We start from the raw sequence: 62,261 nt of genomic DNA on the forward strand, positions 1-62,261 counted from the left end.
GGGAGGGCAGCCCCAGGCCCCGGTCCCAGCTTTCTGCTGACCGGCTGTCTTGTCCCACAGGGGCGGAGACCCGGCAAAGGCTGCTGCGCACGGTCAAGAAGGAGGTAGGTGGTGAGGTGGGGGAGGGTGGGGGCGCCACCCTGAGGGAGAGGACATTCGTAGCCCCCCCTCCCAGGTAAGAGCCTCAAAGTGGGGGTTGCCACTGGCAGAAGGGGGCGGCTGCCTTAGTTGTGGGCTCACCTGGGCGGGTACTTAACCTCCCTGAGGACTGGAGGCTGCTGAATTTGGGGGTGGGGCTTCAGGTATGGGGGGTGCTCTGGATGTTTTTCTGCTACGCGCAGGGTGGATGCCCCGGGAGGGCACTCCCACTGTGGGGCACTCCTGCATTTGTCTGGGTAGAACTCCCCTCATGGAAGAGCCAGTGGGTGGGTCTCACTACAATGAGACAAGCACCCGCGGGGATAGGGCAGGGGGGTCTGGATGGGGCTACAGAAGGAGGACCAGACTTTAGGAAAGGGAATAGATAACCCTGTGGGGAAATAAAGCTTCCCCCCACATCCCCATGCCCCCCCCCCGAATTCTCAGTCCCTCTGCCCCTCTCCCTCTCTCCCTGGACTGCAGGGAGCCCAGTCTAGCCTTTGGAGTTAGTAGCCCATGTTCCCCTGCAGAGAGGGGAGAATCTATAGTGAGGGGTGTCTGGGGAAGCATTTAGATGCCTGGACTGTGTGTGTGTATGTGTATGTATGTACATGCCTGTGTGGATAAGGATATGTAGCTGTGTGTGTATCTATGAGAATATCTGTGTATTGTGTGTACATGTATATGTGTTTGTGTGTTTGTATTTTCAGTATGATGTGTATCTGTGTGATGCAAGCATCTGTGTGAATGAGTGAGGCTGTGACTATGTATGTATATCCGTGTGTGTATCCACGTGTGTGTGATGTATGATGCATGAGTCTGTGTGTGAGTGAGTGAGGCTGTGACTGTGTGTATACCCTTCTTATGTCACTCACATCCCTCAGCCTGGGACCCCATTGCTGCCGAGCCGGCATCACTGGTGTATCTTGAGTCCTTAGCCCGTAGACGGTGGGGGCTGGCCTGATCCCTCTGTCTCTGTGTTTGGGGTGTCAGCATCTCGTGTCCTCATTGAGCCCCGAGAAGCCCCTCCCTGCTTGATGGCAGACAGCCAGCACGGCAGCCTCCAGGTTTCGACCTGTTGCTGCCCCTCCCTCCTCTGGGAGCATCGGTGTGTGTGTGTGTGTGTGTGGTGTGTGGTGTGTGGTGTGCCCATGTTGTTTCAAGAAGCAGCCCCGGGGCCGGTTGCACATCCTGGCCTCTCTGAATAAGGAGACACACGGGATACATGGAACCCTCAGAAAGGCCCGGAACTTTTCAGCTCAGCCCTCGTAGAGACCCTGTGGGACCTGAAGAAAGCTCTGTCCAGAACCTCTTTCCAGCAAAACCGACAACCCACACATGATGATGACTATTTCAGGGGAGGGTGTGTATCCCCCCCCCCAAAGCCTTCAGGTTAAAAACCTCCAATATTTTTGTTCATTGTTTAACCAAACCAGATGTTTTCACTGGAATGGCTGTGTTTTTAAGGAAATGGTTGGCTGATTCATTGGGAGGGGGCTGCAGGCAGAGGAGTATGTCAGCCAGGCACCTGGGGCCCTGGTCTCAGCTCTGCCACCAGCTCCCTTGGTGCCCTTGACAAGTCCCCTTCCCTCTCAAGAACTCAGTTTCCACACCTGGAGAAGGGAGCATTGGTCCATTGCCCTTGGAGATCCCATCATATCAGTCTAGTTTGGGTGATTGGCCAAGCTGAAGGGAACACTTTGTCCCTGGTGGCCAGTGGTCTGAGCCTGCATCCTCTCTCCTGGGAGGGGCTGGGTTTGGGGCGCGGAATGAGCTTTCTGCCTGGCTCCCGGCCAAGATCATCTCCTGATCAGAGACTGGCATCCCGCTTGGACCTGAGAGGGGCAGGGGCAGAACCGAGCAAGTTTGGACAAAGGGCCTAAGTACCTATTGACCCTGGATCTGCAATCAGAAGGCAGGACCTAACAGTCACAAGTTGGTGGCTGTTTCTAAATTCTGCATTTCTTGGGGCACATCATTTTAGTAACCAGAGCTCCCATTCACCCTGTGTGCACAGTAACTTTGTGAAGTGAGTGAGGTTGTCCCATCTTACAGACAAGGAAACAGGCTTGGAGAGGGAGGGTGAGTTGCTCAGAGCACACGGCTAAGAAGGGACAGAGTTGAGGACGCACCCCCAGGTCTGTCTGAGCCAGGCTCTGGGCCCTTATGTCACAAACATGCCCTTCCACAGCTACCCAGCGCCATCATTTCAGCATGTGTGTGAGGTATAGTTCCCATTGTACAGATGAGGAAACTGGCCCAGAAGGAGTAAGTGATGTTTCAAGGGTACAGCCGAGTAAAGAGAAACAAGTTCAAGTCTTCTGTCCTGTGAGCCCCTCTGTTTAGCATGGGTGCCCCTAAGGGCATGGTGACAGGTTTGTTCCCCCCAAAGCAGACCTCTCTCCTTTCCTTGCATGTCCCCCTAATACCAGAGAGCCAGTCTCCAGTGGAATGCCTAAAAATCCGGGGGTCGGGTCAGCTGTTGCTTCTCCTCTGGGTTCAGAGGAGCCACATCCCTGCTGTCATGGTCTGCCTGGAGGCTCCCCACATCCTTCCTGTGGAAGAGGCGGCTTCACAATCAGTTTCTGTAGGCAGGCCTGGCTGGTCTGCAAGCTTTGCCTGAGCCGCTGAAGCCACAAAGGCCAGCAGGGGTTGTGGGGCTGGAAGCTCTGTCCAGTGCTAACTCAGGGAGCCACTGTGGAAGCAGGCCAAGAAGGAGCCTTGGGATCCGCCAGAGCTGGGTTCAGATGCGGGTGCTGAGGGGCACCTGTGTGCCAGAGGCAGGGCTGGACTCTGTGGATGTGGCAGTGAACAAGACAGGCCCTGCCCTCCTGGGGCTGACTTTCTAGTACAGGAGACAGCCCCCAACAGACGTTCCGAGTGTAATTAAAAAGATAATTACAGGCTGTGCACCATGGTCTGAAGGAGAGGTACTTTGCAGCACAAGAACATAACAGAGCAGTAACTGCATGCATTACATATCTTAAATTACCTTATGCTTAAGATATGTGAAGGATATGTGCATTTATTTTTATTGATTTTTTTTGAAAGAGAGAGGGAAAGGGGGAGAAAGAGAGGAAGAAAGAAACGTTGATTTGTTGTTCCACTTATTTACGCATTCATTGGTTGCTGCTTGTGTGTGCCCTGACTGAAGATCGAACCTGCAACCTTGGCGTAGGGGGCTGACACTCAAACCAACTGAGCTCCCTGGCCAGGGTGATGAGTAAGCCTTTCAGGTGAAGGTAGGAAGTGAGAAGAGACAGAAGAAAACCATTCCTGGCAGAGGGAACTGCATCTGCGGCTGGAGGGAGCACTGCGAACATGAGTAATGGGAGGACTCGGAGTAGGGGGAGTTCCAAGAGAAAGGAGAACAATGTGGACAGAGCACTTGGTCCTGTCCTAAAAGCGAGAGGGAAGGAGTGGGGAGGACTTGGGGAACATGGAAAGAAGAGGGAGAAGCTCACATTGATGGCTTGTAAATTGCACAGTCTCGGATGAGCATCCCTCTTTACATTCCCAAGTGTCTGGGCTTCAGTTTATTCATACTGGAGATGAAAATTACTCAACCATCAGGATAAACAATGTGAAAACACCCACCACATTAGCCTGCGCTTTACCAGGGCAGGCATCTTATTTTTCCATCTCCCCGATGCCACCTAGGGAAAGCTGGAGACAGGGTTGACCCAGCATGATTTCCTCCAGTTACTAGTAAACCCAACCAGCGCTATCCTGACTCCTTTCTCTCCCCACCTCCACCACTTAATTTTGTTTTGGTTTCCAGAGAGAGCAGGCACTGGCTTCCCGTTGCCATGACGACTGCCATTAAAGGAGCTAGCCATGTGACTCAGAGTTGATAAAGGAAGCAAAGTGACTAACTGCCTTGTTTTCCTGCCTCCAGGCTGGGATTAGGAGACCACTTAATTGGTGGAAAGAAGGCAGGGGCTTGCTGGCCGGAGGGCAGACCCCAGGAAGGAGACAGGAGGAGCCTTTAACACAAGGGCTGAGCTGGGCTTGTTTGGGGAGCTGAACCTCCGGTGCCCTGGAAGGTGATAGGATGGGGGAGGTGGGCTGGACTTTCTAAGAAGGTAGGAGGAAAGTGAGAGAAACCACTGATGTTACTACTGGGATGCCATGGTGATTCCACTTCAACCCAGTGGTTCATAATGAAGGTTCTTAATTTTTCCCCCCAGGTAGGGTTACCAGATGACATACAGGTAGGTCACACAATTAAATTGAATTTCAGATAATGAATAATTTTTAGTATAAGTATACATTGCTGGATCTGGCAGCCTTACCCAGAGGACATCTGGCAATGTGTAGAGACATGGTTGTCACACCTGTGGTTGCTCCTAGCAGGTGATAGGTAGAGGCCAGGGATGCTGCTCCACTTCCTGTAATAACAGGATGGCCCCACCACAAAGGATCCAGCCCACAGTGGCACTGCTGTTGAGATTGAGAAGCCTCTGTGCTGAGCACTGTCTCGAAGGTTCCCCAAGTGTCTCCTTCTTCACTCTTGGGACAGGCAGTCCACAGAGAGGCCAGGATTCAAATCCGACTGTGTCAGGACCTGGAGGATGGCTTCATGACCCAGATTCACCGAGGGCAGTGGTAGGGAGCCATGAGCTTCAGCAGAGTCCCTGGAAACGGCTTGGGTTTAGGTGTGTGCAGGGGAAGGAGATGAGGCAGGAAGATTCCATTAGTTCTAGCTTGTGCAGGGCTGTGAATGCCAGGCTGCATTGTCTGCTCCATTAGACAGTGGGGAGCTATAGAGGACTGATGAGCAAGGAGGGTCTTGTGTAGAATTGTACTTAAGGAATTTTCAGCTGATGGCAGGGACCAGGATGGACCCTTTCTGTTAGTTCTTAGACGAAAACTTCTTCTCTTCTTTCCTCCTTTACTTTCCCTCCTCTCTTCCTCCCCTCCTCCTGTCTCTCCCACTTTCCTTTCCTTCCACAAATATTTATTGACTATCTACTGTGTGCCAGGCACTGTTCTAGGATCTACAGATTGGGAAGTGAGCAAAGCAACATCCCCGTGCACATGCTCTCATGAAGCACACAGTCCAGTTGGGGGTCAGAGAGATAAGCAATCTCTATATATAAAAGCCTAAGTGACTGTTATGACCGAATGACCGGAACGACCGGTCGCTCTGACACGCACTGACCACCAGGGGACAGACGCTCAACGCAGGAGCTACCCCCTGGTGGTCAGTGCACCCCCACAGTGGGAGCGCTGCTCAGCCAGAAGCTAGGGTCACGGCTGGCTGGCGAGTGCAGCTGCGGTGATGGGAGCCTCTCTCGCCTCCATGGCAGTGCTACTGAGCAAGTGGCGGCGGCAGGTGCAGTGGGGCAAGCAGCAGTGGAGCTGTGCCCGGCAAGTGCAGCTGCGGTGACGGGAGCCTCTCCCGCCTCCATGGCAGTGCTACCGAGCAAGCAGCAGCGGCAGCAGGTGCAGTGGGGCAAGCAGCAGTGGAGCTGTGCCCAGTCCGGCTGAGGCTCCTCCCCAGCCTCCTGCTGCTTCGGCAGTCTGACATCCCCCAGGGGTTCCGGATTGCCAGAGGGCACAGGCCAGGCTGAGGGACCCCGCCCATGCACGAATCCATGCACCAGGCCTCTAGTAAATATATGTTAGGAGTGACAAGCACTATGAAGAAATAAAGCTGGGAAGGGCTGGAGAGTGGCGAGAAGGGATCACCAGAGGAGGGTCAGGGATGGCCTCTCTGATGGGGTGACATGAGCAGAAGGAAAGGAGGGAGCCACCCTGATGACTGCAGGAAGAGTGTTCCTAACAGAGGGAACAGCATGTGCAAAGGCCTTGAGTCAAAAATAGCAAGGGGGCCAATGCGGCTGGAGGGAAGTAAAAATGGAGGAGGAGGAGGAAGAGGAGGAGGAGCTGAGGTCAGAGAAGGAGCAGGAAGCTAATCATCCCTCAGAAGCTTTGGCTTTTATTCTGAGCGAATGGGAGCCATGAGAGGGTTTGAGCAAGAGGGGAACATGAACTCACCTATGCTGTAGGCTGCTCAGGCTGCTGGGCAAGCGATCATTGTAGGTAACAAATGGGGGTGGCACAAAGTCATTAGGCTAGAGAGGAAACTTCTGTCTTGTTCTCTGAGCTTCCAATCTTGGGCAGGAAATCACAGCTCTCCCTTTACTCCCCTGCTGGGCCAAGTAGGGGTTCCAGAAATGCTTGCAGAAGGATTCTAGACATCTGGATGGGATATTTTGGGGCTCTCTGCTGCTGGCAGGGTTGACTCAAACCATTTCTGTGCGTTGTGCTTTCAGGCTTAAGACGGCAGAACTTCTCTTTATGAATAATGCAACCATATCTGTCGGTGCATTTTGATATTTTTTTTCCAGGTCTCGGACAATGCAGCTTCCAGGAGCTTCTGATAGTGATGCCTTGGGCTTTAGCCCCCTGGCTCAGTGTGAAAGCAGGTTCTGTCTCCCGTGCACTCTGGCTGGGTCTCCACTGCAGTGACCTCCGAGGGGCTCCGGGAGAGGGGGGTAGCATTTGGTGCTGGTTGGCAGGTAGGAAGGACACTTTTGCCATCACCATGGGGAGTGAGGACACCCGAGTCTTTGTCCCAACTCTGCTCCTACTACCTGTGGCCTCCTAGCAGATCCCCTCTCCCTGTCTCCTTCTCCTGCTTTCTAAGTGGACAAGGTTGGACAAGATCCAGGACTCTAAGAACCTCGAGTCATCTAATTTGGCTGACATCACTCTCTGAGAGCCAAGTCTTTCTGATATTTTCTGTCTTCTGAATTTGCCAAGTCCGTATTTAAGACTTATTAAAACTCAATAGCTGATAAGACTTTTTGGGAGCCTTTACTTCACTTTAAGGAAACCAAGGGCTCCAGCCATTCTAATGGGATAAAGTTTTTTTTAAAACACCATTTACTGAGCATTTTATATGAGTGACCTCATTTAATTATTTCAACACCCCTTGAGGTGGGTAAACACTCTCCCTTGTAGATAAGGAAATTGAGACACAGAGATGGCAAATAATTGGCCTAAGGGAGCGGAGATCATCAATGGCACAGCTTGGGGGGCTGGTTTCAGAACCCTGCTTTTCATCACTCTGGAGCCAAAATCAGTGACCCACATGTGGTTATGAGCTGTCTGAGAGTGGAGTCAGGGAAAGGGCCACCCTTTGAGTTCAGGTCTTGGCCATGCCATCAGTAGCTGCGTGAATCTCTCTGGCTTCAGTTTCCTGGTGCATCTGAGAGTGGGGGCATCACCGACCACACAGCAGTGCGGTGTGCCATCCCTGCCTGCCAGGCATTCAACAGAATTTGTGCTTGGCTCACCCAGTTAGGAGCCAGATAGGCTCAGTTCCATAAGGACATTTTGCTGCCCTTTCTGATCCCACCTGAAGTTGCAGGTGCTCTCAGCATGGGATCTTGTTCTCCCCGGGTAAACCCTGGGCTGGGGGTGCCGTGGCCACAGGAGCAGTGCTGTAGACTGGGAAGGTGTGTTTATGGGATCCAAAGGGACGAGCCCTTGGGTAGGAATCAGGAGGACTGAGTCTTGACTGGCTGTATGGCCATCCGGGGTGGGCAGCTGGATCCTCCCTCTGGGTCCAGTTGCTCATTGGCCCCTTGAGGAAATCCCTCAGCCCAGGAGGTCAGAAACCCCCATGAGCCTGCTGGCCCTGCCACTTAGCCGCTAGGAGCCCCTGGGTGAGGCGGCTGAGAGTGCTGAACTCCAGTGGGGACCAGCGTATTTTTCTTTCTTTTGATAATACAAGAAGATAGGAGATGGGCTATGGCCGGGTAGCTCAGTTGGTTAGAGCATCGTCCCCATAGGCAAGATTTCGGGTTTGATCCCTGGTTAGGGAACGTATAAGAATTAGCCAATGACTGCATAAATAGGGGAAGAGCAAATCTATTAGTATGTTTCTCTCCTCTCGCCTCTCTCTCTCTCTCTCTCTCTCTCTCTCTCCTAGTATGTTTCTCTCCTCTCGCCCACCCCCGCCCCCAAGTATATATATATACTTGATGAATAGCTTTTTGTGCCTTTTCTTTGCAAAATCTTGAAGGAATTCAGATTGTGGGTGTTTACAAAGGACAGGAACAGGTCCTTTTGCAGTAAGGCTCCGTTTAAAAATCAGAGAATTGAAGTCCTAAGAGTTCAAGAGACTTGGTGATGCTTGGGCACTGAGTGAATTCTTCTTTAATTACTTAGTAAATTATGTTTAACTAGTAATTTAGAATTATAGCAACTACCATTTCTTAAACAATGATTTACTTTATCTCATTCAGCCCACAAAGCAGTCTTCCTATAGAGTAGGTACAAATAGAAACTCCTCTTTACTGACGAGGTTAAGAAGCCGGACCAAGGTTACATAGCTGAGAAGCAGCAGAACAAGATAGTTTAGTGAGCTCCATTCATTTCAAGTTGGATAATAACTTGCTCACAAAACTAGCTGGAACAATAAGTAAACATATCAACACAAAGTGAAAAGGAAAAAGAGACACTAAAAATAGGAGTTTGGGGAGGTTTGGATGAGTCCAGCTTCAGGTACAGCTGTATCCAGGTTTTCCAGTGGTGTCATGAGGACCCCCATCTCTCCATCTCTCCGTGCTTCCTGTCTCTGTGTTGGCTTTAGGTTCTGCCCCTCTCTGTGGGGAGGTAGAATGTTTCCCAGCAGCTCTCAGGGCACAATCTGCCAACTTGGCATCACAACAGAAAGAGAGCTGCCCCTTCCCCATGGTTCAAGCAAAAGTCTTAGTTCTCGTTGGACCAGTTTGGCTCAAGTGCTTCTTTGGTGCCAATCACTGTGGGATGGAGTGCTCTGATTGGTCCAGTCTGAGAGGTGAAGTGTGGAGTCAGATCTCTGAGAGCGAAGGGGTCCCAGAGGAGAGTCAAGGGGAAAGGACCAGACAGAGATGGAAACCAGGCAGAGAAGTCACAAATGTCCATCTCAAAGGAGTGAGGGTCCCTGCCTTTGGAGCCCAGCCTCTAACAGTGGACGTATCCACTCTTGTGCTCTGTGCCTGGCTGTGATCCCAGGTGCTGCCTGGGTACCTGTGTGCCAGGTGTCTGCCGGATGAGGGTGAGAGATTTCTACTCGGGGGGTGTACAGAGCCCTGAAATTGTATCAACACTTTGTACTTGGTGTGTGGAGAGGGTATCCTCAGCTATCATTAGTACCTCTAAGTGGTCCACAACCCAAATATCCAAATGCGGTTGAGAACCACCCTGTAATATGCCAGGATACATAGGTCAGCACAATACAGCGCCATGCTCAGAATGAAATGGTGCCTCCTAATTTCTAACCCAGTGAGCCTCCAATGTAACAACCCCTAATGATAATCATAATTAGCATTTATTGGGTACCTACTATGTTCCAGGTCTGCACTGTCCAATGTGAGCCACAAGTCACATGTGCCTACTTATATTTAAATTATGTATAATTAAACCAATAATACTTCCTGTCCTGGGTGGGGGCTCAGTTGGTTAGAATGTCATCCCGTATATCACAAAGGTTGCGGGTTCGATTCCTGTCAAGGCACATACCTAGGTTTCAGGTTCAGTCCCTGGTTGGGGTGCCTGTGGGAGGCACCAGATCTATGTTTCTCACATCATTGTTTCTCTCTCTCTCCCTTCCTTTTCCTCTAAAAATCAATAAAAACATGTCCTCAGGTGAGTATTAAAAAACAAAAACTTTGCCAATTAGCTATGTTTCAAGTACTCAGAAGCCATGTGTGGCTAGTGATTCTTACAGTTGGACAACACGGGGTTAGAGCATTTCCAGAGGTTGTGTCGTGTCCTAGACTTCGTGTTAAATGCTTTACATCCATTAACATATTTAATACTAAAGCCTCAGAGGGGTAGATCCTATTTATTTTCCCGTATTCCAGGGAGTAAAGGAAAACACAGGGAAGTGAAGTCAGGTCACACAACTGGTAGGCGGAGCCAGGATGCTAATCCAGTCTTTAGAGAAGATTCAACTGCTTTTCCTCCTAAGCCTGCGTAGAGGTGGCTGGTCTGTTTTCTGGTTCACGCTGTGTGTGTTTTAAGCAACCATCTGTGAATCTCATTTCTTACTTTCCTATAGCTGCCCGGCCCCCGAAGTCTGGGCAGCCTTCCAGAGAATCTAGGTACGCTTGAGAGTCTGTGTGTATGTTTCTCGTGCATGAGGCCCGTGGGTCTGGAAGTGGGGCGCGTTGCCAGGGGAGCTGCCACACGCAGTGGGCAGCGTACCCAGGAGAAAGCTGTCTGGTCTCCAGGATGTGGGCTGGGAACGTGACACACGGTGCTGTTTTCTCTGGGAGTGGGGGGTGGCCTGGCATTGTCTTCAAGGCCCCGTCATCTCCAGCCGTGACTGCGTGGGAGTGTTGGCCAGAAGGTCCTTCGCCAAGGTGCCCCCAGGCGAATGCTCCAGGATCAGGCACTGGGGGAACCCCCTTTGTCAGGGGCTGTCTGAGGCTCCTGTGCAGGGCGGTGATGGGAGGCCCGTTTATGGGAACCCCATTCTCAGCCCCAGAATACCCCTCTATCCAGGTTGAGACAGGTTGGCCAGTCTGTGTGCTGTTAGGGCACAGTGCTGGCGCCTGTTTGTAGCGCACCAGTAAATGATTAACTGGGGCCAGGGTGGCAGCAGCTGAGTGGGAGGCATTCCCGTCTCCTGCCAGCCCTCCAGCCACAGTGAGGCCAGGTTAGAGGGAGGAGCTGGAGGGAGGAGTTTCCTAACACTCCTGCGATCCACATACCACTGCTTTAGCCTTGATGTCCCCTCCCCTCTCGCTCACTCCCATCACAGGGGTGCAACTGTGGAGGACACTCCTGTGGCTTTGCTTTCGGTATCCGAGGATGTCAGGGCAGGATGGAGGGTTGGGCAGGAGGGTGAGGCAAGGCTGTCCAGGACCTGAGTGAGAGAGTCCAGAGAAGGACGCTCTGAGCCATTGGCCAGTGGTTGCCGAGCTCCTGCCAGATGCCCTCAGGCTCCTCTCTGTGAAGGCCCCAAAGCCCCTGGCAGGCCATGAGCGGGGGGTGTGGAGGTGCCCATCTGGAAGGAGGAGCTTAGCCTTTCTGCTGAAAGGTCCCTGCTGACATCCTCCATTAGTGGCAGAGCGAGGAAGTCTGCTGAAAGGTCGCGATCCCTGCTGACATCCTCCATTAGTGGCAGAGCGAGGAAAGGACATTATTTTTCTTTGATTTTTTTAGAGCAGTTTTAGGTTCACATTAAAAATAGAGTGGTAAGTACAGAGATTTCTCATATACCCCCTATTCCTACACGCACAGCCTCCCCTACTACCAACATCCTGCACCAGAGTGGGTCATTGTTACCCACAGTCCACGGGTACATTTGGGTTCACTGTCAGTGGTGCCCATTCTATGGGTTTTGGCAAATTCATGATGGCATGCGTCCACCACTGTAATATCATACAGAATGGTTTCCCTGCCCTTAAATCCTCTGTGTTCTGCCTGTTCATCCCTCCTTCCCTGCCAACCCCTGGCAACCCTGGTCTTTCAGCTGGCTCCATAGTTTTGCCTTATCCAGAATGTCATATACTTGGAACCACACAGTAGGTCGCCTATTTAGATTAGCTTCTTTCACTCTGTAATAAGCATTTCAGGTTGGACAGGTTTTGTTTGTTTGTTTGTTTGTTTGTTTTTACCACGCATCTCCTTTTGGGAACAGACATGTGACAGAGAGGGAGCTAGGAGGTGCCGGGTGTCCTGGGAGAGATGAGAAATGATGCCTGGGGCAAAGGTGGAGGCTGGCAGGTGCTGCTGGACCCTGGTTCTGGGAGCAGGGAGTTGACTGTGAATGTGACACTCGGCTGACGTGGGCTAAGGGAGCAGGTGCATTGGCCACCTGGCTGCTTGGGTCCCCACTTTGACCTGGGACAGGGGAGTAGGAGACCTTGATTCAAATCCCAGCGTCTTCACAGCCAGATGATCTCTGCCCCTCCCAGATCAGCTGCCTCCGTGGGAAAATGGGACACCTGTGTTGCATGGTGGTTTTGATTCTTTAGGCTCGTGTATGTAAAGCTCCTACTCGGCTTGTGGGAAGCACCTGTGGGTGAACCTACTATGTGCCAAGTTCTGTACAGGGCAGGCAGTCAGGGTTTGAATCTCCATCCTGCCGTTTGCAAGCCACGGGCTCTTGGGCAAGTCATTTAACCTCACCAAGACTCTGTTTCCTTGCCTGTAAGACGGGGAGGGTAACTGTACCCATCTCACCTAATTACCCTGAGGATTAGGTGAAATAATGCCCCTAAGCTCGGTGCCAGCACACAGTGAAAAAACTTTATAAATAAATGCTGGTTGTCATTACATAAAACTTACTATGCGGCTGCTATTGTATTTAATGCTTTTGATGCATTACACCTATGAGGCAAGTACTAATGTCACCCATTTTACTGATGGGAATGCTGAGGCTCAGAGAAGGGATATGATTTGCGCAAGATCACGAGTGCAAGAGCTGGGATTTGAATTCTGGAAGTTTGACTCCAGAACCCAATACTCATAGCCATAAAGGGGGATAGGGGTGGTGATAATGTCAACTTCAGAGGTTTAAGGACGGAATAAAACGAAGGGCGCCAGGTCCTAGAGGATTGGGTGGTTTTTCCAGAGCTGGAGATGGAGGTGGGAAGGGATGGGAATATCAGGTGGATGGGACTGTGCCAGCAAAGGCCAGGTGGAGGTGGAGTCTCCTGGGTCACACAGCGGAATGGCACGTGCAGCCAGAGATCGGCATGTGGGAAGGGGAAGGGAGAGGATTTGGCAGGAAAGGGAGATTGGGCCACACCATGAAAACAGTCACAGCTTGCAGGGTGGCACCATCCTCCCCCAGCCCCTGCATCGTGTCTGTTGGTGTTTAGGCTTGGGAGCTTCCTAAAATATTCCTATTTCCCCCACCCACCATCAGCCCTGCTCCTGCCCCTCCTGCCTCTCACCTCCTGCATGCCTCGCTCATAACAAATTAAAAATAAACAGCCGCCAGCTCTTTCCACGCCGCATTGTCCGTACACTTGTTCCTTCCTCTGAGCTCCAAGGCGGCTCTGTGGGGGCAGTTGCAGGGGCGAGCTTTCCCCTCTGCTTTGAAGTTGGAGAAACCGAGGCCCCAGAGCGTTTCTTTCTACTCGTACTTCAGATCTGGACTGTCACCTCCTTTAGGAAGCCCTCCTGACCTCCCTACCCACCCAATGTCCCATTGATACTTGTTTAATAGAAACAAGAACACTCCTTAATATATTTGTTGATTTTATGTGAGAGGAAAGGAGGGAGGGAGGGAATGGGGGGGGGAGAGAGAGAGAGAGAGAGAGAGAGAAGGAAAAAAAGAGAAATAAACATCCATTTGTTGTGCTACTTATTTATGCATTCATTGGTTGATTCTTGTATGTGCCATGACCAGAGATGGAACCCGCAACCTTGGTGTATGGGGACGATGCCCTGACCAGGGCCAGGTGTGTGCATTTGTTCTCAGGAGCTGGGGTGCCTGCGGAGAGCGGCACAGCCACCCTCAGCTCACCCCTCTAGCCCTAGTGGTTGTCAAGGGGCCTTTGAGTCACCCCCCTCTTTTCCCTAAAGGCTGAGAGTTATTTTTAAAGCCACCCCAAGGCCCCCCAGGCAACCCAATTTAACCATTCTCTCCACCCCTGAGTTTCTTACAAATGTAAGAGTCAGGTTGCCTGGGGGCCTCCCTCTCATAGGCCAGTGCTGGTTCAGCATTACTCACCCACCTGCACTGCCAGGCACCCACCACCTGAGTCAGGGCTGAGGCAGCAAGGCCTCTGAGGAGCAGGTGGCAGCTCGATGATGTTTATTTAAGTCTGCTCTGTGCCACAGGCCCTGTACCGGGTGCTTTAAACCAGGGGGCCCTGTGGGCCAAATCCAGCCTGTTTATGTACTGCTCCTGAGCCAAGAACAGTTTTGACTTTCTCAAAGGGTTGTAAAAACAAAAGAGATTATGCGGCATAGACGGTTATGATTGAAAACAGTTTTGCAGATTGAGCAAATAAAATTTCAGAATGCCTGGTTAAATTTGAATTTCAGAAAAACAACAAATCTTTTCGTGTGTGTTCCATATTTGGTACATATACTAAAAAAAAAAAAAATCCTTTTTTATCTGAAATTTGGATTTCGCTGGGCACCCTGCATTTTATCTGGCAGCCCTAGCTCAAAGCCTGAAATAGTTGCTGTCTGCCTCTTTACAGAAAAAGTTTGCCGACCCCAGGCTTACACATAGCAAACAAGATCAGGTGTCAGAAGGCCTTAGGACACTGCCTGGAGCCGAGGTCCGTAAGCACTGGCTGCTGGTACTAGTGTTATTCATCAGAGTGGTCACCAAACAGATAGTGAGCACTTTCCACGTGCCAGGCACTGTCCTAGGGGCTCAAGATCTACGTGGGAAGACAGACACTAGATGGATAAACCCCCAGAGGTGTGGGAAAGTCAGGCCGAGCGTCAAGCCAGACACTCTATTTTAGACAGGGTGGTCTGAGCCCTCACCCTTTTTTGAGCTCTGTGCATGTTTTGTTTTAAGTTTTTAAAGCAGGAATTTATATTTAGAAACTCTCAAGAGACTTTAAGCAGGCCCAAAGGCGTCCAGGTTTAATAGAAGATCATCCTGAGGCAATGTGTGTTGGTTTCTCCATTACTCAGGCATCTATTTGATCCTTGTTAATGAAACACCCTGATGATTCTTCTCGTTGGGTCCTGGTGATTTCCTCTGACTGCTGCTATCTTTCAGTGGCCATCAGCTCACAAACAGTGAAAAATATATTACCAGAAATAATCATGAAACATCTGCAGATCCAACTCCAATATCCTGTCTGCATTCTTCTTTGAAACCAGGTCCGGTGATTATCAGTTTGAGTAGTGGAGACCTTGGTGAGTGTCATCTGCAAAGACTGGTATCATCTGCAGCTCTTTCAGACAGAAACCAGAAAACACCCTTCGAGACAAAACACCCAGAGCTCTGCACACGTTTTTAGGAAATTCTCACATAGCAGCCCTGAGAGGTGGTGTGGGTTTCACCCCCATTTCACAGATGAGGAGACTGAGGCCTGAAGTCACCCAGCCAATGGCTTAACTGGAGTTTGAACTGGGCCTGGTGGCTCTCAAGCTCATGTTCTTACTCAGTGCACTAGTGCCTCCCTTTAGATGGTGCCAATCTGTTCTGGGTCCTTTGAGGCCCTCGGCCTGCATTTTCCACAATCCTTTTGATAGCCCTGAACACTGGGCCATGTTATTTCCTTTCGAAGATTAGAGAGCATGAACACAGCTGGGTGGAGAGGAGTAGCAAGTTCGTTTGGGACCTGGCAGGGTTCAAGGTGGGCAGCATGAGGATACCTGGGTGTGGGCAGGTGGCAGATATGAGGAGGGGAGTAGACGGGGCAAGCCTGGGAGCCCCAGGAGCCTTCCTTCCTGCTTTGCATATTGGCCAGGATTTCCCTGCCTGAGATTAATCCTCCTTTTATGTTGTTTAAATATTTGCAGGAAGAGGGAGGGATGGCGGGAGGGCGGGGCTGGTTTCCAAAGGTTTGCAGGGTGGGACTGGAGATGGGGTGGGCATGCGCTCTGAGGTCTGACGTGGAGGGGCGGGGCCAGGCCAGGCCCGCAGGCCAGTGAGGCCTTGATTTGGAACATCCATTGTGGGCCAGGGTGTGGACTGAATAGTTACTGTAGACTCAAGAGTCCCTACAGTTTGTAGAATTCCTACCAGGTGCCTGGTGCAGGTACTGTCTCCATGATCTCCTTCAAGCCTCTCATTACCCCTGTGAGGTAGGGGTGCTGTTGTCTCCATTTTGCAGATGGGGAACCTGGTCCAGCATCATGCGGATGGTGAATGGCCCAGGGTTTGAGCTCAGGTCAGTGACTCCACATTCTGAGCTCTTAGCCCCTTTCAGCTGCCTCCTGACATCTTGTCCTTAACATGGCTCAGTGTTCAGGGCTAATCTAGGTCCAAACGGATGTTCAATGAGAGCCCCATCATTGAAGCAGCTGTTGGCAGACTCCTGAGAATGGGTGCCAGAGGAGGATAAAAGCTTCTTGACCATTTCGACTTTTGAGGTCCCCTCTTCCCCCACAGGAAGTGGTGGGCGGAGTCAGATCCTGACTCCCAGGTCCGTGCTTCTTTTGGTCCCTAAGTTCGGAGAGACTGAGGAATCCCTTCTCACAGGTTTCTCACCACCTTGGGATTTCAGAGGGCCTGACCCAGTACAGGGCGGGGCAGGCGGCGGAGCTCCAGGTCGGGCCCTCAGACAGATCTGGGTTCAGATCCCAAGTGGGCCCCTTCCTGGCTGTTTGCCCTTCGGGCAAACTGCATAAACTCTCTGAGCCTCAGTTTATCTATCTTTTAAATGGGAAAATAATGCTTTTGTGAGGATTAAAGAAAATGTTCTATACAAAGCACCTGGTGCATAGGAGGCACTCAGTAAGCGTTCTCTCTACTGTAAGCTGGGAAGTAACAAAAGCATTGGTTCTGAATGGCCTCCAGACAAACAAAGGTCTGAATCCCGCCTCCTCTGCATGACCTTTTGTTGGGTGATCTTTCTGTGTCTCAGTTTCCCCATCTGTAAAATGGGGAACAAAGACCCCCGGTCTGAATCCCGCCTCCTCTGCGTGACCTTTTGTTGGGTGATCTAATCTTTCTGTGTCTCAGTTTCCCCATCTGTAAAATGGGAATAATTCGGGAAACTACCTCATTAAGGTTGTGCCTACAATCAGTCCCTGGAGCATGGTGAATGCTCAGAAAACAAACAAAATGAAACCTGAACTTCAGTGTCATAAAACTCCCGACTGTTTGCTAGCCCAGCCTGCCTTTTCACATGTAACAGCACATTGAATCCTCATCACAGCCCACAGGATGATCGGTCCGCTTATGGAAGAGGAAACAGACACCAGCAGGGGTGCATTACTTGGCTGGGCTCACCTAGGACTGAGTGCCCGAGCTGGGATGTAAATGGAGGTCTGTGTGACTCTGAAGGCACCAACCACAGCGTTGCCTCTGTGCTTCCTGAATGGGGCGTGGTTTCTGGGCCAAAGCTTAGAAAACCACACAGGTTGCCAGGAGCCGGGATGCCACATTGCTTTCGCCCCCATCTCCAGACCACCTCCAGGTCCTTCAGAAATGCTGACCAAGTTCAAGCCCATGGCTGGGAGGCTGAGGGGGAAAGGTGGTTGAGCTGAATTTCGGAGGTTCTGTGGCTGCCTGGCCCTCTGCCCTTGCTCACAGGTCTGTGTGGTCTGTCCCCTGGGATGGGGAGCAGCATCTTTCGTCCTGCAGTGAGGCAGTGCAGTCTTCTGTTAGACTCTCAGTGACCTTCTGGGGAAGGCGCCCATCCGCATTGCCTTTTTAATCTCCTCTCCTGGCCTCAGGCTCAGCTTGTTATTAACTAGGACGAGGTTCTAGCCCACGGCTGGCAGCCAGCGGGGTGGTAGGGGGAGTCCTCACTTGCTGGAACCCTTGGTGCTGCAGTCCCACCTGCATCACCCACTGCCTGAGATCCATCCCCAGGACAGGAGGCCTGGGGCCAGACAGCCGCGGGCTCCTCCCTGTAGCACTTACCGGCTGTGTGGCTGAGAGAGGGGTTGCCCTTCCTGAGATTCAGGATCCACAACGGTAAACAGCCTGCTCTGCTTTGCAGTGTGGACTGGACACAGCGAGTGTAGTCAAGGTGCCACTAGGAAGCAGATGGTTCCCCCAAACGGAGTAAATTAAGGTGACTTTAATAAAGGGGCTATTGACGGAGGCGAGGGATGCCGGGAGACAAGGAAGGGGGCAGCACCCCGCGACTGTTAATGGGGGCAAGGAGGACCAGAAACCGGCGAGGGAGAAGCCAGGAGAGGGGGGCTGGCTGTGTGGGAGGGTCCCTGGACAGGAGCTCTGACTGCTCCGGCTCTTCCTTAAGGATTGTGGGAGATCATTTAAGATCCTCCCCGCTCCTCTTCTTTCCCTACTTTCCCCCTCCTCCTCCTTCCCCTCCAGTCTTCTACTGCAGTCCGAGTGCTTGAGAATCACCTGGAAGGCTTGATAAACACCATCTGATTCAGTGGGTCTGGGTGAGCTTAAGCAATAGTGTTTGAACCCGTTCCCAGCTGGTGCTGGGCTGCTGGATCCTGCATCTCTCTTAGCTTGTCCTGCCTCGGGCCTCACTGGAGGGGCTTCCCGTCCAGTGAAAGCTGCCCTGTCAGGACCGGATCCCTGTCTGGCACATCAGAGGTGCTTGAGAAGGATTTGTTGAGTGACTGAATCTGGTAGGGAAAGCATGTAGCCTGGGAGTCAGACGCAGGCTGGAGTTCTGTCTCCACTCTGGGCCGGCTCCCCTTCTCTGGGTGAGTCGCTTCACTTCCCCGAGCCTCTGTTTCCCCAAATAAGATCACAGATCCAGCTGGCAAGTGACGACTAGGGATTTGAAACCAGGTCTGCCAGCTTCCAGGGCTGAGCTTTTACACAGCACCCTCCTGATTCTTTTATATACCTGTTTTGTTCATTCGTTCGTTCATTCATTCATCCACTCATTTAGAAAATATTTATTGAGCACTTACTGTGTGCACCAGGCACTGTTCTTACTATGCACCAGGCCCCATGGGCACAGCAGCGAACAAGGCAGACCAGGCCCTGCCCTCGGGCATGTATATTCTAGAAGAAGGAGGCAGACAGTAACAACACTTGGGATGGGAATAGTGTGAGTGTTCTTTCTAGAATGAGATGGATGGAGGCGGGAGGGCTGCCTCAGATGATGTGGTCAGGGAAGGAGATGACATCTTGGGTGACACCTGAGAAAAAGCCTGCCATACAAGGAGCCTGAAAGAATGATGCAGTAAAATGTGAAGGGTGCAGCTATCCCAGGCCACAGGCCTTGGATCTACAGAAGACATGGTGCTTAGGGTGTAGAAGGGAAGCAGTTATCAAAATTCTCCAGACAGCCTGGGAAGGCCCCAGGGGTGTCTGCACCCCAGGTCGCATTGGGGTCTCCCCTCCAGCTGCCTCTGCCTTCCAGGTGAAGCAGATCATGGAGGAGGCCGTCACACGGAAGTTTGTCCACGAAGACAGCAGCCACATCATCTCCTTCTGTGGTGAGTCTGTGGCCCGTGGCCTTGAACAGTGGCTTCTTCCTCTGTGGGCTGCCTTGGGGAGGGCATGTTTGAGCAAGAATTCTCACCTCATGTTTTTTTTTTTTTTTTTTTTGCTTTGTAACTTTGAAGGTATTTTTGGATTCCTTCATTAGGGAATTGGGAAATACAGAAAAGTTTAGAGAGGAAATTAAGCATAACCTCTGGACCCCATGAAGCGGGAATCATGGTTAACATTGGAGGCCTGGCTTCCCCTGCTGTGGGCTCAGTTCACACTGACCCTGTCCCATGCGACAGGGGTCCTGCATCTGAGGAATGGACTCAAGTCCTTTCCTCACTCTGCCTATGGCTGGTGCCAAGTAAAAGGAGGGGACGGATGGGGACTTTTAAAAAACGGAATGAAGAGCTGTGGACACATCCTGAGGTCCTGAGGGATCCTGTCTAGCTGGCTCAGCAAAGGAGGCAGGACCAGCGCTCAGAGCGTGACTCACTGCTCTCCTTGAACCAGCTCTGCTCACAAGGTTCCCGAAATAACCTCACTGCCAGGTTCTTACTGTGCATTCCAAATGGCTAGAGGGACACGTGTTTTGCGTGTCCCTGAAATCAGGATTCAGCTCATAATCAATGTGTACATACAAGCAGACGTGTTTCTTTTTTTCTCCCCCAAAAGCTATTACACGATTGGAGTGTCTCGTAATGAAGGACATGCTGTAATTTCCCTCTCCTGGTCTTAGCTCCATGAAGCTCTGTTCAGATGACTGGGGACACCACCAGGGTCCTGTTATAATGTTATCATGTCAGCTGTTCCTGGAGTCTCAATAGTGATGATGATGATGATGATGATGATGTGACTCCTTAACACAGATGACACTCAACAGTCCTGTGGTCCAGTCTCCCCTCCCCCATTAACAGGAGGAATAGGTAACAGTCGGAAAGCACTCATAGGTCCCCGGCTCTGTGCTAAGTGCTTTTCATGCATTTTTCCCACCTCATCCGAACAGCAACCTTGTGAGGTTAATGTTCATACTGTCCCCATTTTACAGCTGAGGAAATAGACTCAGGAAGGGGGAGTCATTGCCTAAGTCACGCAGCTGGGGAGGGGCTGGGAGAGGATGTGAGAGAGGCGGTCTGACCTTGGGCTGTGAGTGTGGGTTAACCACTAAGCTCTCCTTCTCTCTTTTGAGGGGGTTGAAGGTGGAGAGGCATACATGCTTTTCCCTGTGATTCTGGGGGGGCCCCCCCGCTTTCCCAGGTGCCCGTGTGACTGAGCTGGGTGCTGGGGAGCATGGGCAGGGCAGGGCCTGCTGACCATTGTCTCTGCAGCGGCTGTGGAGGCCTGCGTCTTGCACGGGCTGCGGCGGCGGGCGGCTGGCTTCCTGCGCAGCAACAAGATCGCGGCTCTCTTCATGAAGGTGGGCAAGAGCTTCCCGCCAGCTGACGAGCTGAGCCGCAAGGTCCAGGACCTGGAGCAGCTGATAGAGAACGCGTGAGTGCAGAGCATGGTGTACAGGCTGGGGGAGTCCCCCAGACAGTCCATGCTCTTCCCCGGGCTCTGTGAGAGCTCCGGCCTCCCAGCACTCCCTCCGCTCTCCTTTCTGCTCCTCTGACCCGTCAGACTCTTTTCCACCCCAGGGCCTTTGCTTATGCTGTGTCCTCCACCTGGTTCTCATCCCTCATCTTCCATGGCTGGTTCCTTGTCATAGTCAGGCCTTCCCCTAGCTAAGGGTAAATTCCAACCCTCATCCCATTTCTCTTTCATATCATCTTGTTTATTTTCTTCACAATTGTTATCACCATCTATAGTTATTCATTCATTTGTTTGTTTACTATTTACTTGATTATTGTCTGTCTCCCCTTTTTGCCTGAACTCCATGAAGACAGGCAACTACATCTGTGTTATTCCCCATATGTCCCCAGCGTCTGGGAGAGCCTAGCACCTGGTAAATACCCAAGAAACAGGTGTTGAATGAGTAAGTGCCTCCTGTGAGCTAAGCCCTCTTCTAAATGCAGCAAGGCCAACGTTTAATAGAACCAGTGTGGTCTTGTCCACATGGGCCTCTGGTTAAAACTCACATTGAGGCAACCACCAAAGGGGAGAGGTGGCTTCACACGCTCGTCTTGGTGGCTGATTGTATGTGTTGGGGTGGGGAGAGGGAGGCTCATGGCCTGAGTGTTTGTACGTAAGTGCCTCCTGCCAGTGTCACTCCCAGAGTTCCCACCTGGAGCCTGGTCAGGGATGGCAAATAAGTTGCAACTCCAGTGGCTCCTGGTGGCTGCCCGAGGACCGTGTTATGAAAGATTCTGCAGCTGTGATTGGGCTTCTTGGGAAAGAGTGCATGGATTGATTAGCCATGTCTGTTACGGGCAAGGGAAGGGAGAGAGATATATGCATGCCATGTGTTTACCATCTCTGCCACCGGTGGTCACTCTACTTCACTGGATGAGTAGTGGCCCTTTTCTTGACCTTCAGGCCCTGCCTGCCCAGGGCTGCTGACCAGAACTGCATGATGGGCAGGGCTCTAGATCTGGCATTGCCAGCTCCCATTTGGCATCTGAATCCCCAGCTATTTGGTCTTCAGGAGCCTCTAGTCCAGTGGTTCTCAACCTTCTGGCCCTTTAAATACAGTTCCTCATGTTGTGACCCAGCCATAAAAGTATTTTCGTTGCTACTTCATAACTGTAATGTTGCTACTGTTATGAATCGTAATGTAAATATCTGATATGCAGGATGGTCTTAGGCGACCCCTGTGAAAGGGTCGTTCGACCGCCAAAGGGGTTGCGACCCACAGGTTGAGAACCGCTGCTCTGGTCCATCTGCTAAATCTCCAGATGCTGCTGATAAATTTCTTAAAGGGATGGGTTTCCATGGGGCTTCCATAATACTGGGAGTGACTTGTTAATGGAGGAATTCAAGATGCCCATAGCAGGTGGTAAAGGAGCGCCATCATTCATTCATACAATCATGCATTTATGAATAGCTATACTGAGCCCCTCCTACATGACAGGCACTGTGCTAGGCCCTGACATGAAGAGGAACCGTTCTTACCCTGGGGTAGACTCTCAGGAAGTATTGTATTTAAAAAATAATTGCATCACTTAGTTCATGCCCTGATGGTCACAGTGTGGAGGGGAAGACAGAAGAGTGAGCAGGAAGTTATGCTTCAGAGTCATAAGGGCACAGAGGAGAGCCCCTCCCCCAGTTCTGGCTGGTCTGAGAGGGCTTCTACAGGAGGGGAACGTCCTCACTGAGACCTAAAGAGTGAGAAGGGGTGAGCCTGGAATGGGATAGGGAGGGAAAGCAGGAACAAGCAGCTCATGGAAAGTCCTCAGATGAGAGCCTGGCAGCCTCAGAGATCTGCAGATTTCTCTGTCTAGCTAGATCATGGGGTCAGAAAGGAGAGTAGTAAGGGGATGGATGGAGAGGTGATCAGGAGAAAGGTCACGGAGCGCCCTGTCTGTCATGTGAAGCTTGCGTTTCAAGGGCAGTCAGGAGCCACTGAAGGATCTATAATCCAAGACTCTCCTTGACCAGCACTCCTTTCTAGGAGAGAGAGAGAGAGAGAGAGAGAGAGAGAGAGAGAGAGAGAGAGATTGAGAGAGAGAAATATCAGTATGATATTCTAGCTTACCCATCAACAGTGTATGAACTTGTCTCTTTACCACGTCTTCACTCTCACTGGGTATTATTTTTTTTCAACTCTTTACCCATTTGCCAAGAGCAATATGGTTTTAGTTGCCATTTCTTTATTTCCTAGATAGGTTGACCATTTTCCCATTTGCATATTGATCCTCTTGGATTTTCCTTTTTGGTGAATATCTTTTCTCCTTCCTTACTGGTCTCAAAGGCGAAACCAGATCCAGGGCCTCCAGGAGAATGTGCGGAAGCTGCCGAAGCTACCCAACCTGTCCCCACTTGCCATCAAGCACCTGTGGATCCGCACGGCCTTGTTTGAGAAGGTCCTGGACAAAATTGTGCATTACCTTGTGGAAAACAGCAGGTGAGCGGGAAAGACCAGACACCTGGGTGCACTCTGCCTCCACCTGCTGGCAGTCTTGGAAATTGCACCCCTTGCACAAAGCCACTTTCTTTTTGCCGCCTTGATGTGCACTTGATTTAAAGGTACTAAATACAGGTCGTCTGGACATTTGAATCTGAACTGGCCTAGATTAGAACCTTGGGAAGATTCAGGTGTTTAGTAGCAGTGCGGGGTCTTCGCATTTGGAATGAGTTATTGAGATTTTGGTGATCTTTCTTCTCCAGCGAGTTAAGCCCATAGTCTACTCGCCGCCAACCATATGGCTGTAGGGAAATCACTTAGCTGCTCTGTGCCTGTTTTCTCTTTTGGTAAGTGGGATAGGGATTGCTGCCACTTCGAAGAAGAGATGAGAAAGGGAGTTAGTCATTTTGGAAGTGAATAATGACTCTTTCTACATCTTCTCTCCTGGCTGGCCTAGATTAGAACCTTGGGAAGATTCAGGTGTTTAGTAGCAGTGCGGGGTCTTCGCATTTGGAATGAGTTATTGAGATTTTGGTGATCTTTCTTCTCCAGCGAGTTAAGCCCATAGTCTACTCGCCGCCAACCATATGGCTGTAGGGAAATCACTTAGCTGCTCTGTGCCTCTTTTCTCTTTTGGTAAGTGGGATAGAGATTGCTGCCACTTCGGAGAAGAGATGAGAAAGGGAGTTAGTCATTTTGAAAGTGAATAATGACTCTTTCTACATCTTCTCTCCTGGCTCAGAATTACCTGATGTAAAGGGTTTATAGTATGAGTCCTCTTGGCAAGCATTTATCCCTGTATTCATGTATTCATTCAAATAAGTATTTAGTGATCATCTACTATGTGCCAGGCACTAACCTAGATGCTGGGGATATATTGCTTCTACCTGTCATATTATGCCAAAAGCAGTGGGGAGCCCTGAAGAATATATAGTTTGAGATTCCTCGTGGCCAGTACTCCTTTCCAGCCAGAGAGAGAGAGAAATATCTAATAATCTCCCCATCTTTTGGGATATGAAAGTGCCTGTTTAGCTTAACTACATCTTCACACACAGTGGATATTAGGTAATAAAAGAATAGATTTTATTCTTTGCCTGTTTGCTAGGAAAATATGTATGAAAGTACAGAGCAAGGTTCTTTCCCTCATGAAGCTGACATTGTAACAGGGAAATAGTCAAGTAGTAATTTAATAATATGTGGTGAGTGTTCCAAGACAAGAGGGTGGTGTCTCACCTCCTCCCGGTGCTTATGGAAAGTGTCCTGGAAGGTATGACAGTTAAGCTTCCTTTTGAAGGGTGTGTAGGCATTAACCAGGTGAAGGGAGTGGGGAAGAGTGTTCCCAGCAGAGGGAACAGCAGGTACAGAGGCCTTGAGGCAGGAGAGGAACTGAAAGAAATCCCGGCTCTGAGGCTGCAGTTAATCTCTTCACCTTCTTGTAAATTGTAACACGTCTCTGTCCCCTGCCCTGTCCCCAGGGCCTCTGAGGTTACTGCCTGTGGTGTGTGACCTTGTGTTTTCCTACTGAATATGTCAGTCAAAAAGAATGAGTAATGATTTGAGCATCAATGCTAACCTGCTGTTGCTTCATTAAACTTTTTATTTTGAATTTTAGATTCACACAGAAGTTGCAACATTATTACAGAGAGTTCTTGCCTCCCCCAATGATAGCATTCTACACAACCAGAGTACAAGACCCAAAACAAGAAGTTGCCATTGGTACAACACTGTTAACTAAACTATAAGCTTTATTTGCATTTCACCAGTTTTTACATATACTCATGTTTTTGCTATGTAGTTCTCTGAAATGTTAAAACATGTGTTGTTTCATATAAACATCACCACACTCAGGATGAAGAACTGTCCGACAGAAACCCATCACCTTAAAGAAACTTTTTCAGGTACCTGTACAGTCACACCTTGCTCCCAGGCCTCCCTGATGTCTTTTCAGGCACCATTTCCAAGGTCACTTAACTGCCAATTTTTGGAAGGGACACGGAATGGTGGAATGGAAAATGTCTCGAAGCATTATCTTTATATCTGACACTAAACTGTATAAACTTGATGTTGAGCATGCCTGGGGCGTGTCAGTTATGCCTCAACCAATACTCTGGTTGGTAGAAGGTTTCTTTGGGGTAAAATTACAATGGTGCTGCAGCAATTTAGTGAGAAATTCCTGGTGTCAGCATTGGTGCTGTTGCTGTACCTGCAGGTCAACATTTCATCCTCCCAACAGCCTGGATAGATGCGTCTGTCATTCTTTACATTTTGCATAGAAGCTCAGGGGGTAATCCCCTGCCCTGGGGCACACAGCGCGGGAGAGAGTAGCCGAGATGGGCTCCCCTTTGGTCTATCTGACTCTAGATCCTTTGCCCTTCATCCCCGACTATGGGATGGAAAGAACCAAGCCATCTGGGTGTGGCCTCCAGCAAGTCACTTACCCTCCCTGGGACTGAAATCCGTCAGGAGGTCAGAACAAGGTCCTTTCCAACTCTGAAACTCTGTTATCTTTAGACTATCTAAGGTTTGCACAGACTTACACACCACTACACAACTCAAACAAAGACTGAAAACATTCAGCACAAACACTGTATATGAAGGCTTCTCCTGTCATTTTGAAGAGCCAGAATCCAGGGGTGTGTGTCAGGCCAGCATTGTCCACATTAGTTATCTGGACAGGAAGGCCTGTTCCTACAGCCTTTTGGGACAAGGACAGCTGAAAAGCATTTTATCGCCTCAATAATATTAGAGGGGTAGATATCATCTGTGCCTCCTAATGACTTCCTGTCTGAAATGGAAGATGCGGTAGAAGCAGACAAAACCAGGCAGGCCTCAGCAGTCTTCTAATTATTCCCATTACCTCATTAAGGCTTTTATTACAGTCGTGTATTAAGCAGTGACATGCTCAGCCCCAGAAAGGGTAAGTGACTTGCTGGAGTGACTGTGCTAAAATCAGTGCCTTACATCTGTTGTCTCTCTTGAAAGTCCTTCCAAAAACCCTATGCGATACATTATCATCTTCCTGTTAGGGATGGGGCAGCTGAGGCTTACAGAGGTAACCGCGTGACAAGAGCGAGAGTGAACCCATCCTGTCTGCTTTTAACCACCAGGCCATGGTACACCCTCTGCTGGTCACTTCCCAAACCTGCATGTTCTTTCCTCTCTTGCTAGTAAATACTACGAAAAGGAAGCACTCCTGATGGACCCTGTGGATGGCCCCATCCTTGCGTCTTTGTTGGGTGAGTGTGCAGCGCTCTGAGCTCCCTGTGACTCTGTAGTCTCCGCGCACAGGGCCCCTCCTAAGGGCCTCGCTCACCTCCCTCCAGCCTCCCCCATCAAACTCACTTGTTCCCTGTCTGTTGCTCCCAGGGTCTTGTGTCTCGCCTTAGCAGGACTCTGGGGTATCCTAGCTGACCAGAGGAGAGGGATAGTGCAATGGGTGGCCCACCTGGTGGTAGACGGGAGGGCAGGCTTTCAGGGGCCAAGGATTACCAGCCCCTCTGCTCTGCAGTGGGGCCCTGTGCCTTGGAATACACCAAGATGAAGACGGCGGATCACTTCTGGACCGACCCCTCTGCCGACGAGCTCGTCCAGAGGCACCGCATCCACAGCTCGCACCTGCGACAGGACTCGCCCACCAAGCGCCCCGCCCTCTGCGTGAGTGGGGTGGGCAGTGAGACCCTGTGGGGGAATCAGGCCGAGTTCCTGACTGGGCGTGGGGGCAGGGGGTGGAGTGGGGCCTTGACGGTCACTCCAGCCTCATCCTCTACCTCCGCGCACACCGCCAGATCCAGAAGAGGCTTTCGAGTGGCAGCATGGATGACCGCCCATCCCTCTCCGCCCGCGACTATGTGGAGTCCCTGCACCAGAACTCCAGGGCCACCCTGCTCTATGGCAAGAACAACGTTCTCGTTCAGCCGGTGAGAGCTCATCGTGGGCCCAGATCTTCCACTGGGGGTCTGGCTCCATGTTATAGAGAAGTTCCCTTTGGCTCTAGGTTGCTCATTCATTCATCCACCCACCTACTCACCCATCTATTCATTCATCTGCCAGTATTTTCTCTATCCATTCATTCATCCATATGCTGCCATTTCCTTCATTCATGCATCCACATGCCGGTATTTCCTTCTATCAAATCCATCCATGCATCCACCCATATGTCAATATCGCCAGCCAGCCTATCACTTCTCTTGCAGTGTCTATAGCCACCATCCTTCTGTTCCTGCACTTCCCACCATCCCTTCATCCATCTTCCTGTATTTATATCCACTCACCCATCCATCCATCCATTTGTCCATTTATTTTCTAGTCCATCTGTCCATCTACCTTTTCATCCAGCCATCTCTTCATTCATTCTCTCGTTGCCACTCATTCAGCACACCTTTATACAGAACCTGCTAAGTGTTAGATGCTTAGGATAGCAAGATAAACATCTTCATAGTTAATATTGATTAAGCACTTCCTATGTGTCGGGCACTGTGCTAAGTGCTTTTAATTCTACCAACTCATTTAAACTTCACAACAACCATTTGAGGCCAGTGTTGTTATCATAGCTGATTACACTGAGGCCCATGAGGGCAGAGTAAGGCACAGAGTTATTATTTGAATTCAGCATGGCTGGTGCCAGAAGTTGCCACTTACCAGTCACCCTCTGTGCCCTGCACTGGGCCAGGCCCCAGGAATAGCGATGAGCAGGCATATGGTGCCCCTTCCCTCATGGGAATTCTCCTTTGCTGTCCCCTTCCCGGGAACACTAGGGTCAGTATAGTGTTTGGGCTCAGCTGAGAGGAAGCAGAGGGACAGCTGTTGGCCACCCATCTCTGTGGTCACCGTTACAATCACTGGGTGACCCTGAGTAAGTCACTCCTCAGCATCCACATCATAGTGGGTACAGCACCCTATTTCCTGAGACCTAAGAAGCATCAATTTAAGATGCACCGTTTTTTATATAACTATCAGGAAATTGAAAGTGCTATTAAATTATATACTGTGTTTTCTCTCTACTTGAAACTCTTCTTTTATGTGTTTTGAAAGCTCTTTGAGATTTATTTGGATATAGTTTTTATAAATGCCAGGCCTCCTTCCAAGAACTTTTCTCCACATGTGCAGTAACCACCATGCACAACACTTAATTGAAATAACAATATGAACAGCTGTGACTGAGTGTACATGAGTCAGGCAATGATAACAGCATCCCAGTGGTGAGATGCTGCTGATCATAAGATGCATCCTCGTATTCAGGCACATTGAAATGTGAAAGACAGATGCGCATCTTAGAATGGATGAAAGACTGCAACTGTGCTCCCTTGGTGGGGCTGCAGGCTTGGGTGGTTCAGTTGAGACATGTGACCCTGAGTCATACTGGATACATACCAGGTGCTCAGGAAATATTAGTTGTTGGTCTACAAATGTTGTTGAGGTGAATTTGGTGGAGGAGCTGCCGCCTCTATGGGTGAGGCTTAGAGACACCCCTCTCCAGTCCCTTCCCCACTTGGGATACAGTATAGCAGGTGGGAAGCTCTGCAGGCAGATTGGGAAGCCAGAGGCTCAGGCTGCTGGGCGGGGAGGATGCCTAGGGTATTTGGGGAGGGGCTTCTGGGTAATGTCTGGGGGAGCAGACAGAGGTTAGCTGCAATTTTTTTCTCCCTTAAGACTGGCTAAAATGATGGTGGGTAAGTGTCTTCTGCTTTGAAAAAGGTGATGTTGAGAGGGACAGAGCTCCTCCTTGCTTCTAAAGAATTCCCAGGTCCACCCTTGCAGCAGGGCCCTGGACCTCAGAAGGGAGGTGAGGGTATGAAAGTGCGAGGGGCAGGCAGCTCTCACAGCTGGGTCTACTAGTATAACACCCATCCTGGGTGGTTGGCTGCAATAGCCTTGGCCACGTAGAAGGAGGTTCAGGGTCTTCCAAATAGCCATGACCTTGGAGGGAATGCCCCAACCTCTTGGTTCCGGTTATGTGTCCTTGAGTCCAATGGACCATGTTAACTGTTCACTCTGGCACTACAACCAAGTCTGAGTCCTTCTCTCTCTACAGAGGGATGACATGGAGGCTGTCCCAGGGTACCTGTCCCTGCACCAGACTGCTGACCTCATGACCCTGAAGTGGACACCCAACCAGCTGATGAATGGGTCTGTGGGAGATCTGGACTATGAGAAGAGGTAGGGTGCCAGGTCCCTCCCCTCCCCTTGGCACAAGGAAGTTTGTGCCCTGTCCCTTGTGCCCTGCCCCTACCTGCTGCTCCATCTGGTTGTTACAGCCGCTTGGCCCAGCCTCCCTACGGCAGTGGCCTCATGGGTAACTCAAGAACTTGGGAGGATCCAGTAACCGACTGGAAGAATCTTAGGGTGTGGGAACTAGTCAGAGCCGTGGCCAAAACACCCACCCAGAAATATCTTTTTTTTTTAAATATATTTCTTTATTGATTCAGAGAGGAAGGGTGAAGGAGAGAGAGATAGAAACATCAATGATGAGAGAGAATCATTGATTGGCTGCCTCCTGCACACTCCCTACTGGGGATTGAGCCCGCAACCCAGGCATGTGCCCTTGGCCGGAATTGAACCTGGGACCCCTCAGTCTGCAGGCTGACGCTCTATCCACTGCACCAAGCCGGCTCAGAAATATCTTAACAAAGATTTCATAAGTTTGGCCAAATCAATGGAGAGTTCCCAGGCTAAAGTCTACCATTGGAGGAGTCCCCTGTCCCACAGGAATAGGCCCACACTGGCCCCACTTGTGCTCAGTCCTGGCAGAGAGGGAGTGTGGCCTTGGCATAGCACAGCGGTGCATCCAGGGGGGTGGCCTCTCATGCCATTGGTCAGCTGCTCCCCACAGCAAGGTCTTGGGTCTCGTGAAGGAGACCTGAGCAGTGCATTCCTGTGGCCCCACCTCCCATTGTGTTCTGAGGGGAAAAGCTGAAAAAGGCAAACCTGAAGGAAATCACAGGGCCCATTAACCCAGTACTTTTTAGAATGTATCAGTGCCGTGTTGAGCCCTTCAAATAGGCAATTCCATTTAATCCTCATAGCAATACTATGCAGTGGGCATTAGCATCCTCAGTTTCAGAGGAGGAACCTGTGGCTCATAGAAGCCTCTAAGTCACACTGCTGGGACCTGTGAAGTCAAGGCTGTTGAATGGCTATTCTGACTCCTGCCCGTGGACATAGGGTGGCCTGAAGTTAGGATCAGCATTAGTCAAGACTCAGATACCAGTGACGGAAAACCGAACTCAAGCTGACTTAAGCATTTGCACACATGAACTAGAAAACCCCGGGGCAGTGGCTTCAGGCATGGCTAGATCCAGGGACTCAAATGAGGAAGACCTGAACACTTTCCATCTCTTGGCTCTGCTTCCCTGACTGTTGACTCCATTTTTTCTTGCCATAGCCTCACATCTCCAGACTTCTAGCATCCTTACCACTACTTTCCTAGCATAAAGGAGCATCTGTTCCCCAGTAATTCTAATATAAATTTGATAATTGAATCTCATTGGTTCTGCTTATGTCACGGGGTCATCCCTGAACCAATCACTGTGGCCAAAACAGTAGAATAAGTTGATTGGCCAGGCCTCAGTCAGGTGGCCATTCTGGAGTTCTGGGGTGGAGGGTGGGTGAGGTCAGCCTCAGCCACATGGAGTGGAGGCAGGGGAGGAGGGGGTCCTTAGAAATTTGGGACCAAGGAAGAGGAGATAGTCTGGGAAGACTGTGATGCAGATGTTAGGGTCAGGTGGGCCCTGGTGAGAAGAGTGGAGGAACCCATGGGTGTGGTCTTCTGGCCTCCTGGGCCCTCCTCCACGGTGATGTAGACAGACATCCTGCAGCTCTGACCTTCCCTCACCTTCCAGCGTCTATTGGGACTATGCCATGACCATACGCCTGGAGGAGATCGTCTACCTGCACTGCCACCAACAAGGTAGGGACTGCCCGCCCACCCCCCTGTTGCCTATGCAACCTCAGGCAACTGACTTCACCTCTCAGAGCCTCAGTTTCCCCTCAGTGGGGATCATACCAGGACCTACTCATGGGGTTATTGTGAGGATCAAGTGGCATATGTTAAGGTCTCAGCATCAAACCCATGGTGTTAGTTGCTAATACTGAGCAATTATGGTGTGCCAAGCATGGCTCTGAGCATTTACATGCCTGTTACTTAATCATCACAACAACCTAGGGATAGGGGCTCCGTCACTGCCAGTTCACAGGTGAGGAAGCAGCATGGCACAAAGACATGCAGCTTATAAGCTCCAGAGCCTGGACTTGAACCCAGGTCTTTGTCACTCCAAAGTCAGTGCTCAGCCGACCTGGGATTAATAACTAGCATTCCCCTTTAAAGCCCAAGGCAGGCATATTCATAATAAGCAGAGAGTCATCCTGCTTTGGAAAGCAAGGGACCTGTGGCCAACCAAGGTGTAAAACATATAAGCTTATTTAATGAGGTAGAACTGGGTTCCAATCCACACCCTGCCATTTACTAGCTGTGTGACCCTTGGCAAGTTATATAACCTCTCTGAGCCTCGGTTTTATCATTTGTAAACTAGGCAATAATAGATATTTTGAGTACTACAATAAGATGGTACCTTTAACGTGATGTGCTTATATACAGTAAGTGCTCAATCCATGCTACTGACAGTTAATACTGCGCTGAAAAAGCCTCCATACAAAAATAGATCAAGTAGATTTGTAAAGGGTGCTTGAGGGACATGGGTGTTGGGAGGCAGCCTTTCCCTTTGGTGGGGGCTGTAGGACATGTTCTTCTTGACCATGTCCTACAGTTCCCATCAACAATGATCATAGGTGGGATGAGAGGGACTTGGGGGAGGTGAGACTCCCCCTGACCTTCTGTCCAGACCTGTCCCAGAGCCTCAAAACAGGTTCATGTGTCTGGGCCTGGGGGTATGTGTTGGGCGGAAGGGCCCATCACCATGCCTCTTAGTGACTTCCTGCTGGGTCTTCTGTGGTCGGTCACATGGCAGTGGACAGCGGCGGGACGGTGGTGCTGGTCAGCCAGGACGGGATCCAGAGGCCACCCTTCCACTTCCCCAAGGGAGGGCACCTCCTGCAGTTCCTCTCATGCCTGGAGAACGGGCTGCTCCCCCACGGGCAGCTGGACCCACCACTCTGGTCTCAGCGGGGGAAGGTGAGTGATCATGGCTGGGGGTGGGGTCAGCCAGGGTGAATGGTCATTCTTGCCCAGGAGCCCTTAGGTGGCTTTTCGGGCTCATGCACACTCCGTCACGACCCTCATGACGTGCAGTTGGGGGACAGGTGTGTCCCAGGGACTGTGCATTGGGACATGTTCTTTCAGGGCAAAGTATTTCCCAAACTGCGCAAGCGAAGCCCTCAGGGTTCTGCCGAGTCCACAGCTTCAGACAAGGAAGATGACGAGGCCACGGATTACGTGTTCAGGATCATCTACCCCAGCCTGCAGTCCGAGTTCGGTAAGTTGTCCTGTTCCTGAGCCCAGGGAGCCAGCCATTAGCTGATCCTAAAAATGAACTAGGCATTTGGAAATAGAGGACAAGAGGTCTGGATTCTGGGGCTAACAGGGGACCTGGAATCAGGAAGTTTATACCTTGGTGGCCTTGATTTGCCCCCGTATGAGAACAAATAACCACTCTTCTTAGGTAATAAAGATGCCACTGACTGGGAGGTGGCATGGGATAGTGGCAGTGACATGGACTCTGGAAATCACGTTGAACTTGGGCAAGTCGCTTTAATCTCCTATGCCTCCGTTTCATCATCTGTAAAATGGGGTGTCTACAGCACATATTTCATAGGGCTTTTGGAGGATTAAATTAGATAAGTCACTTGACATAGAACACTCAAATGTTAGCTGCTATTGTGTTATTATACTTCAACATATTGTTGTAAGGATTTAATGAGATAATGAGGTGATCAGTGTAAAGCCCTTAGAATAAGGTCTTGCACATAGTAGGCACTCAATAAATGGTAGTCAAAGCAGCAAAGGGAAGCAAAGTGCTTGGCACTAGCACAGGAGGTGATCTGCCTGCTGATTGCCATGAGACAGATGCTTAGTGAATGGAGATTGTTGCTATTAAGATGATCATTCTTACGGACTGTTGTTAGGATTAAGTGAATTACTATTTGAAAAGTTCTTGAAAGGAGGCCTGGCATTTATTAAGCACTGTATGGACATCTGTTAAACAAATCAGTATTAAGTTATACGCATCCTTTCTGTTATTTAACCCTCTGTGGCCCCATTGATCCAATCAGATGGGTAATGGCTTGAAGCCTCCCTTTGCTTACGTGACCTCGGCTGCGCAGTGAGAGGCTCTTTTGAAAGCAGATGTCCTTCCCAGCAAGGTTGAACTAACCATGCCCGGCCACTTAGTGCTCCATCTCTCATCCATCGCTGAGTTGGATTGGCAGTAAGATCCTACAGGGCTTGGGTTAGTGTGTTTTCATCCATATATTCCTTCATGAAGAGCCACAGAGTGTCCTGAAGTGTTCCTTAGCATGTGCACTCCTGCCCAGGCTGTCTGTGCACACAGCCCCACCGGAGAGCTGGTTCATTAGCCAAGACCAGATGCCCTGTGGCCACCTTCCCAGAAAACTCTCTCCTCGGGGGCTCATCCTCCAACAGGCTCTTGCCGGAGCCAGGCTGGATTCCCTTATTTGGGGAATATCATTGTTAGCTTCTTGTGGCTGCATGTGCCACCAGGACAGACGCTAGGATTCAAGACACTAGGATATAACAATTCGTTGTGATAGGGGCTGTCCTGTACACTGAAAGATGTTGAGCAGCATCTCTGGCCTCCACCTACCAGATGCCAAGTGGCCAATCCATCCCCTGCCCACCAAGTGTGGCAACCAGAAATGTCTCCAGTCATTGCCAAGAAACTGGAGGAAAGTTGTCTCAGGCTGAGAACTGCTGGTTCAGAGAAAAGCTCACATCAGTGCATTCAACTCGGCCACTGTGTGTGGGGCCGTCGGGGTTGGGGTGCAGGGTGAAGGTTCAAGTCCCGAAGACTTGGTTCTTCTGGTCGGTTCAGTGTTCTGCCCACCTCAGACTTTCCATTTCACTGGTGCTTTTTGTTTTGTGTCTCAAGTTGTTCCCGACCCCTTGGGCAGCACATCCTCGGTCTCCGTGGGCCCTGCCTGGATGGTGGTTCCTGTGGGCCGGTCCATGCTGGTGGTGGCCAGGGCCAGTCGGTGGGCCCAAACCAGATGGGACGCCACCCTTCCCATACCAGGCTTGAAGCAGCAGCCCCCCAGTAATGTCTGGGTCCCCCCAATCCGTTGGGACTGGGTGCCAGCCACCTCTGCCATGTTGTCATTTGAGTCTTGGTCCTAGTGGAGATGGAGGTGAAAGACAAATAAGTACCTTTATGCTGTCCAGTTGGTACCCTGCGTGATGCAGCTTGGAGTGCTGTGGGTTCAGTAGTGAAGGGATCCATTGGTGATGTCTACAGGGTGGGAGGGACTCGGGGCAGAGGCATGCCTGCCACACCTGGGCACAACTGATCAATGCTTCCCTGAGATTGGCTAAGAACTGGGGCTGTTTTTCTAGAACATTTTACAGGGGCTTGCTGGTCATTTTTGGCCAGCTCATTGGTGAGTCTGCTTGGGAAGGGTTAGTGTAACAAGCCAGTTTTGGTGGCCCCCAAAGCCTCATTCTGGAGGCAGCTTTGTCCTACGTCATTGGGTAGGAGCTGACCCTGTCAGCCACTGAGCTCTGATGACCAGTGGGGCTGAGTCCACAACTACCCTCCCCTTGGAGCCCGAGAGAAGATGCCACATTACCACTCATCCTTGAGGACGCCTGGCACAAGGGTAAATATGCATCCCTCTTAATTTCCTGGAGCAGGGCTTGGCAAACATGGCCTGCAGGCCAAACCCAGCTTCATTCTGTACAGCCCATGAGCTGAGAATGGTCTTTACATTTTTTGAATAACTGAAAAAAATCAAAAGCAGAATAATATTTTGTGACAGGTGATTATGATATAAAAGTCACATTTCAGTGCCCATAAAGTTTTATTAGAACATACCCATGCTTGTTTGTTTGCATTTTATGTATGGCTCCTTTTGCACTACAACAGCAGAGTTGAGTGGTACAATAGCAACCAAGTGGCTCACAAATCCAAAACTATTTTCTACCCGGATCTTTACAGAAAATATTTTTTGAGCCCCATCCTAGAGAAAATAATTTTTGCACCTGTCTCGAACTGCCAGAAGGCCAAGAAGTTAACTGTAGAAATTGTGATGTATATGTCACCAGTATGTTTGTCCTGCAGCGGCACAGATCCTGTGGTGTTCTTGGAGCTGGGAAAGAAAACAGTGAGCGAAACTTAAGGGCCATATTCCTGGGAGCAGTTGATCAGGAATCACCAATGTCCCGGAGTTAGGAGATCAGTCGTGCTTTCTTGGTTTTCAAACGTGGCTGCTATATCAGAATTGTTTTTGAAATGTAGACTCAAGGGATGTATGACCAGGAGGTTTTAATTGGCTACGTCAGGGGTGGGATACAGGCTTATGGCTTTTTAATAAGCCCCCGCCCCCATGTGATTCTGGGGGTGGCCAGCCTACTTGAGACCCGTTGAAGCAGCTGGATCAGGACCACGGACAGCGCAGGTACCCTCTTCCTCGTCAGTGGGAGGCTCCACTGGGTTCTCACCCATGTGTGCCCTGCCTCATCAGATGAGTCAGGGTCCCTCTGTCTCACTACTAGAGACTCTCTCACCAGAGAGTCTGTCTCTGAGGACTGGAGACCATCTGCCTTCCCTAGAAGCCCCCAGCAGGTCCCTGTCCTTTCATGTCAGCCTCCTGTGAGGACAGCTGAATGACAACATGGTGTGAGGCGTGGCCTCCTACTCTGGGATTGGGCCTGTTTTCTTGGCTCTGGTCTCTCTCTGGTTTCTCTTCCACTCTCTACTGTCATCAGCTCTGCCCATTTGCTGGGGGCCCCAAATTTTGGTGGTGGCTTTCACTGGATCAGGCGGGTTCAGGAACTTGGGTCAGACAACGATTGTGGTCGCTGTTTCCTACTGTGACATTAAAGGGCTTTTCCTATCCCTGTGCTGGCCTAGGAGTGAGCTGCTTGTTTTGGGGTGAGGCTTCTGTAACCCACATATGCTCAATCAGGGCTCTTCTTCTGCCCTTTCTACTCCCCACAGTGCCCCAGGACCTGATGGATGTCTCCATGAGCAACCTGCCATCCCTATGGCAACCCAGTACCCACAAATCCTCTTGCTCATCCTGTTCACAGAGTGGCTCAGGCGATGGTGGCTCAACCAATGGCTGCAAACATGAGAGGTATGAGGGGCTTGAGCTGTGGATGGAGGGAATTGGAAGGATTTACCAAAGATTTGGAGATACCTCTTACTTGCCTTGCACTGACTTCTGAGGCTCCGGAATCATCCAAATCCAGGTTAAATCCTAGCCTTGTGAAGTCCTAGCTGTTGGAGCTTCCTTACATGGAAAAAGAACATATGTCGCAGTAACAAACCGCCCTAAAATCTCAGTGGCTATTACAACAAAGGTTTATTTGTCTTGCATGCTATGTGTCTATTATGGATCAGTTGGAGACTCTGCTTTCTGCACATCAAAGGCCCCGCTGATGGAGCCACCACCATCTTGAATATTGCCAATCACAGCGACTGAGGGAAATGGCATGGAGGGACTCGAAGCAGCATTTAAATGCCCCAGGTCAAATGAGGCACCTGTCATTTCCACTCACACCTCATTGGCCCTGTCTACAAGGAGCCAGGAAGTGAAGTCCCCCCATGCACTTCCAGGCAGAAACCAGAAATACTACTTAATGACAACCACACATGCCTAAATGGGACACTAATGCTTGCTTTATATAGCTATTGTAAGGCCATATCAAATAATGGTTGGAAGTGGCCAACATGTGGTACATGGTAATGCTCAATAAATTACATGCTATTTTATTGTATAAAGTTAAATCCCAAGATCAACTCTTTCTTTGCACATAGAGCTTTGGTCTCTTTGGAAGAATGACGTAGCCCATTCATGAGAATGGTCTTGTTTCCTACTGACCTGGCCTGGCCTACAGGAGTGGAATCCTCTTTTTCCTTCTGGGCCTCTGTCCCAATGGGTGGTCAGTTCATCAGCTGTAGGAACATCAAGGGCAGGGGGCTGGATTCAGATTTTTTAAGTCTTCTAAGCCCTGGGGACCAGAAACCTTATCATCTGAGCAGATTCTCAGTCTCTCATCCCAGACCTGCTGAAGCAGAATCTGCATTTAACAAGATCCCAAGACCATGTGTACCTTTAAGTTTGAGAAGCATTGATATAACCGAGAGACTAACATGTTAATATGCGTCAGAATCACCTGGGGGAGGTAGCAAAACCTCCTGGTGCCTTGACTACTTCTTGGCTGTCCTGACTGAGTAGGTCTGTGTGGGGCCCAGGAATCCACGTGGTGGAGAAATTCCAAGTGATAAGGGGCTTGTGGTCCATGGACCACTGAAAAGTGCTGTTCTAACTTAGTACCCCCTTTCACTGTATCTGTTTACACACTTCTAGTGACAGGGAGCTCACCACCTTGCAGGTAGCTGAGGGCACTATGGGACACCTGTCAGTGAGATGCTATTCTCATGTAATCTGAGCAAGCCCGAGTCTTGCCAACCTGAGGGCACAAAGAGGGTGACTTTAAAGTTTAATGCCTCCAGGTATACATACCTGGAGGACTTCGGCCATGCTTTCTACTCAGTGTTCCTGGGTTTTCCTGGGTGTCCTCTGGGATCATTTTCCTCTACTCTGTGTTTTGCAAGAAGGTACAACACTCTCTTCAGCAGCCCTTATTTTCTACAACAATGCTGGGGCCTTATTCCTCTCTCCTCTTTCAGCCAAAAAAGCCCCCCAGAATTCCCATGCAAGGAGAATTTATGCGGCATCACCTACTTTGCAATCAGCTAGACTCTGAGTCCCAGTTTGGCTCAGTTTGGTTCAGGTGGGTCACTTCAGAAGTCAGAACTCTTTCTGAAGGTGTCAGAAACCCACTTCAAACTGGTGCAAGTAAGAAGGAAAATCTGTTGACAGAATTGAAAAGTCCACAGGTGCAGTGGCTTCAGGTATGGCTGGATCCAGCTGCTCAAAACAGGAATCTCTGTTTTTTTCTTTGGCTCTTGCTTCTGTTTGCCACTATGATGGTTTCATGCTTAGGCAGGCCCTTCTATGCAGTAGCATAAATGGATCCCAGATGCCTCTGCCCCATATCCCATTGGCTTTGGAACTTAATCAGGGAAAAGAGTGTCTGTTTCCCAGTGATCTCAACAAAAGTCCCGGGGCTGATTCTCATTGGCCCAGGTTGGATCACATCACCACCTCTGGCCCAATCACTGTGATCCCAACGTGAGTCATGCACTGGGAAGAATCAGCTCTACCCAAGCCATAGGGACAGAGTTATGGAGTGACTCCCAAGCAGATAGCAGAAGGGGCAGTGATGCTGTATGAGCAGAAATAATATCCCCACAGCCCCCTTGACCGGCTGGCTTTAATCTGCTCCTAGAGATAACGAGTTGTCTCCTCTCCAGGAAATCTGGGCTGTGGGTGGGTCTGTCCTAAGTGTCTCCCTTTTCCTCCACCGGCAGGGCTCCCCTGAAGCTTCTCTGTGACAACATGAAGTACCAGATCCTTTCCAGAGCCTTCTATGGATGTGCGTATTGACCTTATTTGCCGTCGTGATCTCCAGGGAACATTCATTGAGTGCCTGCTACGTGCCTGGCTCTGGAGTTTGAACCCATGCTCCTCTGTTTCCTAGATTCCTGGTTTTAGTGAAATGATATTAACTTCTCTGAGCCTCAGTTTCCTCATCTATAAATTGGAGATAAATATACTTTGATCCTAAGAGAGGGCAGTGAACAATGGGGTTCCTTGGGGGGAGGGGTTTGGTTTAATCGCCATTGCATTCCCAGTGCCCACCTTAGAGTGTTTGTTTTCAAGACTGAATGAGAAGCATGTATAAAGCCCCTGCAGCTAGTGTTGCACATCATAGGTGCTCATAACTGTCTGTTCCCTTTCCCTGTGGGCAGAAGCAGAAGAGAAAGGTGGCCTGATCCCTTCCCAAGAACTTAAAAATGAAATGCATAATATAAGTACTCTGATTATTTCATTTTAACCGATGAGGAAACTAAGGTACAGAAAGGGGGAAATGACTTTCCCAAGGTCACACAGCTAATAAGCAACAGACTCAAACCCAGGCCTGCCTGACGCAAAGGCTCTGTTTTTGTCCCCACTCTGCTATATCAGTTCTTAGCAGGATTTAGTTCCCCAGCCTCTCAGCCTAGTGTGTGTATTTCAGGATTCTAGAAAAGTGTTAACACATGCTGCATGGGCCTGTGAAATAGCAGTGCAGGTCCTGTCCCTGAGTGCCTGAAGAGGCAGGGAGAGTGTGAGCTCTCCAAGATCAAGGCTTTTGCCTGTTCTGGACTGACCCATCCCCAGTGCCTAATGCAGGGCCTGGCATGGAGCAGGCATTGGGTGAGTATTTATGGAACCCAAACGGAAGAGCTTCCTGGAGGAAGGGGAGAGGGTTTAAAGGGATCTTGAATGATGTCATCACATGATGCGGCTCATCCATGATGGCAGCTGAGAGCCCAGGTTCTGGAACTAGGCAGTTTGGGTTCAAATCCCAACTCCACGCTTCCTAGCTATGTAACCTGAGCAGGTGATGAAACCAGTCTGTGCTTCAGTTTCTCCATCTATAAGATGGGGATAAGAGTACCCGCTGTGGCGAGAATTAAATGAGTGAAGTTAGGTAGGCTCAGGTGGCAGCTCCCTGGCACTTATGTAGTATGTGCTGTGTAAGTGTTAGCGTTAGCCATCACCATCATCATCATCATCACTGTTGGTAGGGGTGAGTCCTCAGGCTCAGGAAGGTCCAGGGTCCTCTCTGGGAGTTAAGGATGAGATGGTGGGGGAGATCCAGAAGAAAGGTATGCAGTCAAAACCAGCACAAGCCAGTATTTGCTGAGTGCCTCGTGTTCCAGGCACCGTGCCCTCCAGGTGCCCAGGATGGGTTGGGTGAAGGTTGGCAGACATTCTGTTTAGAGTGCAGGGCCATCTTTGAAAGCAAACCAGTGCCCTCAGCATCCTCTTGGATATGACTCGCCGGGACCTTGTCTATCCAGCTCCATGTTTTCTCCCACTCTCTTTTTCTCTCTGTGTGGATTGGAGGCACCCAGAGGCACAGGGAGCCCACCCCTACTCTGCTTCCAGCCTGTGAGTTAAATACCTTGGATTCTAGCAGAGGTGGTATCACCCTGACCAAGGTTGAGAAAGGTGATAGGACCTCCCCACGGTCACAGAGCAGTTAAGCAGTCAAGCCCACAAGTGGCTTCCCCCTCTGAGCCTAAGCTCCTTACCTGGAAAAGGGGGTGATGAGAACTCGTTGGGTCATGAGGGTTCAGGAAGGTTATGGGCAGCATTTTGGAGACTCTGAGACAAGGCAAGGAGGGTCTGATGGTGGATAATGACCCTTTCTCTATCTCCCCCCACAGGGCTTGCCTACTGCAGACACCTGTCCACCGTGAGGACCCACCTGTCAGCCCTGGTCAATCACATGATTGTGTCTCCAGACTTGCCCTGCGATGCTGGACACGGGCTGACGGCCGGGATCTGGGAGCAGTACCTTCAGGACAGCACAGTAAGGCTTGGCCTGGCTCGGCCTGTGGTGGGACTGCAGCAGGTGGGGGCATCTTGCAATCTAAGGAATAGACCTATCTGCTTGTGGGGACTCAAGGATGTTGTGATGTCTTTGGGTTCTGCATACCCAAACTCAAGAGTTCCAAGACCCATAGCCTGCTTCTGCCCATTGGGGTGAGGATCAAGGAGGATGGAAAATACACATGCTCTCCTGGAAGGAGTAAGAATCCATCAGTGGCTAAGCATTTATTAAGCACCAGCTGTATGCTCAGTCCTGCATGAGGTGCTATGAGTCCCCGGTGAGCAGGAATTCATAATGCAGTCGAATCTACTTAGAATGATGAGAGGAGCTAAGTTAGAGGGAGACAGCTGTTAAAGTCATCCTAGTGTGCCCCTAAATCATTAGTGTATACAGAACCAGCTACTCATGTTCACTGCAGATTAATTTGCTTTAAAACAATTTTCTTAGAGCTTAGTTGAGATGAAAAACTCCAAGATAATATTCCCAAATAAGCACAGTATACAAAATTGATTGAAAATTAAGTAGAAATATAAGTTCCTTATACCCTGGTTTTTCCTTTTCTCTTTTAAATATATTTTATTGAATCTTCACAGAGAGGAAGGGAGAGGGATAGAGAGTTAGAAACATCGATGAGAGAGAAACATCGATCAGCTGCCTCTTGCACACCTCCTACTGGGGATGTGCCCGCAACCAAGGTACATGCCCCTGACCGGAATCGAACCTGGGACCTTTCAGTCCGCAGGCCGACGCTCTATCCACTGAGCCAAACCAGTTAGGGCTTTTCCTTTTTTCTTGAACAAAAATGAGTTCATACTAGACCCGATCTGCATCTTATTTTTTTCCACTAACAGTACACATTGAGCATCATTTTGTGTAGGTTCTCATAGATGCACCTTTCTACTTTAACAAAAATGAGTTCACACTAGACACGATCTGCATCTTTTTTTTTTTTCCACTAACACTACACATTGAACATCATTTTGTGTAGGTTCTCATAGATGCACCTTTCTACTCTCTGTGTGGTATTCCCATGTCGGGGGTTACTGTTCTCCCGTTGGTGGGAAGTTGAGGGGTTCCCAGGGCTTTGCTCTTTCATGTCACATTGTAGTGGATATTGGGTGCCTATGGCTTTGCTCATTCATGCCAGGGTTCCTAAGGGCTAGGTCTGAAAAGAAGAACTGCTGGATCACAGAGTCTGCCCTGGCTTTCTGTTGACCAAACAAACCCTTTGCTCTCCCCTGTCCCCCCACCACAGAGTTACGAGGAGCAGGAGCTGCTGCGCCTTATCTACTATGGGGGCATCCAGCCCGAGATCCGCAAGGCCGTGTGGCCCTTCCTGCTGGGCCACTACCAGTTCGGGATGACAGAAACGGAAAGGAAGGAGGTTGGTTACCCTGAAGGGCACTGGGTCTTTGGCAACCAAAGGAGCCAGGTACTGTGAGGCTGGGGGAGCTCTGGTCCCATTTTGGACCAAGGTGGGGCAGGGAGCTGGGGGGAGCCAGGAAGCTCAAGGGCAGCGCTCTCCAACAGAAATACAGCACAAGCCATGGATGTCATTTTTTAAAAATAAACTTTTATTTTGAGATAATTGTGGATTCACACCCTTCTTTATTACCTTCCACCTCGCCTTCCTGGCACATAGTAGGTGCTCAGTTAATGTGGGTTGAATGTTATGCCATGAATGTTAGATGGGTGCTTCCAGGGCTCAGGGTCCCAGCACTTCCGGTGACCTTGCATCTGCCCTGCAGGTGGACGAGCAGATTCATGCCTGCTATGCACAGACCATGTCCGAATGGCTGGGCTGTGAGGCAATTGTGCGGCAGAGGGAGCGGGAGTCCCACGCAGCCGCCCTGGCCAAATGCTCATCAGGGGCCAGCCTGGATGGTCCCCTGCACCGGATGATGCACAGGGACTCCACCATCAGCAACGAGGTGATGGGCGGCTCACCTGAGGGAGTGGAGGGTGGGGTGTGAAAGCCAGGATCCTCTCCATCAGGCTGTGGTAGGAATGGTGAGGGCTGGGTGCCTGGGGACAGAGCCTCACCCCTAGTTTTTGGGTGGAAGGAGACTTTGTAGTTTGACAGACCTAAGTTTGAACTCTAACCCATTTTCTAGCCCTGGTGCTTCAGGCAAGCACCCATACTTCTGGGCCTCAGTTTCCTCATCTGTCAAAGGGAAATAATCATTTATAGGGGAGGTTTGTGCGCAGCTTAAATGAGTAGTGTACATAAAGCACCTACCACAGTGCTAGACTTCCATTTATTCAACAGATGCTTATTGAGTGCCTACCATGTGCCAGGTACTGTCAGGAATGTTCTGAGATATCAGGAATACTTCAGTGGCCAAGTCAGACATATCTGTTCTCACAGAGTCTCCAGTTTAGTGGCCCAAAGCAGGAACTGAAAAAAAAGTTAATTCTCTTCACTAGTGATGTATCACCTATCATTTTGCTACACTAATACTGCGTAACAAGCAATCCTCAAAAGTCAATGGGTTTCTAACAACACACATTTCCTTTTTCTCGTGAGTTTGTGGGTCAGCAAGGCAGTTCTGAACTCTGAAGGTCAACTAAAAGTTTTGTTGACCTTCACAGAGCGCTCTCACCTGCCCGGACTGACTCAGTTGTGCTCCACGTCTTACCCTTCAGCTGGTTACCTTTTCTCACAGTAAACGCAGATTATAAAGAGAGACATACACAAGCTCTTTTTCAGGCTCTGCCCTGGTGACTTTGCTAACATCCCATTGGCCAAAGCAGGTCACATAGCCAAGCCTAGCATCAGAGTAGGCAGGAAGTAGAAGTTACAGGGCAAAAAGCACAAATACAGAGAGGGAGTAAAAAAATCAGGCCATTCATACAAGTTACTCTGTGTCTAACTAAAATGTTAGCCAGAAGTCTCAAGTAGAGAGCAGTGAAAGATGGGGTTTCCTGCTTGCAGGGGTGGGAGGTGGAGGCCCAGGGGCTGGTGGAATGGCCTCTGAAGAGGCTCCAGGGCGCAGACAGTGAAACCCCCACCCCTTTCATTTCATAGATAGGAACCTGAGGCCTTGAGAGGGGGCCTCCTGAAGTCAGGAATAGAAATGACACTAGACTTCTGACTCCCGCCCCAGCAACCCCTCCTGAGCTCAGTGCAGGGGCTCTGAGCCGGGAGGCTGCAGCCTCACCCAGGCTCCCTCCTGCCTCTTTTCTCTCAGTCCTCCCAGAGCTGCAGTTCTGGCCACCAGAACATCCGCCTGCAGAGCGACTCCAGCAGCAGCACACAGGTGACCTTCCCAAGGCCACGCCCCCTACCTGCCCATCACCCTCCCTCCAACCTGGAGCAATAATGGGCTTGGGTGCCCGTCATCTCCCAGTCACTTATGATTTATTTGTTTTAGCCGTTATACTAGCATTAAAGATTGGGTTTTTAATTACGTACGTAACCATGAATCCGTTTTCCCTGTAAAGAAGTTAAAATATTGCAGAGAAAGCTAAATTGGGCTTTGACTTCCATCATACAAACTTATGTGCACATAATTTACGTAAAATATTAGTTAACAACATAAGGAACAGGTTAAACAAAGCCTATTATATCCATGTAAATTCCTTAGTCATCCCTCCACAGAGTCAACTGCAATGCTTCCTTGCTTCTTTCTGGATTATTCTATGCATTTTCATACAGATAGATTACTCTTTTATTCTTCACAAGTGGGAGCATGTATCGCACCTTGTGCTGCCTCACTCCTTTTACTGACTGGGCAGTATTCCATCACATGCATGTTCCATATTTGAACCAGTCCCTGTGATGAGTATTTAGGTTACTGCTGGAAGCAGTCCATCTGTCTTTGTGCACCTTGTCTTCAGGTGTTCGAGTCTGTGGACGAAGTGGAGCAGGTGGAGACAGAGGGCAGGTTGGAGGAGAAACAGCCCAAGATCCCCAATGGGAACCTGGTGAATGGCACCTGTTCCCCGGACTCCGGCCATCCTTCCTCCCACAACTTCTCCTCTGGCCTCTCGGAGCACTCGGAGCCCAGCCTGAGCACCGAGGACAGTGTCATGGACGCCCAGCGCAGTGCCTCCCTGGTGCTGCGACCTGGGGACAGCAGCGTGGACGAAGGGCAGAGTAGCGAGGCCACCACTTCCCGGGACGAGGCTCCCCGTGAGCAACTGGCCGTGCAGGACAGCCTGGAGAGTGACCTCCTCGCCAATGAGAGCATGGACGAGTTCATGTCCATCGCAGGCAGCATGGACGTGGCTCTGCCTGAAAAGGAGGGCCCCCCGATGGAGGGCTGGGGGGGCAGCGAGGCGAAGTGCAGCCGGGCGGACAGTGAGGACAACCTCTCAGAGGAGCCCGAGATGGAGAGTCTCTTCCCGGCCTTGGCTTCTCTGGCCGTGAGCACAGCTGCCAACAACGAGGCGTCCCCCGTGTCATCCAGCGGTGTCACCTACTCCGTAAGTGTCTAGAATTCTCCACTCAGTTTCCTACAGCTGCAGTAGGGAGGGAGTGCACCCCAAACCTCAGTTTCCAGACAACCCTGGTTCATTGCATTTTCCTCATCACAGAGAGTTCACTGTGGAAACCGATCTGGGGGGAATGATGATAAAATACTTAAAGAACACAGCCTTAGCAGTCAAACAGTCCTGGGTTTAGAGTGACCAGTTAGACAGGTCCCTTCATCTTTCTGAACCTCAGTTTCCCTATCTGCCTTCCTGGGTGGTTTTCAAAATCACTGAGTCAGGTCCTCTGTGCCTACCACATCGTGAGCACTCGATCAATCGATAGCAGCCCTGATGATGAGCATCTTGACTTACACGCAGGTCCAGTATCTTCTAAATCTTTGAGTTTGGCTCTTTGGAGTCCTGCCTCAATGTGAAAAGTCTCACTAGACTTCTTACCTTGAGGGAGGGTCCCCCGTGTCATCCAGCGGTGTCACCTACTCCGTAAGTGTCTAGAATTCTCCGCTCAGTTTCCTACAGCTGCAGTAGGGAGGGAGTGCACCCCAAACCTCAGTTTCCAGACAATCCTGGTTCATTGCATTTTCCCCATCAGAGAGATCACGGTGGAAACCCATTTGGGGGAAATGATGATAAAATACTTAAAGAACCCAGCCTTAGCAGTCAAACAGCCCTGAGTTTAAAGTGACCAGTTAGACAGGTCCCTTCGTCTTTCTGAGCCTCAGTTTCCCTATCTGCCTTCCTGAGTTGTTTTCAAAATCACTGAGTCAGGTCCTCTGTGCCTACCACATCATGAGCACTCGATCAGTCGATAGCAGCCTTGATGATGAGCATCTTGACTTACACGCAGGTCCAATATCTTCTGAATCTTTGAGTTTGGCTCTTTGGAGTCCTGCCTCAATGTGAAAAGTCTCACTAGACTTCTTACCTTGAGGGAGGGGGAACCACAGCACCATTAAATCCAAGCTTAAATGTTCCCGTGTTGGCAGCATCCCTCAAGCAAAAGCCAGCTTTGGTATTTTCTTGCCTTTTTGGATTAATTTTGGCTTTTAAATGTTCTTTTGTTTTCTTGCCATATCATTGAGCCATGTCATCAGGATTTTTGGGTCAAGGCATCAGGTCCAGCTTATTTCCAGAATCGGACTTCAGTTCTTCCACTTATCCAGTCTTCGGCAGAGAGGGACATACTTCCAGCTACAGTTACAACTCTCTTTTAGTTTCTTCATCTATAAGCTGCATCTGTAGGGGATCAGATCGGATGGGGAAGGTAGAAGGTGGACTGCAGAGAGCCCAGCTAGAACTGCAGCCTCTGCAGCTGGCACCATGCCCACCAGATCTTATTCCAGCCCACACTGACAATATAACAGTCAGTAGTGTTAATAATAGAGGACATTTATTAAGCACATACTGTATACCAGGCTCTATCCTGAGCCCTTCACCGACATCATCTCTTTTAATCCTCACAACAAGCCTCTGAGGTAAGTATTATCCCCCTTTATAGGTGAGGAAGTGGAGGCTCGGGGTACGACATTGCTCAAAGTCCTCCAGCTGGGCAGTGGCTGAGCGGGAACTCATCCCCACATCTCTGGGGCTCTGGAATCTCTGCTTTATTTTATTAAGCCAAGACCTGGGGCTACTTACTACTTTTCATTAAAAGTTATTTTTATTTCTAAAAGTATGGAAGTAACCCAGGCTGATTAAAAACCTAAATCAACCAAGGAAATCAGTTCATAGGTATAAAGAGAAACTTCTCCCATATCCAGTCATCAATACCACTCACCAGAAGAAGTAAGTACTGCTAATATGTTAGGGAATATTCCTCTAAAGCTATATATATAGCATAGATAGTATATTATATGACATATAATAACATCATGTTTTATAGTGTAAAAATTTTTTTACCTACATGGAATTATACTACAAACTTTCTCTACAACTTGATTTTTGCACTCAGTAATACATCCTGGACTTCTTTCCATGCTACTCTAACTTGGTTTGGCAAACTACTATGCCCACAGGCCAGCTCCAGCCCATCACCTGTTTTTGTAAATAAAGCTTTATTAGAACCCAGCCATGCCTATTTGTTTGCATAGTGCTGTGACTGCTTCTGCAGAGTTGAGCAGTTGAGAAGAGATGATGTGGCCTTCAAAGCTGAAAATAATTGTTGTCTAGACTTCTCAGAAAAGGTTTACTAATCCCCGCTCTAGCACATTCTTATTAATAAGCACCACTGCTTAACTATTCTCTATTACTGTCCCCCAAGCAACCAAAATTTAGTCTAGGAGGTACAAATATAATGTAACATACTAATGTTACATTAAAACGAAAAACTACTGGGGGAGAAGGAAGGATAGACTGATTTTTGCCAGGTTATGGCATTGGGAAAAATCATGGAAGACACCACATAGGTGGTGGATGGGGAGGTAGAAGGTGGACTGCAGAGAGCCCAGCTAGAACTGCAGCCTCTGCAGCTGGCACCATGCCCACCAGATTTATTCCAGCCCACACTGACACTATAAGAATCAGTAGTGTTAATAATAGAGGACATTTATTAAGCACGTACTGTATACCAGGCTCTGTCCTGAGCCCTTCACTGAAATCATCTCTCTTAATCCTCACAACAAGCCTCTGAGGTAAGTATTATCCCCCTTTATAGGTGAGGAAGTGGAGGCTCAGGGAGTACGTCATTGCTCAAAGTCCTCCAGCTGGGCAGTGGCTGAGCGGGAACTCATCCCCACATCTCTGGGGCTCTGGAATCTCTGCTTTATTTTATTAAGCCAAGACCTGGGGCTACTTACTACTTTTCATTAAAAGTTATTTTTATTTCTAAAAGTATGGAAGTAACCCAGGCTGATTAAAAACCTAAATCAACCAAGGAAATCAGTTCATAGGTATAAAGAGAAACTTCTCCCATATCCAGTCATCAATACCACTCACCAGAAGAAGTAAGTACTGCTAATATGTTAGGGAATATTCCTCTAAAGCTATATATATAGCATAGATAGTATATTATATGACATATAATAACATCATGTTTTATAGTGTAAAAATTTTTTTACCTACATGGAATTATACTACAAACTTTCTCTACAACTTGATTTTTGCACTCAGTAATACACCCTGGACTTCTTTCCATGCTACTCTAACTTGGTTTGGCAAACTACTATGCCCACAGGCCAGCTCCAGCCCATCACCTGTTTCTGTAAATAAAGCTTTATTAGAACCCAGCCATGCCTATTTGTTTGCATAGTGCTGTGACTGCTTCTGCAGAGTTGAGCAGTTGAGAAGAGATGATGTGGCCTTCAAAGCTGAAAATAATTGTTGTCTTCACTTTGTGTCAGGATAGGTGCTGAGAAGGTCTATCTGGTGAGCACATCAGGGTCCTCATGAAATAAAAAGTCCTCTGTTCCATGATGGCCAGTGCTGAATGCCAAGTGCCCGCCACCCAGCCAGGGCGTTGCTAGCCACTGATGGTACAAGCAGGAATGGGAATTAAAAGAAAAACCCAGGCCCAGATTAGAATGACACGTGACCTATGCGGTCTTTCTCCCAGTAACCCATAATCCCAGTCTTATCATGATAAACACATCAGACAGACTCCAGTAGAGAGGCATTCTAGAAAATACCTGACAAGTACTCTTCAAAACTCCCAAGGTCATAAGAAACAAGGAAAGCCTGAGAAACTTTCATAGCCAAGCGGAACTAAGGAGACATGACAAATATGTCTACCCTAGATGGGTTCTTGGAACAGAAGAGGGGCATTAGGTTAAAAACTGTGGTCTTTAGTAAATAATATATTATCAGTGGGCCATCAATGATAACAAAGGTACCATATTGCATATAAGATATTCGTAATAGGGGAAATTGGGTGTGGAGGTATATGGACATTCTCTCTACTCCGTACTCAGTTGTTCTGTACATCTAAACTGTTTTTAAAAAAATAGTCTAAAAAAATGAATGCGATCCTACTATGCCTTGGGAAACCTCATAACTCTCCCCAAAATTACTAGGTGTTAAGAGAAAAAAGGTACCCCTTTTAAATAAATGTTTTAAATACTGGGTTAAACAATATGAAAACAGATTTCTTTATTGTAGGACTTTTCAGAGCTTTTTCTTTTCTTTCTTTTTTTTTTTAACGGTACAAATGGCATTTGGTTGCAACAGGCAGTGGAAAAGGAGACGATACGACAGCTCCAGATCCTGTGGCAGCTTCAGACGCCCAGCCAGGGCGTTGCTAGCCACTGATGGTACAAACAGGAATGGGAATTAAAGGAAAAACCCAGGCCCAGATTAGAATGACACATGACCTATGCGGTCTTTCTCCCAGTAACTCATAATCCCAGTCTTATCATGATAAACACATCAGACAGACTCCCGTAGCTCAGAGCTTTTTCTTTTCTTTCTTTTTTTTTTTAACGGTACAAATGGCATTTGGTTGCAACAGGCAGTGGAAAAGGAGACGATACGACAGCTCCAGATCCTGTGGCAGCTTCAGACTCCGTGGCCGTCCTCAGAAAGCGAGCTTTTTCCTAATATTTGTAGTGACTCTCAAAGCAGCTTTTCTCAAAATTATTTTAGCATTTTTTTTTGCATAACATCCTTCCAATATTGATGTTTCCTATTGTAATACAGAAGTTCCCAGACAATATATGGACATTCTCTCTACTCCGTACTCGGTTGTTCTGTACATCTAAACTGTTTTAAAAAAAATAGTCTAAAAAAATGAATGCTATCCTACTATGCCTTGGGAAACCTCATAACTCTCCCCAAAATTACTAGGTGTTAAGAGAAAAAAGGTACCCCTTTTAAATAAATGTTTTAAATACTGGGTTAAACAATATGAAAACAGATTTCTTTATTGTAGGACTTTTCAGAGCTTTTTCTTTTCTTTCTTTCTTTTTTTTTAATGGTACAAATGGCATTTGGTTGCAACAGGAAGTGGAAAAGGAGGGGATACGACAGCTCCAGATCCTGTGGCGGCTTCAGACTCCGTGGCCGTCCTCGGAAAGCGAGCAAGCGAGCTTTTTCCTATATTTTTTAGGGACTCTCAAAGCAGCTTTTCTCAAAATTATTTTAGCATTTTTTTTGCATAACATCCTTCCAATATTGATGTTTCCTATTGTAATACAGAAGTTCCCAGACATGAGAATTTCATGAACCCTGCCTTGAAATGGATGCACCAGCATTCCATTGTCCATGTGCTTCTCATGTGTGGCCAGCTCAGGGCCTGAGACCATGACTTTGGGACCTGCAGTTCCTCGGGCAGTGGTGGAGTTGATGGTTTCTCCTGTGCTCTTTCCCCAGAGGCCCTCACCTTCAGCTGCTTCACGGAGCTTATGAAGAGAATGAACCAGAACTTCCCCCATGGAGGCGCGATGGACACACACTTTGCCAACATGCGGTCACTAATCCAGGTGTGACTCAGTCCTATTCAATAATATAACTTATTCCAACTCAACCCAATGGGCCTCAGGTCAACTTAATAGCCACTCCTAGTTTAACTCAACTTAGTAACTCAGCCCAGCTGAGTTGAACTCAAAAACTCAAGTCTGCCCAGCCAGCGTGGCTCAGTGGTTGAGCATTGACTTGTGAACCAGAGGTCAGGGTTTGATTCCTGGTCAGGGCACATGCTCGGGTTGCGGGCTCGATCCCCAGTGTGGGGTGTACAGGGGACAGCCGATCAATGATTCTCTCTCATCATTGATGTTTCTATCTCTCCCTTCCTCTCCCTTCTTCTCTGAAATCAATAAAAATATATATTTTTAAAAAAAAACTCACCACTTAACCTCTGAATTGAACTAAAAAATTTAGTTCAGCTCAACCTTAAGTCAACAACTCAAATCAGTTCTACCAGATTCATTTTCACTGAGCATTTACTCAGTCCAGGCACTATGACCACACAATGACCAAGACACGGCCCCATCCCTAAGAGGATGTTTGATTGTATTGGTTTTTTCCCTCAAAGTAATGTTTGGGTATATTACACATACACACACACACACACACACACACACACACACCTTTATTGAGATGTAATTCAAATATAAAATGTACCCTTTTTAAATTTACAATTCAGTGGGTTTTAGAATATTCACAGTTGTGAAGCCAACATCACAGTCTAATTTCTGAACATTTTCATCCTCCCAAAAAGAAACTCCATACCCAGTAACATTAGTTCCTCTCCCCAGCCCCTGGCAACCACAAGCCTACTTTCTGTCTTACACATTTATCTTTTCTGGACATTTCATATAAATGGCATTATACTACAATGACCAAGACATGGCCCCAGCCCTAAGAGGATGTTTGGTTGTATTGGTCTTTTTCCTCAAAGTAATGTTTGGGTATATTACACACACACACACACACACACACACCTTTATTGAGATGTAATTCACATATCATAAAATATACCCTTTTTAAATGTACAATTCAGTGGGTTTTAGAATATTCACAGTTGTGAAGCCAACATCACAGTCTAATTTCTGAACATTTTCATCCTCCCAAAAAGAAACTCCATACCCAGTAACATTAGTTCCTCTCCCCAGCCCCTGGCAACCACAAGCCTACTTTCTGTCTTACACATTTATCTTTTCTGGACATTTCATATAAATGGCATTATATAATATGTTGCTTTTGGGTCAGGCTTCTTTCACTTAGCATAATGTTTTCATGGTTCATCCACGTTGTAGCATGTAGTATTTGTTTTTATTGCCAGATAATCTTCCATTGAGTGAATATACCATTTTTTTTTATCCATTCATCTGTTGATGGACATTTGGGTGGTTTCCACTTTTTGGCTATTATAAATAATGTTGTACATTTATGTATAAGTTTTTATGTGGACATATGTTTTCATTTCTCTTGGGGACATATATCTATATGCAGCCACACCATTTTACATTCCTACCAGCAGCATATGAGGCTTCCAGTTTCTCTCCATCCTTGTCAACACTTTGCTGCCTGTCATTTTTATTATAGTCTTCCTAGAGGTGTCAAATAGTATCTCATTATGGTTTTATTTGTATTTACCTAATAACTCATGACATGGAGAATTACTCATGTGCTTATTGGCCATTTGCATATCTATTTTGGAGAAATGACTAGGTTAGGTTGAGCGAGGCTGATTTCTACTTCAAATCCTTTGCCCATTTTTTACTGCACCTGGTTATTAAGGGCTGTATGGTGTCCAGTATGGGGATGGACCATCATTTATCCAGCTGTCCCCTCTGGTCTGGCCTTTCGTCAGGAGGCTGATACCCACCTTTCCTTCCTCTGACAGATCCTGGACTCAGAGCTCTTTGAGCTGATGCATCAGAATGGAGACTACACTCACTTCTACTTCTGCTACCGCTGGTTCCTGCTGGATTTCAAACGAGGTACAAACTTCAAACTGGGGCCTTGTTCCCAGTCTCTTTGTAGCAGAACCTCAGGGAAAAGATACTGCAGAGCAAAAGCTAGTGTAAGAGAGTAGCACCTACTTATTGAATTCTCATTATCAGTTCGCCTACCTTATCTTGCAGTGACACCATGCACTAGTAATACTGCAGTCCCCATTGTACAGATGAGCAAACTGAGACTGAGAAAATTTGAACTCCGAGCTGAGAGGAATAGAGCCATTTCCCTTCCATTCTATGATGCTGCTTATCAGAGACCAAGAACTATGACGCCTTTGGAGCATGTTTCACATGGGACTTAGATATTATGGAGAACACAGTACACTGCTATTGCGCTAATTTGGGATGATACTAAGAATAACATCTAACACATACAGAGGTGTTCATTAAGTGCCAGGCACTGTGCTGAGCCATTTCTATGTATTATCTTGTTAGTCTTTTACTACCATCACCATCACCCCACTTAGAGATGAGGAAAGAGAGTATCTAGCCCAAGGTCACCTTGATGGAGCTAGAATTCAGACTGAGTTTATTGGGCATAGAAAGTCTTGCTCTCTTCTTTTTCTTTTTAAATTACATTTATTGGGGTTACATAGTAACATTATGTAAATTTTAGGTATACAAAGCCTTGCTCTTAACCATTGCTCTATTCTAGCTCTTCACTAGACCCAGATGCAGCAGCCAATTCTGTGTACAGGGGAGAGGGGAGATACACCCCCCATGGGTGCTAAAAGAGATGGGAGGGTACAGGAAGAAAGGGGGAGACTGGTCAAGGGGTAGAACTGGGATAGGTTAGTGTCAGTCAAACTGCTTAATTCCTCCACTTGCAGAATGTCAGAGTTGAAAACTTACAACCCACCTTATTTGTTAGCCCATTCTACAGATGGGGAAAACTGAGGCTTTTGATGGTCAAATGGCAGAGTCCAGGTCTCCGAGCTCCTGGCTTGAGCTCTGCTGCACCAGGACAGAAGCTCAGAGCACAGCTGGCCTGGGATTTTTCCAGAGGGTGGGCAGCACCATGAGCCCTGTGGCTGACTCTCTCCCCATGTGTGTGTGCGTTGGTGTCTGTCTCGGCAGAACTTGTCTATGATGATGTCTTCTCTGTCTGGGAGACCATTTGGGCAGCCAAACACGTCTCATCCACCCACTACGTCCTGTTCATCGCGTTGGCTCTGGTGGAGGTCTACCGTGACATCATCTTAGAGAACAACATGGATTTCACAGACATCATCAAGTTCTTTAATGGTACCCACACGACCAGGGTCTCATCGGAGGGGTGCAGGCTTCTAGAGGGCCCCTTCCTGGGGCCTTGGGAGGGATGGAAATTTATTGAGATTGACACACAGGAAGGGCTGGAGAGGGTTCTGCCCACTTCTTGTGTCTCTTCCCAATGGATGAGTCGACCTCCTGTAATGCTGAGGATATGTCTTCCCCTGGGATCTGGCAGAAGGAGCAGGGGTGTTGAAATCGAGCTCGGGGCAAACCCTGGCTCTGCCACTAGCCAGCTGCGCCCATGGACAAGTACTTCCCTCTCTAAACATCTGCTTTCTCATCTGTGAAATGGGGTAGCAGTGTCTGCTTCAGAGGGTTGGTGTGTGTAGGAAAAGCAAGCAAAGGAAGGAAGGCAGTTGATGTGAATAAAAAAGGAATAGCCTTGGAAATCAGAACAGATGTGGATTCTGATCCCAGCTCTGCCACTCAGGAGTTGGGGGATCTTAGGCAAATGGCTTCTTGTCTCTGGGCTTTAGCTCCTGGAGGATGAAAATGGTACTAGACCTCAATCACAGAGATGTCAGGAGAGTTAAATGAGACAATAAAAGCCCATCGCATGATAGCTAATCCATATGAGGGGCCCATAGCAGGAAGCTGTTGTTACTGTTTTTACTACTTATAACATTTTTTTTTAACCAAAGAAGGTTTTGGAAAAAGCAAAAGGAGAAAAAAAGCCATCTGTGACCTTCCCCTGGAAACATCATTATTTTATTTTAGAATAATTGTAGATTTACAGCAAAGTTGCAAAGAGAGTACCAAGTGTTCCTGATGCCCCTTACCCAGCTACCCTTAGTGCTAATAATAAGTACAGTTACTGACGGGGGTGTGCACCCGCTGGACTTGGCCCGCCTTCTCAAGCCTTGGAATTCGGTTGACACCACCACCTTCATTCCCTGTGCCACGTGATTTTCACTTGCTTTCTGAAAACCTAGCTGTGCAAAGCTATAAAGTCATCAACAGAAATACAATGTAGTTAGTGAACTCACTCACTCTAGTGTTCAATAGATGTGGCCTATTGCGGTGTTTCCCTCTAAATTTTTCTGGGTTCACAGTGGTGCTCTCAGGTACCTCGGCACCCAGTTTGGGAACCAGGGTCTTACTCCCTTTTTCCTCTGCTAAATGACTTCCTTATGATATATGTCTAAGTTTATGATTATTCTGCCTTAAAGATTTGACCATTTTGTGTGGCTCTTGATAACTTTATTTATTTATTTATTTATTTTGCTTTCCGTCTTTCCTTCTCCCTTCTTTTGCTTCCTTCCACTAACACTTCTAAGCATCTACTGTGTGCCCAGCATTGCTTTCTGTCTTTCCCTCCCCCTTCTTTTGCTTCCTTCCCCTGACACTTCTAAGCATCTACTGTGTGCCCAGCATTGCTTTGGGGTGCAGGCTTCTAGAGGGCCCCTTCTTGGGGCCTTGGGAGGGATGGAAATTTACTGAGATTGACACACAGGAGGGGCTGGAGGGGGTTCTGCCCACTTCTTGTGTCTCTTCCCAATGGATGTCTTAAAAAGTTTCCAGGCACTGAATTTGTAGGAAGGGGATGGGAAGACCTAACATTTTTAAGCATGCATTGAACCAACGTCATCTCATTTGATCTCACAGTAACCTAGTGAAGCAGGTACTGTTACAATCCCCATTTTACAGATGAGGAAACTGAGGTCCAGCGGTGCCTCAGGACTTCCCCACGGTCTCTGCTTCCCGATCCCTCTGGGGCTGAAGTCAGAGGAAAATGATGGGAACACCCCAGAGACCCTTCCAGGTGCTGGAAGTGTGTCCCGAGGATGGACACAGAGGGAGGCTCACGAGCTGTCCCCTTCTGCTCTTTCAGAAATGGCCGAGCGACACAACACCAAGCAGATCCTGAAGCTGGCCCGGGACCTCGTGTACAAGGTGCAGACTCTGATTGAGAACAAGTGAGGGCCGCCTCACCCGGGCAGCCTCAGCCAAGCTGCCACCTGCCTGTCGTGCCCACTTTTCCTCCCAGCCACCTGGGGAGCGAGGTCCTGGTGTCTGTCTGTGAGCATGGACTTCTGTGCAAAGAGAAACTGGCCCGACTTTGGCCGCCGGGCAGGTGGGGTCGAGGGCTTGCCCCTTGAGTTCAGCCTTACGTTTTCCTGTTTGACCAAAGATCGCCCGTGTCTGGGATTTCTCCTTGCGGGAACTGTCGGTGGATGGAGGGAACATCTTTGTTCAAGGCCTCCAGACGTCTTCTCTGTTCTTCTCTCCCCATCCCTCCAGACTGTCTTGTCAGATGAGACTTGGGATGGGATTGTTTTGGAAGTTGGTGTAGGAGTCTGTGGGGTGCCCTCTGTACTCTGGATGGGGCCTTTGCAGATGTTCCAGAACAGCCTGGAAGACCGGCTGGCCGCAAGGTTTCTGCACTTAGCACTGTTGACATGTGGACTGGGTCATCCTTTTTGGGGGGCGGGGGGTGGGAGGGTGTTCTGCACATTGTAGGATGTTGAGCAGCATCCCTGGCCTCTACCCACCAGATGCTAGTAGTACCCTCCTCCCCACCCCATTGTGACAACCCAGAATGTCCCGGATATTGCCAAATGTCCCCACTGGCTTAGAGGAGGGGCTACCAGTGAATCACCCAACCGGTTCTCTTTCTACCTAAGCTGCCTGTGTCCCGAGGCCCCCTCCCATTTAGGAAAGGCACGCGGGAGGCCTCACACGTTTCCCCTTGAGGGGTGAGATTCTGTCCGCTGTATTCTCTCATTTTTCTCCTCCACCTGACTCTGGGAGAGACTTCTTTTCAAGAAGGGAGTCTTCCTGCAGGGCTGTGGGATCCCAGAAGTGTCTGCAGGTGGGAGACAGTCCGGGGCTCTTCTGGGTTTCACCCAGAGCCCCCTGTGTTCCCCCCAGGAAAGACTGCCTCTCCTTCCACATGTGGGGTCTGGTGCTCCCGGAGCTTGGAATGTGTGTGTTGGTGCAGCTGTTCCCCAAGTGCCCTTGCTCACTCAGGACGAAGGAAGAGGAAGACAGAGGGCAGCCAGGGTGATGTGTGTGTTTTCCACGGTGGCTCAGTCAGGAAATGGTCCCCGCCACGTCTTCTCTCAAAGGGTCGCCAGTCCACAAACAGATCCTGAGTTCGGTGGCTCAGCTGCCCACCTGTCCTCCAGGAAAGTGGACCTGCTCACTCCGTTCTGATAATGCACCGGAATCGGGGGCAACAGAGCCGGGGAACTGCTCTTCCCAGGAATGGCAGGTCGGGTTTTGGAGATGGCAGGAGACACATACACGTTGAAGCATTGACACAGGGTGGTTAGTCCTCCCACCCTGAGCAAACCAGGACCGGAGAAGCCCCTGCCCTGCGTGCTGGGGAAGCTCTTCCCTCGGTCACAGCGCCTCCAACTGCATCTCAACTGCATCTGAGTCCCCACCTTCCCCTAGTGGGGCTAATGCTAGGGAAGCTCTTCCCTCGGTCACAGCACCTCCAACTGCATCTGAGTCCCCACCTTCCCCTAGTGGGGCTTCCTGGGAGGGACAGACAAGGCCCAGAGGGTTCTTGCTTCCGAAGAACGACCATCCTCTCACCCTGGTTCCCCAGTTTCCTTGGATGGGAAAACTGTGCGAAAGGCCCCTCCGAGAAAAGTGCATTCTGCCACATAGCTGCTCATAGCAGGGGATGTTTCGTTAGCACAACCCAGGGCCTAGACCCTCTGGTTCTTACTTATTTTTTGACAGAGTAGTCACACAGCACAGCACAAGATTTCCTCTCTGCCTTCTCTCGTGGTGTCCTGGGACACGTCGTGGCTGTGGCTTGGACTAACTGCTCTCTGTTCAGCTCTCTGCTTCTTCAGGTGTCCGTGAGCTGCGTCGTCGTCGTGTCCTAGAGTTGAGTGTGTGGGAGTCGTTCTGTCTGCTGCGTGCCCTCCTTTCTCAGTGTTACCAGCACATCTTGTAACTGTTTACTGAAGAGTTGTGTCTATATAGAGAGAAAACATATATAAACCAAGAGGTGTGTGAATCTGAGTTGTTTTTGTTTCTGTGTTTGGGGGAATTTTTTTTTTTAATTTGAAAGAAATGTTTGTTTCTGAAGACTCCGTCCTCCCGCCGCAGTGGCTCACATCCCCGATGGACACGAAAGTTCAAGGCAGGTGAATCACTTCGCATCCTTGTATCTTAGCTGTTCCCACGAGTAATGCTGCAGAACAGACCACCCCAAGGCTAGTGGCTTAAAGTGGACATTTATTTAGCTGGTGACTCTGTCAGCAATGTGGGCTGTGTTCAGCTGGGAGGTTCTTCTGGTCTCAGATGGACTTCATGTGTCTGTGGACAGCTGGGCTGGCTGTTGGCCAGGACAGTGGGGCAGCGGGGCCCTGTGTCTCATGTCCTCCAGCTGGCTCGCTCAGGCTTGTTTACATGGCCGTGACGGCATTTCCAAGACAGTGAGCAGAAGTGTGCAAGGCTCGAGATTGGCATCAGGTCATTTCCACCATATTCTCTTGGTCAGAGTAAGTCACATGGCTGAGCTCAGACTCAGAGAATGGGGAGGTAGACTCCACCACTCCATGGGAGACTTTGGAAAGTGACATTGAAAAGGGGTGTGAGCCTGACTGGCATGGCTCAGTGGTTGAGCATCAACCTATGAACCAGGAGGTCATGGTTAGGGCACATGCCCAGGTTGCAGGCTCAATCCCCAGTTTAGGGCATGCAGGAGGCAGCTGATAAGTGATTCTCTTGTCATCGATGCTTCTAGCTCTCCCTCTCCCTTCCTCTCTGAAATCAATAAATATTAAAAAAAAAAAGGGCTGTGGATACAGGTGGGGAAATCATTGAGGCCATTTTGCAAACAGTGTACCGTGTACCCCAAGTTCCATGCACAAGAGTGGTCCCCAGGTGGGGATGATTTCTTGGTTATGACCCCAGTTTCCTTGAGTTCCCATCATAACAACCGGATAAGGTTGGCAATATTTCACACACCTCCATTTTACAGAAAAATACAGAGAGGTCCAGAGAGGTGAAGTGGCTTGCCTGAGGTCACAAGGAAGCGGTAGAGGTGGCATTTGAACCTAGGTACGTGGTGATTCGTATAGCTGTAAAATGGGCTCTTTTCACTCCTGAGAAAATGTTATTTCCTCACTTCTGGCATAAGGATGATTTTCTCAGTGTCGCTGGAGAAGCGGATGGTCCTCCCCTGTACTTTGGTCGTGCGGGGCCACCTGATGACGGCCAGGATGCTGGCCAGGACTGCGTTGAGGATGGCGGTCACATAGCCCCAGCCCAGCTGGCACTGTCCACTGCGGTACACAGAGGAGGCTCCACAGGCCTCCTTGGCAAATGGGGAGGCCAGGCCGATAGGGAAAGCCAGCAGGCCCACAACGGTGGTGGTGGCTGGAGACAGCAAAGAAGAAAGCCAGTGTGTCAGGGGCTCTGGGCTAACCTTCCCCGACTCCCTCACTCATCCACCCTCCTGTCCACCCGTCCGTCCATCCATCCATCCATCCATCCACCGATTCATCCATTCATTCACTAATTTAGCAGCCTGTCTATCCTTAAAATTTTTTATTAAAGTATAGTTGGCATTCAATATAATATTAGTTTCAGTTGTACAACTGAAACAGAGTGATTTGACATTTATATACCTTACGATGTGATCACCACAGTAAGTCTAGTAACGGTCTGTCACCATGCAAAGTTAATATCATAATAGCACATCTTTCCTTTTATCCACCCATCACTCAACTATCCTTGTGCCCTTTTGTCCATCTACTCAGCCATCCATTCAACCATATTCTCATTCATTCATTCTCTCCATCCCTCTATCTGCCTATCCATTCACTCATCCAAACATCTATCCACCTGCCCACTTAGCCACCTGCCCCCCGCATCCGTCCGTCTGTCCATCCATCCATCCATCCATCCATCACCTGCCCCCCCGCCTCCGTCCATCCATCCATCTATCTCCACCTTCCATTCATATTCCAATCTACCCATTCATCCTTATCAATTCATCTACTAAGACATCCATTGTCCACTTATCAATTCATCCATCCACTTACCCTCCCACCCATTCATTCATTCATTCACCAGTCCACCCATTCATTCACCACAATTGTTAGAGGTGCTGTTGTGGACACTGATGATGCTAAGAAAATGGGCCGGACACCTCCTCACGTTGGGCACTCCCAGTGCAGGAGAATCAGGTGAACCCTCAGCCTCACTTGCTGCTCCTCAGCCACACCAGTCTCCTTGCAGTTCCCTGCACACCCCTGCTCTCTTGTCTCCGTGCCTTTGCCCCTGATGTTCCATTACATGAAATGCCTTTCTACATTTGACCATAACTCCCACTTGTCCTTCCAGACTCAGCTCAGGTGATGCCTCCTCCAGGACACCTTTAACATCCTTCACCCTCCTGGAATTTTTCTTTGCACCCTGTGCTTATCCCCGTTGTGCCAAATATCTATTAGTTGTACATGCCTGATGTACCCCATCCTCACCAGCCACTGTGCAAGCCTGGGCCAAGGACTGTATCTCCAACCATTGAGCATCTGTTATGTGCAAAGCACCATGGTAGATGCTGGTGATATTAAGACAGACATGTCCTCACCCTCATGGAACTGACATTCCAGTGGAGAGAACTGGACAGTAATCAGGAAAGCAGATACGAGATTTCAGGTAGTAAGTGCTGTGCAAAATACAAAGCAAGACAAGGAGAATCTAAGGAGAGGGGAGCTCCTACCTGAAGGCCACGGAGGACCTCGCTGAGACAGAGCCCTTAATGAAGTAGGGAAGCAAGATAAGTGAAGATGTGAGAACAGGAGTCCACGCAGAGGGAACAGGCTGGGTGCGTATGAGCAACAGAAGGCAGGCCGGGGTGGCTGGAGCATGTGGAGCCTGGCAGAGGGGGCCAGAGGTGAGGTTGGTAAGGGAATGGGGGGTTGATCACGTGGAGCCTCATAGGCCACCATAAGGAGTTTGGATTTTACTCTCTGAGACAGGAAGTCAATGAAGGGTGGATGAGCCTGTCTGGTGGCAGGATCTGATGTCAGTTTTAACAGGACTCATTTGGCCAGCATGTGGCAAACATTCTAAGGTGGCAGGCAGCAGAGGGGCCCATGAGATGGTTATTGTTCTACTGCAGATGAGAGATGGTGGAGAATTAATTGGGTATGATTACCATCAAGGCCTGGGCTAGCTCATTACAGAGACTAAGTGTGAGTCAGGGAAAAGCAACTGTTCAGGGCAGATGCAACCCTGCAGTCTCACAGCTTAGCAAGTGGAGCGTAGGCTAGGTTTCGGCGTCTGTCAGCCCTCCGCTGGCACCCTGTGCAGTACCCGCGCTGCCCAGCTGTGTGTGGTGGTCCAGGTAGAGATGATGCAAAGTGGATGGATAAGAGAGAAATAAAGGGGGACCAACTATTAGGACTGAGATTAGCTCAGGGGAGGAGAGGGTGCTGTTAAGGATAGCATCCCCTCCGCCCCCGCCCCTGACCATTTCTGGCTTGCTAAAGGGCCAGGAAGAATCTACACTCACTCCTAGGGCTTATCTCTGAGATTTGACCCAGGAGGCCAGACCTGCTGACAGGTTTTTCCCTTTCATTCATCATTCATTCCACAACATGTCTGGGCTGCTTACTATGTGACAGTGGGTTTACCTGCAGCTGCCTGCACCCCCCGCATGTTGCCACTGCCCCTCCTTGGGCACAGCTCTTTGGGGGCCAGGACCCAGGACAGGAGGAGAATTGCATGGAAGGCCACCAGGAGCCAGCCTCCAAGGAGAAGCGCAGCTGAGACCTGCCAGGAGGAGAGAGGAGGGGGCAGGGTGTTGACTGGGTCGGGGCAGGAGGATGTTCCCCTGCATATTGACCAGCTACTGAGTCCTTATCCCCATTTTACACGTCAGCAAACTGAGGGCCAAGGAGGTAGGGTCATTTGCCTCAGGGCACACGGCTAATTAAGTAGTAGAACCAGGATTAAGATCTAGGTGTACAACCACCACACCCGACCTATACTGACTACCTGCTATACGGCGGATCACCTTTGTCGTTACCGGTTTTGAAGGCTGTATAATTTTCCTTACAGGTACCGGACTGGGAGTCCTGGCCCACTGCCCCCATTGTTGAGTTTGGTAATGTGCCTCATAACAGAGACTTCCAACACCTTGGCTGTGGTTTTCCAACCTAGCAGTGCGTAGAGGGTGGCCAGGTAGGCGTGTGCAGGTTGGACACTGCACAACTCAGACGCACGGGCATCATAGATTTGCATATTGATTACAGTAATTCTCCAGCAGATGGCAGTTTAGTGTCCTAAAGAAGGGGCCCCTTGTCTTAATTTGTACAAAGGTGCTATATGGGCTGACAGCTGCTTTTAGGATCATCCTGGGTGTTTGCTAAAATGCAAATA

At 49.3% G+C, this 62,261-nt stretch overlaps 2 protein-coding genes across 2 annotated transcripts in view; one reads left to right on the plus strand and one right to left on the minus strand.

Annotated features, from left to right (window-relative positions):
• Positions 1-5,443: 5,443 nt before the first annotated feature.
• Positions 5,444-57,106, plus strand: SGSM1 (small G protein signaling modulator 1). Its single transcript, XM_014542420.1, has 25 exons — positions 5,444-5,526; positions 6,566-6,665; positions 19,098-19,173; positions 20,494-20,656; positions 23,016-23,168; positions 26,337-26,404; positions 26,677-26,822; positions 26,954-27,085; positions 29,200-29,324; positions 31,007-31,074; positions 32,132-32,295; positions 32,464-32,596; positions 34,229-34,393; positions 36,293-36,431; positions 38,735-38,799; positions 40,643-40,788; positions 42,065-42,193; positions 42,558-42,740; positions 44,001-44,069; positions 44,650-45,237; positions 50,020-50,036; positions 50,495-50,654; positions 52,520-52,616; positions 53,712-53,879; positions 55,738-57,106. The coding sequence occupies exons 1-25, from the start codon at positions 5,444-5,446 to the stop codon at positions 55,824-55,826; spliced, it is 3,426 nt and encodes a 1,141-aa protein (XP_014397906.1). The 3' UTR covers positions 55,827-57,106.
• A 1,815-nt stretch (positions 57,107-58,921) lies between these two features.
• The window catches only part of TMEM211 (transmembrane protein 211), a 3,710-nt gene continuing 370 nt past the window's right edge, over positions 58,922-62,261 (minus strand). Inside the window, exons 2-4 of the mRNA XM_005869800.2 lie at positions 61,909-61,933; positions 61,514-61,687; positions 58,922-59,249 (exon numbers count right to left, since the gene is read on the minus strand). Of these exons, the coding sequence (XP_005869862.1) occupies positions 58,987-59,249; positions 61,514-61,687; positions 61,909-61,933 (462 nt within the window). The 3' untranslated portion in view covers positions 58,922-58,986. The remainder of the gene's footprint in view (positions 59,250-61,513; positions 61,688-61,908; positions 61,934-62,261) is intronic.

This window comes from Myotis brandtii, unplaced genomic scaffold (genome assembly GCF_000412655.1).
Source record: "Myotis brandtii unplaced genomic scaffold, ASM41265v1 scaffold303, whole genome shotgun sequence".
NCBI classification, from domain to species: domain Eukaryota; kingdom Metazoa; phylum Chordata; class Mammalia; order Chiroptera; family Vespertilionidae; genus Myotis; species Myotis brandtii.

Excerpts from the sequence above, each read along its gene's own strand:
- SGSM1 (XM_014542420.1), top strand. The coding sequence starts at position 5,444 with ATGGCAGTGCTACTGAGCAAGTGGCGGCGGCAGGTGCAGTGGGGCAAG. Across the intron at positions 31,075-32,131 it reads CCTGCACTGCCACCAACAAG|TGGACAGCGGCGGGACGGTG; the intron begins GTAGGGACTGCC and ends GTCACATGGCAG. Across the intron at positions 40,789-42,064 it reads AGTACCTTCAGGACAGCACA|AGTTACGAGGAGCAGGAGCT; the intron begins GTAAGGCTTGGC and ends CCCCCACCACAG.